The sequence below is a fragment of the Elaeis guineensis genome, chromosome 3 (assembly GCF_000442705.2).
Source record: "Elaeis guineensis isolate ETL-2024a chromosome 3, EG11, whole genome shotgun sequence".
Lineage (NCBI taxonomy): Eukaryota > Viridiplantae > Streptophyta > Magnoliopsida > Arecales > Arecaceae > Elaeis > Elaeis guineensis.
In genome coordinates, this window is record NC_025995.2 from 43,921,855 (window position 1) to 43,993,943 (window position 72,089).

The following is a 72,089-nucleotide window of genomic DNA, read 5'->3' on the forward strand; positions in this document are numbered from 1 at the left end:
AATTTTTTTCTACCCTTCAACTTAAATATTATTATTTCTAATGAAGGAGGAAAGAAAATGCATACACGAAAATGAAAGATGTCACCTGGTGAATATGTGTTCTTTGTTGAAGGTAGTCTGGTGCAATGTTGGCTTGAAAGTTTCAAGTTCGAAGATGGATATCTGTGTTTATTTAATAGAAAAAATATTAGTTTAAAGAAATTGGGTTGCCTCCCAGAAGTACTAAGTTTAATATCTTCAGTCAGATAAAATATTGTAAGCAAATTAATCAACATAAGTTGGTTCATAGAGAACCATGACTTCATCAAAAGATTCTTTAGGCAGTTTCAAGAATGGTTTTAATATTTGACCATTAACTTTAAACACAGCATCATTACTTGGATTTTTAATTTTTACAGCTCCATATGAGAGGACTTCTTTAACTAAGAATGATCCAGTCCATCTAGACCAAAGCTTTCCAGAAAATAGGTATAATCTAGAATTGTACAAAAAAAAATTTTGTCTAGGAGTAAAAAATTTTCTCATAATTGTCTGATCATAAAAAACTTTGGTTCGTTCCTTGTACACCCTAGCATTCTCGTAAGCTTCATTTCTAAGTTCTTCTAATTCATTAATTTGAAGCTTTCTATGATTTTCGACTGCATCCAAATCTATATTTAAATTTTTAATAGCCCACATAGCTTTGTGCTCTAGCTCAACAGGCAAGTGACAATATTTTTCAAGCACAATCCTACAGGCAGACATTCTTAGGTTGGTCTTGAAGGCAGTTCAGTACGCCTATAGTGCATCAACTAATTTCAAGGATCAATCCTTTCTATTGGCATTAACAGTTTTTTTCAAGATTAGTTTGATCTATCTGTTGGACATTTCTACTTGCCCACTAGTTTGAGGATGATAAGGTGTGGCCAACTTATGGGTGACATTATATTTCTTCATTAATATGGCAAAAGATCGATTGTAAAAATATATTTTTCGATCACTAATGATTGCTCTAGGAGTGCCAAAATGGGAGAGAATATTTTTTTTCAAAAATTTTATAACCACTTTGCTATCAGTAGATCTACAAGGAATAGTTTCTATCCACTTTGAAACATAATCGACAGCTACTAAAATATATTCATTTTTAAATGAGTTTGAGAATGGACCCATGAAATCAATCCCCCATATATCAAAAATTTCAACCATCAAAATTGGGTTGAGAGGCATCATGTTTCTCTTGATGATCTGTCCATTTGTTGACATCGAGTATAACTTCTACAATACTCGTGTTCATTCTTAAATAAATTGGACCAATAGAATCTACATTGGAGGATTTTGGCAGCTGTTCTTTTTGGATGCAAAGTGACCACCACAAGCTTGATCATGACAGAAAGATAAAATGCTTCTAACCTCATTGTCCGAGACACACCTTTTAATGATTTGATCAGGACACTACTTAAAAAGGTATAGATCACTCCAAATGAAATACTTCACTTGGGTAAAGAATTTGTGTCTGTCCTAAGTGGTCCAGTGAGAAGGGACTTTACCAATGGCTAAATAGTTGACAATATCGGCATACCATGGTTCAGTGGATATGGACATGAGCTATTCATCAGGAAAAAATTTATTGATGGATGGTTCATCAAATGGTATGACTATGATTCAGGATAAGTGATCAGCTACTGCATTCTCTATTCTTTTTTTATCTCTAATTTTTAGGTCAAATTCTTGAAGGAGTAAGATCTATTGTATTAAGCATGCTTTGGCATCTTTTTTTGCTAGGAGATGCTAATGGCTGAGTGGTCAGTATAGACAATGGTGTGTGACCCAATCAAATAGGACCTAAATTTTTCTAGCGCAAAGATAACGGCTAGAAACTCCTTTTTAGTGGTAGTGTAATTAAGCTGCACATCATTTAAGATTTTGCTCGCATAGTAAATAACTCTAGGCAGCTTATTAATTTTTTGATCTAAAACTGTACCTACAGCATGATCGAATGCATCACACATAAGTTCAAAAGGTTTAGACCAGACAGAAGGATGAATGATGGGAGCTAAAATGAGTACCTTTTTAAGAAATTCAAAAGACTCTAAGCACTCAGGAGTGAACTCAAACTTGATTTTTTTTGCTAACAGATTTATTAACGGGTGAGCCACTTTGCTTAAATTGGCAATGAATCTTTTATAGAATCCAGCATGTCTTAAAAATGAATGAATTTCTCTAACAGACTTGGGTGGAGGAAGACTTGCAATTAGATCTACTTTTACTTTATCCACTTCAATTTTTTTTTTCGAAACTACATGGCCAAGAACTATCCTTTTTCTAACCATGAATTGATATTTTTTTCAATTGAGAACTAAGTGCTTCTCCCTATATCCTTTTAGGACTAATCTTAGATGATCTAAGCATTCGAAGAAGGTAGGGCCAAAGATAGAAAAGTCATCCACAAAAATTTTTAGAAATTATTCAACCATATCAGAAAAAATGCTGATCATGTATCTCTGAAAGGTTGCCGGTGGATTACATAATCCAAAGGGCATATGCCTATAAGCGAAGGTTCCAAATGGACAAATGAATGTAGTCTTTTTCTAATCCTTGGAGGCTATAGAGATCTGATTATAGCCGAAGTATCCATCGAAAAAATAGTAGAACTTTTATCCGATTAATTTCTCTAAATTTGATCAATAAATGATCATGGAAAGTGATCTTTTTCTGTCGCAGCATTTAATTTTCTATAGTCTATACAGACCCTCCATCCTGTTTGGGTCCTAGTTGGAATAAATTCGTTTGCTTCATTCTGGATCATTGTTACCCCAAACTTTTTGGGTACCACTTGTACAGAGCTTATCCATGAGCTATCAGAGATGGGGTAGATGATTCTATTATCAAGTAGCTTTAAGATTTTCTTTTTGACTACATCCGTCATGGCTAGGTTAAGTCTTCTCTAAGCATCTCTAGTTGGTTTGGTCTCTTTCTTTAGGTGTATCCTGTGTTGAACTATGAAAGGACTTATTTTCTTAATATTAGTCATGGTCTAGCCTATTGCTTCATGATTCTCTCTCAGGATTGCTAACAACTCCTCCTCTTATTTAGGATTTAGGTCAAATACGATAATTACAGGTACAGTTTCCACTGAACCTAAATATGTATACTTAAGGTGCTCAGGGAGAGGTTTCAATTCTAATTTGGGTGCCTCCTCTGTTGATGGCTTGGGTGATGGTTTAACCATGTCCATGATTGATTCAATTGGAGACTCTTGTCTCTAGATATTTCTATTGTCTATAGAAATTTCATTGATTTTCTTAGATTCATTAATTGGCCAGAAACTAGACTCGAAGTCGACTTCCTCATCGCTAATGTCAATGGGTTCATAAATTTTCTTTTGAATTATATTTACATCAGTATACTGGATGGATTCTTGTTCTAGATTGAATATATTCAGTTCAATGGTTATATTTTCAAAAGATAGCTTCATAAGTCCATTCCAACAGTTGATTTCAACATTTGCAGTAGCTAAGAATGGTCCTCCTAAAATAACTGGGATATGACCCTTAGGATTCGCAATTGGTTCAGTCTCTAAAATGATAAAGTCAATAGAAAAGATAAAATTATCAATCTTGATTAAAACATCCTCTACCATTCTCTTAGGGATCCTAAGAGATCTATCTGCTAATTGTAATGTGATCTTTATCGATAGTTCTCCTAATCCTAATTACTTATAAACTAAAAATAAAAGAATATTTACACTAGCCCCTAAATCTAGCAAGGCCTTCTCAATGTGGGTTTCTCCAATATCACATGAAATTATCAGAGATCCTGATTCTTATATTTTATTGATACATGACTAGATAAGTATGAGCGCACACTTGCTGCTAAAAATGCTCTTTTGGATATATTGGTGGTTTTTTTCTTGATACAAAGGTCTTTTAAAAATTTAGTATAGATCAAAACTTATTTAATCATATCTAAAAGAGGAATATTTATCTGAACTTCTTAAACACCTCTAAAATTTTATCTAAATATTTTAATTTTTTATTGGATCTTAGTCGATTTGGAAAAGGAGCTCTAGGAATTGTGGGTTCTGGGCATGGTGTACCATCAATTTCAGGAGTTTGAGTTTGTAAGGTAGGTTATTCATAAGGTGACTCAGCAAATGAGTTCTCTCTATCATCAGATATACCTACCTTATTGTCCACTTATTTCTTAGATCTTAAGGTGTGAATAGTATTCACATGGTTGACTTGATTTTCTTATTGGGATCGTGGACCATTTTGATTTTTTGAGTTTGGTTCAGGTTGACTAGGTAGCCTATCTCGTTCTCACTCATTCATGACAGAGGCTAGCTGACCCACCTGTATTTTCAAATGGACAATGGCTTGGGTGTTAGTATTTATGAGTTAGCCCATGGTTTGCATGAAATTGCTCAGTGTGGCATTGGTGTCAGCATTGGATTTGGCCAAGACTTCTAAGCTTTTTTCTAGAGAACTAAGTTTCTTCTCATTATTATTGAAGTCTAGTAGGTTGTTTATCACAGGGTTAGGCCTTGTATTTTGCTGGTTGAAGCTAGGACTGCCTACATTTGGATTTTGTGACCATAAAAAGTTTGGATGATTCCTCTATCCTAGGTTATATGTGGGTGCATAGGGATTGTTCATTGGTCTCTGGTATGTGGCATTTACCTGTGCATATTTATTTTCTATTGGGTTCATCAGGAAGGGGCATTCCTCAAGGACATGGTCGGATGCACTACATGCATTGTACATGGGTGCAGAAACTTGATTCACACAAACTGGTCTCTGTAGCTTTAAGGCTTCTAACTTGCATGCTAAGGTTGCAATTTTGGCCTCTGCAGTCAGAGAAGTCTGAATTTGGTGCATTCCTCCTCTCGAAGGTGTCGATCTCTCAGGTTTTCTAGTTATTTTCCATGGTAAATTCTTCTCAACTAGGTCTTCTAGAAATTATCAGGCTTCAGTGGGTTCTTTGTACATTAATTGATCAGAGCACATGGACTCTAGCATGGTTCTAGAATTTGAATCTAACCCTTCATAAATTATCTGACATAGCCTTCAGGTTTCTATTCCATGATGTCAGTATTGGGTCAAGAGGTTCTTAAAGCGGTCAAAGTATTTCTAGAATGATTCCCTAGCTAGTTAGTAAAATTGATTTATCTCATTCCTGATCCTAGCTATTTTGTGATGGGAAAAGAACTTTTTTAGGAATACTCTTACAAAGCCCTCTTAGATTGTGACAAATTAATTTGGAAGACTATAGAGCCACTTTTTAGCATTGTGTTTAAGGGCAAAATTGATCAGTCTTAGCTTAACCTCATCCTATAATAGTTGTTGCAGTCTCATAGTTGCACAAACCTCTTCAAACTCTCTAATGAATATGTATGCGTCCTCTATTTTCATAAATTTTGGAAGCATATTAATAATTTGAGGTTTAATTTCAAAGTTATTTACAATGGGTTGGGGCAACCTGATGTAAGAAGATTGGACGGAACCAACTGGATAACATAAATACTTAAGGATTTGAGGTTGATTGGGTTCTTCCATTGTAAAAGTTTTTGGATTTGAAACAGGAATCCAATTAATTCTTACTAGTTGATCCGACATCCTTTTCCACAAAAGAAGTGAAGAAAGCACTTTTTCTTCTATTTGTTATTATTTTTTATTTTTTTAATTATTTTTTATTTTCAATCAAGTTTTCAATCAAAAGAAGAGAAGAGAAAAGAAGAGGAATCCTAACTAAGGTTCTCCTAACTCTAGACAGCTCCTAACTGTCAAGATTGCCTTCGAGCACTCTAAGTTTGAAATCGACTAACCGAATCAGTCAGGTAAGTGTAAGATTGATGAAAAGTTCTCCGTACTTTCGCAACGAACCTAATTAGATAACCATCTTTCTTCGAAACGTAGTTTCTAAACTACTTTCCTAAATATCACAAACTAACCAACTTGAACCCAGTCCAACTCTTGGATTCTCTTATCCTAATGAGCTCGAATGTCCCTAGGGCTGACGTCTAATCAATTTTATTTAAAGATTTGGACTATGTAGATGCAAAAAAGTGATTTGTGGATTAAGGAAGGGTGATCAAATCCCCACTTTATCTAATTAACGGGTGATGCCCTTAAGATATATTATGAAAATACAATGCAAGAAAGAAAGATGACCAAATTAAGTGAAAAGTTTTTAAAGTTTAGGTGTTTCTTTATATTAGTTAAATCTTATGTGATTAGTATTTTCTTTTTTTTTTATGTTAATCTAATTACAAAAACTAAAGTAAATGTTGAGTTTTGGATTAGTGAGTTATGAAAGAAATAAAAAGATTCAACTAAAAAGAAATTAAATTAGCTAATAAAAAAAAAACTTATGCAATCTAAATACAATGTGAGAATTCTAATCTATATTAAAGGTAGGAAATTAACTAAGCAAATAAAGTAGTAATTAAAAAAGAAATCTAAGAATTAGAAGTAATGATTTTTTTTAATGCAAATCAAAATTAAAATCTATCCTAGGACAACCATACAATGTAACTTCCTGTTATGCCAAGACAACCTTATATCAGGATAAATTTTGATTTGACTAAAATAACTAAAAGGAAGACAGAAAAGAATTACTAAGAGTAAAACTAAAAGCATGAAGAATAAGAATTTGAAACATAATTTAAACACGTCAATTCTCCAACAATGGTATCAAAAACTTGATATATCTTAAATTTACCACAAGTGCAAGGTGTGCAATATAGCACGTCCGACGAGTATAGATCGATCCCACAAGGAATTGAATTTTTAAACTATATGCAAATACTTGCTCAGACGAGCTTTAAAGTAAGAGAAGAGAGATTCTTCATTGGATTACTAACTATCAAAGTAGTAAATTAATTAATTATAAAGATAAATAATCTAAAAGATCTAAGACTTTTGAATCTACTAGACCAATGAATTAGAGAGCCTTTCTATGGTTTCTCTTATAATGTCCCTTGATTAAGGTGTAAAACATGATCAAGCATAGATCATGAAGGGATTTAACTCAATTATGATCCATTATATATTTCACTTTCACCCTAATTAAAAGATTTTTTTTTCTCTTTTTTCTCTTATGTTACCCAAGTATGGGTTATGAAGAGATTCTGACCTAACTATAACCCATCAAGATTTTCACACGGAAAGAGAAGAAAGGGTTTAAAAATTTGTAAGACTTCTACCAATTATCTCCTCTTGCACCAAATCAAGCATGGACTATGAAGGAATTCTAACTCAACGATAGCCCATCTGATGCGAAATTCAGTGCTGGGGTAAAATGATAATTTTAAAATTTTTTCAAAATTATGATTTTACAGTGAAAAATATTAATTAATCTAATTAATTAATATATATTTATTCTACACTAAAATCTAAATATGATATACAGCATGCATGCATTTAAATTTGAAATTCGAATTTGAACAGTAAATACTTTACTGTAATGTGTTCAGAACACAATACCTTTGTGCGGGTAGCAGATCGTCGTAATCTGATCACCGTCGGGAGAGTCTGATCATCATGATGCAGCCACACAGTACGTCTGGCCTCTGTGGATCATCCACACGAGGCTTCCGGTCTGATCGGCTCCTCACAGGTGCTAGCTCGTTGTAGAGCCCTTTCGACGGTCAATGTTAATCGAACTCCTTCGATCGATGTCTGTCGATTCTTCAGATACTCTGGATCATCAACAGACATGCTTGAGAGGATGTTGAAGATCTCTCTAAAATTTGGTGAGCTCACGACACTCGTAGCTCACCTTCTCACTTCCCGAACCCCAGGCTGAAACCCTAGGGTACATTAAGAAAAACTCTGTGCCCTTTTTTCTTTTTTTTCTTTCTTTTTCTCTCGAAAGGTTTTGGACCTTCACCTCATGCAGAAAGGTTCCGTACACCCCAAACTTTCTCTCCAAAAAATATTATGCACGCCCCACCTTTCTCCTCATTTTAAAACAACATCGAACGTGTCTCATCCATGTGAGAGGATAAAGATAAGTGGTTGCACATTTGAATTCAAATCAAGTTTGAATTCAAATGCAAACCAACTCATCCCTATCCACTTATGGCATGAGAAGAGAAGGGTGTGGACTCTTTGTGTGTGAAAATGTTTCATGAGAAACCTTTTCTCGTGTAAGTTATGTGGCACTAAAGTGGATAATGTCATGTAGGCGCAAGAGATAAGTTATCCATTCAAATTCAAACACGCTTTGAATTTGAATGGCTAACTAATCATCTTTATCTAAAGAATGGTGCACAAGAGTGGGCGTGAGAAGGGCTTTTCGTGAGAGAAAATTCATGAGAAGTTTCTTCTCGTGAATTCAAATGGGTGCAGAGATTTAAGGTGGTGCAGGGATTCAAATTCAAATGGTGGTTTGATCTTAATTGAACCAACCTAATCAAAATAGGTTAAGCACAATTAGTCTAAATTAAATCTAACTTAATTAGACTTAATTAGGCTCAATAAAACTTAATCAAATCAAAAATTAAAATCAGGGACCAAACCATCTCGACGATTAGGTCAACTCTTAACCTAATCGGGTCAAACCCAACTGAATCCAATTCAATTGGACTTGATTCAAAAATAATTACTCAATCAAATTGAGTTAATTAGTGATCAAATTACTAATTAAATCTCTCATAAATATTATGTCCAAATCTGATGGGCAATCGGGTATCAAAGTTCATCAATATGAAACCTTGATCGAAGAGTCCCAAACCAGTGGGACTCTTGACCCCAGTACCCAAAATGTGTGAGACTTGTGATCAGAGAATTTTGATTCTCGATCATAGAGTTTCAGACATGTAGGACTCATAATCTATAAATATTAGGACTCTTCATCAGCCATCAGATTAGATAGGAACCTCTAATGTGTGTGACCCCACAGGTTCGAACCTAAGTCGATAGCACAGGAACCAATTCCTATACTAATCGAAGTGACCATCTAACAATGCTACCCGATGTTCGGATAGGTCGAATAGTCATAATCGCAACACTCAGAACCTACGTAAATATGGTTACTGTATAATTCATCCCTTTTGACCCCTGTGTTTAGGATAACTCAGGGTTAAACTATCAACCCTGATTAGATCATCCGAGTCATGCTCAACTCAATCAGTCCTGCGACTCCTCACTAGGACTATCCTGATCAAGATTTTGCTAAATTGAAATATGACTGTACACAGCTCCTGAACTGGAGTGGTCAATCCCATCTTGACACACACATCGACAAGTCAAGTACTTGACTACACCCAGCATCCTTCCATCACTGAATTAGAAATTCAGGTAGTCCAGTGTCTAAGTGCAGTGAGTTGCTTGCAAGTCAACGTGGCGGTCTCAGATCGGAGGGATAGTTATACCCATATCCCATCAGAGCAAATCTTGATAGCAGAAATAGCTCTGGAATCTGTCACGTTCAGTGCAGATGTATCCTTACATCTCATCTGTATGCCATACCAGTGTCTCCACACTCCTTGGTTAAGAGGACAACTAACTTATATGGCACATAATGACCTATGCTTGATAAACATTATTGTCCTTGGTAACAACGTATCATTTGGTCGCGAACAGGTTTAAGGACTAAACGACAAATTCTCCTTTGTCGAGTCTAAATAGTCCTAAGAACTTCACCACAACACAGAAGTTCATTAGAAGATGACAATTTGTGATGAAAAATATCAAAATAACTTTTATTTATTTATAATTTATGTACTAATACAATAAAAAGTACAACCGTCAACAGGCTGACGATTGGATTTGGGACACTATTTCCAACACCATCAAGTCTCTTGGCAAGAGAGATAAAAGGAGAAGGTCTCTAAAAATTGAAAGCTTGAAAAGAAAAATTCAGAGGAGAAGGCCTCTATTCATGGTCTAGCTTCATCAGAAATTTCAGAGAGATTGCTTAGCCAGACATAGTTGATTTGAAACTTGAAGAAAAATAAAAAAAATAAAATCTAATTTTACTTGCTGAAATTTAACTTACAAAAATTAAAAATTATAGAATTAAAAGATGCAGAAATTTAAACTACTCTATTACAAAAATTAAAATTATAAAAATTAAATAGAAAAAAATAACTAATTTATTGTTGAATAAAAATTTTAATACCAAAATTTTTAACTCCTAAGCCATTAATAAGGCTTAGAGTTGAAAAAAAAATAAAATAAACTTCTTACAGAACCTGACTTCTCTCCTTCTCTTGGCTTGGGGCCGACATCCCCCTGGCTGACTCTTCTTCTCGTATGTTGAAAGGATGGAAGAAAGTGGGAACAAGATGGTTAAAAAAATTTGAAAGATGGGTATGCCTGCCTGTCACATAAACCCCCTACAAGAATAATGGAGTGGAGAGAGATCTCTAAGAGTAGAGGTTTTAGACTTTATTTATAGATGTTAGAGGGAAAGAAGCTTTTGTTTGTTTTAGATGTGGGACTAAAAAAAAATTTCAAATATTTTTTTCATGCTGCCGCGTTCCTTCCTTCACGTGAATGCTTGGTCCCTTGCTCACATCTCACATCCAACATGCGCCATGTCACATTCAAATCACGCTCGCACCCAAGCAAATTGAGTTTGAATTCCAAGCACCCCCATGAAGCCACCGGCAGCACGTCCTATACAAGAGCTCAGCTACTTTATATATATATTTTTTTTTTATTGCATAGACCCATCATGCATTCAATGCCCCAGCTCTTACATCCCAATTCTCCCTAAGCCACGTGAAAAAATTACTGTAGCATTTCATGGCACACCAACCTTCTTATGGACCAAATGGTCCATGGTGGATGATCGCTGTCGTAGGTAGTCAAGAATAAAAACCAACTCAAACTATATAGATAGGATGAGTCGAGATCGTTTTTATGGAGATCTAGGATGATTATCTTTTTTTTTAAGAAAAAATAAAAGAGAATTGATTATAGAAAGATTAAAAAAATAAAATAGTAAGAATTTAATTAAAAGTATAAATTAATTTATGAAAAAAATAATTCAAAAAAATAATCCAAAAATTTCGAATCCATCATGCAAATTAGATTTTTTTTATGTTACAATATTAATTCTTGTGATTAAGATATTAGCATAGCTTATCTCTAACGGATATAGACTATATCAGTAGATTACAGCTCATCCTGTCAGAGTATAAACTATCTAAATTTAATTACAAGATATAAGATTTAATCTAATATACCACGATCTATCTCTCTTAAGTACGTACCATATCCAGAGATCATGGCACGTCAGTACAAGATATAGGCCGTGTAGGCTAGATCAATACCTCAGAAAAATAAAAAGATATGAAATAAAAGTATAATTTTATTATATAAAAATTAAATATAAGAAAAAAAATAAAAATCTATTTACAGGCTTCATCGTATTCTTGGATTAAAGGGATTTAGCCACGCATCAAGATCTCAAGCTCCATAATCTCTCAATATTTGATCCCTAAAGCTCCCTAATTTTTTTTTCTATTTTTTTCTTACTTTTTCTCTAATTTTTTCTCCTCTCTATACTTATTCTTGGGTCACCTATTTATAGGTGAATTTTTTATATTTTTTTGATAGAAAAAGGAGTCCTAAAATCAATAGAAATCGTATAATTATTTCTGACCGTCGGATCAGCTTCGGACCACTCAGATCTGATCAAAAATCATCATTTTAATCCTTATCAAAGTTGAATTCAGCCACAATCACTTGATTTAGGTTTGGATTTGTTCTGGGCCATCAGATCGTGCAGTTTAACTCCTTATCAAAGTCGAAAATGATGCTGGCCGTCTGATCACATGATGGATTAAGTTTCGGCCATCGGATCTCGCAAAAGCTTCCTCTTATCAACTGACAACGAACAACAGCCATTGGATCTGAGTCGGGATGATTATGGACCATTGGATTATGCAAAATCATCTCAACCCACTGTGAGCCACACTTGTGGATCGCGTATTGTTTCCGATGGACCGCGCCCTGATTCTGTGGACCAACCATCCGATCCATCATGCACCGAAGGTAATAAAATTTATTTTTTAGGATATTTTCACTCAATTTTTGCTCTAATTTTTATCAGAAAAAATAAAAAAGATATACATTAAATTTTTTAAAAATTCTATATTATTTTGGTGCTTAAAAAGTGCTTAATTAAATTAACATCTATTTTTCATAATTATGCTCTAATTTTATATTTTTTTAAAAATATTTATTTTTGTAAAAAAATTAATTTATTCATGAAATTAGATTTTTAAAAAGATATTAGCACCATAAATTTTTAAAAATATCTTTAATAAATATAAAAATATACAACTTATCACACCCCTCAATTTGAACTTTGCTCGTCCTCGAGTAAAGAAAGGATTTAGAATTAAGTGCCTTTTAACTTAAAATTTTGGATTTTACCAAACAATTTTCAAAAGAGCTACTGATGTTCAGTAGAACATGAATGAGGTATGTCATTGAAGTATTAATACTAATCAATATGAGAGTTAAACTAAGAATACAAAATTTTTTTTGAATTTTTTTAAATTATTCCTATCTTTATCTCTAAATCATTAACCTCATATGGACATGTATATTGTTACTTCCATCTTTCATTTATTATTGTTATTTTTATTTTTTTATTTTTTTTATGTGGTACCGCTATTAAGTGTTTTAACTCCTTAAGCTTTCTGTTTGACCCATGTAGCGAGTTTTTAGCCAATGACTCTCAAATCAGATGGCTTTAGGACACTAGGTATAGAATACCCCTCGAATCTATTTGTTCGAATCAAACAGGCTACGAGTTAAAACTAATTTTACAACAAAGCCTCTTTGCCCTTCATACCTTTTGACGTGAAACTCAATACTTGCTTAGGCAAAGAGGCTCGGTTACTTAGCATGAAGTACTTGAAAAAAATTTTTAATATTAAATATATGAAGAAATATATAGTTATCCTACACAAGTCCATAAGAAGTAAACTCTTCTTTGATGCTGGTAAAAAAATTTAGAAATGCTCAAAGAAAACTATTTAAATTCTAAACTTAACTTCTTATTGAATTTTTTTAATACTTGATCCCTCAATATCTCACAAACTCCCTAATCTGTACATCAATATTCTTTTAAAAATACTTTATTTAACTCGATTCTAAAGTATAATCAGATACTTAAATGCTAAATACTAACTTACTTGAGGACTTTAAAAATTTAAAAATTTTTATTATTTTTTTCTTCAATTTAATCGATATTGTCCTCAATGGAGTAAGAAAAATAAATGATGCATAAAAAGAGAAAGAAAAGGAGAGATGTCATCTGATCCAGAAGTCTTTTCAAAATTGATTCTCCTCCCAACTTAGCCAATATTATCTTAAAATCCCATAAAGCAAAAATTAATTAACCTAAACAAAATACAAAAGAAAGCAAAAGTAAAAGCTAAAACTAGGTTGCCTCCTAAAAAATGCTAAGTTTTAAGTCTTCAGTCGGACTGAACCTGAGATACAGAATCAATTAGAATAAATAGACTCATGGAGAACCATGGCCTCCTCCTCAATTTCAGTAGGCAATTTCAAGAATAGTTTTAATCGTTGTCCATTTACTTTAAAAATAGTACTATTGCTTGGATTTTTGATTTCTACAATCCCATGAGAGAAAACTTCTTTTACTATATGAGGCCTTATCCATCTAGATATAAGTTTTTTAGAAAATAAATATAGCCTAGAGTTATATAAAAGAATTTTTTGATCAGGTGTAAAAGTTTTTCTTAGAATTACTTTATCATAAAATATTTTAGTTCATTCTTTGTATATTTTAGCATTTTCATATGCCTCATTCTTGATTTCTTCTAGTTCATTTATTTGTAGCTTCTTTTGATGTCCAGCCTCATCTAGGTCCATGTTCAATTGTTTATGGCCCATATAGCCTTATGTTCTAGTTCAACTGGCAAGTGACATGCTTTACCAAATACAATCCTGTAAGGTGACATTGCTAAAATGGTCTTGAAAGCTATGCGATAAGCCCAAAGTGCATCGATTAGCTTCAACGACCAATCTTTTCTTTTGGTATTAACGATCTTTTTTAAGATTTGTTTGATTTGACGATTTGAAACTTCTACTTGCCCACTGGTTTGCTGATGATAGGGTGTGGCCAATTTGTGATTGATGTTATATTTTTTCATCAAGGCCTCAAAAGATTGATTGCAAAAATATGTTCTCTGATCACTTATAATGGCTTTAGGAATACTAAAATGAGAGAAGATATTTTTCTTAAGAAATTTGATAACAATTTTGCTATTATTTGATCTACATGGTATAGCTTCTACCCATTTGGGTGTACACATAGTCAACCGTTACTAGAATGTACTCATTTCCAAAAGAGTTTGGAAACGGTCCTATAAAATCAATTCCCCACTCATAAAAAGTCTCAACAACTAGGATCGGATTTAATGGCATCATATCTCTTTTTGTGATTCATCCTACTTGTTAACATCTAGGACAGCTTTTACAATACTCATGTGCATCCTTAAAAAAGGTGGGCCAATAGAATCCATATTGGAGAACCTTTGCAGTAGTCTTCTTGGATCCAAAGTGGCCACCACAGGCTTGGTCATGACAAAAAGATATGATATTTTTAACCTCATGGTTTGGTACATACCTTCTAATGATTTGGTTAGAATATTGCTTAAACAGATATGGATCATCCAAAATAAAATACTTTACTTAGGCAAAGAATTTGTGCTTATCTTGAGTAGTCCAGTGAGAAGGAATCCTATCCGTGGCTAAATAATTGGCAATATCAGCATACCATGGTTCTACAGTCACAGCCAAGAGTTGTTCATCAGAAAAAGACTCTTCTATTGCTGGTTCATTAGAGGGCGCATCTATCAATCAGGATAGATGATCAGCTACTACATTATCAGTTCCTTTCTTATCCCTGATTTATAAGTCAAATTCTTGAAGAAGTAAAATCCATCGGATCAGGCATGCCTTGGCATCTTTCTTTGTTAAGAGATATCTAATGGCTGAGTGATCAGTGTATATAATGATATGTGAACCAACCAAATAAGATTTAAACTTTTCTAAGGCAAAGACAATAGCCATGAACTCTTTTTCTGTTGTAGAATAATTAAGCTGTGCATTATTGAGGGTTTTACTGGTATAGTGAATAACTCATGGCAGTTTATCGATTCTCTATCCTAAAACAGCTTCAATGGCTTGATCTGATGCATCACACATAAGTTTGAAGGGCTGAGTCCAGTCAGATGGGTGAATAATGGATGCAGATGCCAGTGCCTTTTTAAGACATTCAAATGATTTATGGCACTCAGGAGTGAAATCAAATTTGACATCTTTAGCAAAAAGATTAGTCAGTAGCTGGGTTATCTTGCTAAAATTCTTGATAAATCTCCTATAGAAACCAGCATATCCTAAAAATGAGCGAATTTCTTTGATTGATCTAGATGGTGGAAGATTTACAATCAAATCTACTTTGGCTTTGTCTACTTCAATACCTTTCTTTGAGATAACATGGCCAAGCACTATGCCTTCTTTGACCATGAATTGATATTTTTTTCAATTAAGTACTAAGTGTTTCTCCTTATACCTTTCTAAGACTAGCCTTAAGTGATGTAGGCACTCGGAGAAGGTGGAGCTAAAGATAGAAAAGTCATCCATAAATAATTTTTAGAAATCTCTCGATCATGTCAGAAAAGATACTGACCATGCACCTTTGAAAAGTAAATGGGGTATTACACAAGCCAAAGGGCATCCTTCTATAGGCAAAGATTCCAAATGGATAGATAAACATAGTCTTCTCTTGGTCCTCTAGTGCTATAAGAATTTGATTGTAGCTGGAGTATCCATCCAGAAAATAATAGAACTCATATCCAACTAACCTCTCCAACATTTGGTCAATAAAAGGTAATGGGAAGTGGTCTCTTCTTGTGGCTGCATTCAGTTTTCTGTAATCAATATAGACTCTTTATCCAGTTTGAACTCTAGTCGACACAAGTTCATTGGTTTCATTTTGGATCACTGTAACCCCAGACTTTTTAGGGACCATTTGGATTGGACTAACCCATGAACTATCTGAAATAGGATAGATAATTTCATTGTCTAATAACTTAAGAATCTCTTTCTTCACTACCTCTTTCATAACTGGGTTAAGTCTCCTTTGGGGGTCTCTAATTGGTTTGGCTTCCTCCCCTAAGTGAATTCAATGTTGGACAATTGAAGGGCTAATCCCCTTAATATTAGCCATGGTCCATGCAATAGCTTCTTTATTCTCTCTGAGGATTGCTAAAAGTTCCTCCTCCTAGGTTGGATCTAGGTATGATGCTATGATTACAGGCAAAGTTTTAGATGGACCTAGATACGCATATTTGAGGTGCTCAGGGAGTGTTTTGAGCTCTAGTTTTGGTGCTTACTCAATCGATGGTTTGGATTTTGGTTCAGCCAGTCTAATAAGTGGTTCGATAGGTGGTAGCCATTGTAGATGAACTCTCTGATCATAGGATGTGGACAGTTCATAAGTAATTTCAGATTCTAAGTCTGATCAGATATTACCGTCAAAATCTTCTTCTCCTAGATCAATGGGCTCATAAATCTCATCTTGGAATAGGTTTACATTGACTAATTGGTCTTTTTTATTTTTAAGATTAAAAATATTAAGATCAATGGATATATTTTCAAATGAGAGCTTCATGAGTCCATTACGACAATTGATCAGGATGTTGGTGGTTGCTAAAAATGGTCTACCTAAGATGACTGAAAATGTGACCTTTTGGGTTTGACACTGATTCAGTTTCTAGAATCACAAAATCCATAGGGTAAATGAAATCACTGACCTTGATTAGCACATCCTCTACAAACTCCCTTGGGGATTCTTACTAATCAGTTTGCCAATTGCAATATAATTTCTGTAAGTTTTAATTCTCCTATCTCCAATTTCTCATAGACCGAATAAGGTAAGATATTCACACTAGCCCCTAGGTCTAACAAGGCCCTATCAATGATGGTTTCCCCAATGACACATGAGATTGTAGGAGATCTTGGATCTTTGTACTTGACTGGCATGTGGTTGGAAAGATATGAGCTCACACTAGCTGCCAAGAAGGCTTTCTTGGAAACATTAGTAGTCTTCTTCTTTGTGCATAGGTCTATGAGGAACTTAGCATAAGTAGAAACTTGTTGGATTATATCTAGCAGAGGAATATTTACTTTCACTTGTTTGAATATCTCTAAGATTTGATCCATGTGGGCTGAGTATCTGTTGGACCTAAGTCTATTTGGAAAAGAAGCTATAGGATTGGTGGTTGATGTCTTAACTTGCTTGAACCTAATGATGGGTTCTGCAATTGACTTGGATGGCTCATCAACCTCTATTGATTCAGGCTTGTCAGACTTGGTCTGATCAGTCTGTGGTTCAGTCGGTTGGTCTACTTGGTTCTCAATTATACCTACCTGATTGTCTACTTGTCTCCCAGATCTTAAGGTGTGAATTGCATTTACATGGTTGAATCGACCTTTAGATTGAGATTGTTGACCAATTTGGGCTCTTGGGTTAGGTTTAGGTTGACTTGGCCATTTTTCTTTTTCTCTTTCACTGATGGTGGTAGCCAACTGACTTAATTGCATTTCTAGATGGGCAATAGCTTGGGTGTTTGAATTTACAAGTTGGCCCGTGGTTTGCATGAAATTATTTGTATTTTTTATCAAGGCTTCAAGGCTTTTTTTCTAGTAAATTATGCTTTTGGTCATTAAATTGTATACTATCAGAAGTGATTTTTATTAAAATCTCTAACCCTTTTTCTAGTGCATTAAGCCTTTGATCATTGTTAAAGCCTTGTGAATAATTTGATGGTTGAGTGGGCCTTTGATTAGATTGATTAAGGATAGGTCTACTGGGATTTGACCCTTGTGATCAAGAAAAGTTAGGGTGATTTCTCCATCCTGGGTTATACGTTGATGCATAAGGTAATGCAAAATTCAGTGCAGGGGTAAAATGGTAATTTTAAATTTTTTTTAAATTATGATTTTATAGTAAAAAATATTAATTAATCTAATTAATTAACATATGTTTACCCTACACTAGAATCTAAATATGATATACAGTATGCATGCATTTAAATTTGAATTTCGAATTTGAACAGTAAACACTTTACTGTAATGTGTTCAGAACACAATAACTTTGTGCGGGTAGTAGATCGCCACAATCTGATTACCGTCAAAAGAGTCTGATCATCATGATACAGTCACACAGCACGTCTGGCCTCTACGGATCATCCACACGAGGCTCCCGGTCTGATCGGCTCCTCATGGGTGCTAGCTCGTTGTAGAGCTCTTTCGACGGTCGATACTGATCGAACTCCTTCGATCGATGTCTGTCGATTCTTTGGATGCTCTGGATCATCAGCAGATATGCTTGAGAAAATATTGAAGATCTTTCTGAAATTTGGTGAGCTCACGACACTCGTAGCTCACCTTCTCACTTCTCGAACCCCAGGCTGAAACCCTAGGGTACACTAAGAAAAACTCTACACCCTTTTTTCTTTCTTTTCTTTCTTTTTCTCTCGAAAGGTTTTGGACCTTCACCTCACGCAGAAAAGTTCCTCATGCCCCAAACTTTCTCTCCAAAAAATTTTACGCACGCCCCACCTTTCTCCTCATTTTAAAACAACATCGAACATGTCTCATCCGCGTGAGAGGATAAAGATAAGTGGTTGCACATTTGAATTCAAATCTAGTTTGAATTCAAATGCAAACCAACTCATCCCTATCCACTTATGGCATGAGAAGAGAAGGGTGTGGACTCTTTGTGCATGGAAATGTTTCATGAGAAACCTTTTCTCGTGTAAGTTATATGGCGCTAAAGTGGATAATGTCATGTAGGTGCAAGAGATAAGTTATCCATTCAAATTCAAACACGCTTTGAATTTGAATGGCTAACTAATCATCTTTATCCAAAGAATGGCGCACAAGAGTGGATGTGAGAAGGGCTTTGCATGAGAGAAAATTTATAAGAAGTTTCTTCTCGTGAATTCAAATGGGCGTAGAGATTTAAGGTGGTGCAGGGATTCAAATTCAAATGGTGGTTTGATCTTAATTGAACCAACCTAATCAAAATAGGTTAAGCACAATTAGACTAAATTAAACCCAACTTAATTAGGCTTAATTAAGCTCAATAAAATCTTAATCAAATCAAGAATTGACTAAGCCCAACCCCTGATCAAATCAGAGACCAAACCATCTCGACGATTAGGTCAACTCTTAACCTAATCAGGTCAAACCCAACTAAATCCAATTCAATTGGACTTGATCCAAAAATAATTACTCAATCAAATTGAGTTAATTAGTGATCAAATCACTAATTAAACTTCTCATAAATATTAAGTCTAAATCTGATGGGCAATCGGGTATCAAAGTTCATCAATATGAAACCTTGATCGAAGAGTCCCAAACCAGTGGGACTCTTGACCCCGGTACCCAAAATGTGTGAGACTTGTGATCAGAGAATCCTGATTCTCGATCACAGAGTTTCAGACATGTAGGACTCATAGTCTATAAATATTAGGACTCTTCATCAGCCATCAGATCAGATAGGAACCTCTAATGTGTGTGACCCTACAGGTTCGAACCTAAGCCGGTAGCACAGGAACCAATTCCTGTACTAATCGAAGTGACCATCTAGCAATGATATCCGACATCCGGATAGGTCGAATAGTCACAATCGCAACACTCAAAACCTACGTGAATATGGTTACTGTATAATTCATCCCTTTTGACCCCTGTGTTTAGGATGACTCAGGATTAAATTGTCAACCTTGATTAGATCATCCGAGTCATGCTCAACTCAAACAATCCTATAACTCATCACTAGGACTATCCTGGCTAAAGTTTTGCTAAATTGAAATATGACTGTACACAGCTCCAGAACTGGAGTGGTCAATCCCATCTTGACACACGCACCGACAAGTCAAGTACTTGACTACACCCAGCATCCTTTCATCACTGAATTAGAAATTCAGGTAGTCCAGTGCCTAAGTGCAGTGAGTTGCTTGCAAGTCACCGTGGCGGTCTCAGGTCGGAGGAACATTTATACCCATATCCCATCGGAGTAAATCTTGACAGCAGAGATAGCTCCAGAGTCGGTCACGTTCGGTGCAGACGTACCTTTATATCTCACCTGTATGCCATATCAGTGTCTCCACACTCCTTGGTTAAGAGGACAACCAACCTATATGGCACACAATGACCTATGCTCGATAAACATTGTTGTCCTTGGTAACAATGTATCATTTGGTCGCGAACATATTTAAGAACTAAACGACAAATCCTCCTTTGTCGAGTCTGAATAGTCCTAAGGACTTCACTACAACACAGGAGTTCATTAGAAGATGACAATTTGTGATGAAAAAATATCAAAATAACTTTTATTTATTTATGATTTATGTACTAATACAATAAAGAGCACAACTATCAACAGGCTGACGATTGGCTTTGGGATACTATTCCCAACATAAGGGTCATTTGTAGATTTGTAGTAGGCAGCATTAACCTGTGCTACTTCGTTCCCAGTTGGATTCATCAAAAAGGGATATTCTTCCATGATGTGGTCTGTGACATTACATCCATTGCAAGTAGATGTTGAAACTTGGTTCACTTGGACGTATTCCTTGAGTTCTAAGGCCTTTAACCTATATAGTATAGTATCAATTTTGGCCTCTGTAGCTAGGGATGTGGATACTTGGTGCATAGCACCTCTTGTAGGTTCCCTAGTTGCTTCCGACTGCAGGCTCTTTTCTGCTAGGTCCTCTAAGAAGCCAGGCTTCATTGGCTTCCTTATGCATAAATTGGCCCTGACACATTGACTCTAGTATGGTTCTAGTCCCTCATAAAAGGTTTGGCATAGTCTCCAAGTCTCAATTCTATGGTGTGGATATTGGGTTAAAAGATTCTTGAAACGATCAAAATACTTCCAGAAAGACTTACCCCCAAATTGATAAAATTGGTTAATTTCATTTCTTAACTTGGCTGTTTTATGACGTGGAAAAAATTTCTCAAGAAAGTTTTTACATATCCATCCCAAGTTGTGATCGAGTGATTGGACAGACTATATAACCATTTCTGACATTTGGTGTATTCTCATGGTGTCACATACTTCCTCAAATTCTCTAATAAAAATATATGCATCTTCATTACCAGTGAATTTAGGGAGCATGTTAATGATTTGAGGTTTAATTTCAAAAGTTGTTGCATTGGTTTGGAAAAGTCTGATACAAGATGGTTGGGCTGACCCAACAAGATAGCAAAGATCTTTTAGGACCTGAGGTTGATTGACTTCACTCATTGTGGACTCAGAATTTTCTTAGATTAGGATAGGGTTTGAGTCAATTCTCACTAAATGGCCAGATATCCTTGTCCAAAAAAAAATTTGAGAATTTTTAGTTATTTTTGTAATTTTTTTTTAAAAAGAAAGAAGAGGAAGGAGGATAGATAAGAAGAGAGTTCTAAAGATGGGAGCCTAAGGAGTCCTAAATCTAGAGACTATAAAAAAGAGCATTTTAATTAGGGTTAATATTTGTAGGTTAGTAATTAAGTTATGCAATCAATCCTAGCTAAGGATAACCCTAGATCTAGACAGCTCCTAACTGCCAAGGTTGCCTTTGAGTACTCCAGGTAAAAGACTAGCCACTCAACTAGACAGGTAAGTATAAAATTGGTGGGGATCCTTCTGTTGCTTTTCTTAGACACCAACTGAGTTGGCCAGATAAGCAAACGAAACCAATTAAATAACCATCTTCCTTTAGAATATAGTCTCTGAACCACTTTTTTTGACACCAATCAAACTGACTAACCCTAATCCAGTCCAACTCTTTGGATCTCTTGTCCTATTGAGCTCGAGAGTCCTTAGGGGCCAACATCTAATTGATTTTAAGTTAAGGTTTAGGTTAATACAATATGCAGGATGGTGGTTTGTGGGTCAAGAAAGAGTGATAAAATCTCTACCTTATCTTGTTTAGGGTTTGTGCCCTTAAGATGTTTTATGAAATTATGTAATGAAAGAAGAAAAGATGGCTAGATTTGGTAGTTAGTCAAGAGTAAATTAATTTATTTTACTTTTTAGATTTTGTGATTAAGTATCTAATTTTCTAAGTAGATTATGAGGTATAAATGTAGAGATTTTTTTTTTGAAAGAAAAAAAGTTTGACTAAAAAACTAAGCAAATTAAAAAGCAAATAAAAAGAAATAAAGAATAAGACTAAAAAATTTTTTTTAAAAAAAATAATCATACCTAGATCTCCTACAATGATGCCAAAATTTGATCGCTATCGTAGGCGGTCAAGAATAAAAACTAACTCAAACTATATAGATAGGGTGAGTCAGGATTGTTTTCATAGAGATCTAGGGAGATTATCTTTTTTTTTTAAGAAGAAATAAAAGAGAATTGATTGTAGAAGGATTAAAAAGAAATAAAATAATAAAAATTTAATTAAAAGTATAAATTAATTTATGAAAAAAATAATTCAAAAAAATAACTCATGAATTTTGAATCTACCATGCAAATTAGATTTATTTTTTCTTTTTTTATGTTGCAATATTAATTCTTGTGATTAAGATATTAACATAGCTTATCTCTAAGGGACACAGACTGATCAGTAGATTACAGCTCGTCCTATCAGAGTATAAACTATCTAAATTCAATTACGAGATATAAGATTTAATCTAACATACCACGATCTATCTCTCTTAAGTACGTACCGTATCCAGGGATCACGGCACGTTAGTACAGGATATAGACCATGTAGGCTAGATTAATACCTCAAAAAAATAAAAAGATATTAAATAAAAGTATAATTTTACTATATAAAAATTAAATATAAAAAAATAAAAATAAAAATTTATTTACAGACTTCATCGTATTCCTAGATTGAAGGGATTTAGCCATGCATCAAGATCTCTAGTTCCATAATCTCCCAATATTTGATCCCTAAAAATTTTTGATTTTTTTCTCTATTTTTTTCTTACTTTTTCTCTGATTTTTTCTTCTCTCTACACTTATTCCTGGGTCTCTTATTTATAGGTAAATTTTTCATATTTTTTTGATAGAAAAAGGAGTCCTAAAACTCTTAGAAATCATATAAAAATCTTTTACAATTATTTCTGACCATCGGATCAGCTTCGGACCACTCAGATCTGATCAAAAATCACTATTTTAATCCTTATCAAAGTCAGATTCAACCACAGCCATTCGATTTGGGTTCGGATTTGTTCTGGGCCATCGGATCACGCAGTTTAACTCCTTATCAAAGTCGGAAATGATGCTGGCCGTCCGATCGTGTGATGGATTAAGTTTCAACCATCAGATCGTGCAAAAGCTTCTTCTTATCAACCGACAATGAACAACAGCCGTTGGATCTGAGTCGGGATGATTGTGGACCGTTGGATCATGTAAAATCATCTCAATCCGCTATGAACGGTACCTGTGGACCGCATATTATTTTCGATGGACCGCGCCCTGACTTTGTGGACCGACCGTTCGGTCCACCATGCACTGAAGATAATTAAAATTTATTTTTTAAAGTATTTTCACTCAATTTTTGCTCTGATTTTTATCTAAAAAAATAGAAAAAAATATGCATTAAATTTCTCAAAAATTCTATATTATTTTGGTGCTTAAAAAGTACTTAATTAAATCAACATCTATTTTTCATAATTATGTTCTAATTTTATATTTTTTTAAAATTATTTATTTTTATAAGAAAATCTAATTTATTCATGAAATTAGGTTTTTAAGAAGATGTTAGCACCATAAATTTTTAAAAATATTTTCAATAAATATAAAAATATACAACTTATTAGTGGACCACTAACTTATGAATCGGATTGGATTGACTTTCGACTTCGAATTTAAATTCATTTTAACTCTGTTTTCAGTCTCGTTTAATCTCTTTAAGCCTGCAGATCGGCCTCCTTATGTTAGTGCACCTCTTTCCTGCAAAATGTACGAAGAAGCATCAATTTTAAAAGAATAAAGATAACTTGATCTATAAATTAATATTTCTATGGGTAAATTTATGCACTAATCACTTTCTTAGGTATTCAAGTTTTATTGGACCCTTTAAAATTAGCAATCATGGTTCTTTTTGAAATTTAAATTTTTTTAATTATTTTTTCATTAAACTTTCTTGCATTACAAATATAAGTCTTATGTCCTACTCTACCACAGCTAAAGCAAGTGATGTGTGAGGTGCTGCCAATAGATAGTAATGCATTGAAAAAATTTTTAAGAAATTTTTACTTATTATTTAGTTTATAGCCTATACTAGCTCTATCGTATACTCCTCTTTGATTGTTTAGTATCATTTATAATTTTTCAGTGCTACATGTGAATTTTTCAACCAATGATTTTAGTTTATGTACTGCTTTCTTTAAGGTCTCATTTTCTTCCTTTAATTTATTATAGTTTTCAAGGGTTTCTTCTTTCTCTTTGATTAGCATCTCATTCTTAGTTTTTAGATTTTTATTTTTCATGCTAATCTTTTTAAAGTTTTTCATCAAATCATAGAAAGCATCCGATAGCTCATCGAACGTAAATTCTAGAGAAGATTTTGAATTTATCTCATCCTCTTATACTATGAAGCACAAATTGGCTTCATTTTAGGTCTCCTCATCTACTAAACTTGACTCATCACTGTCGCTCTATATCGTGACCATTACCTTCTTCTTGCTTCTTTTGAAGGTCATCTTCAATGTTAGACAGTCGGCCTTAAAGTGACTGGATCTTTTGCACTCGTAGCATAAGGGTAGCTTCTTTTTCTTTTTTTTTTTCTTTATCCCTGCTTGGCTTACCCTTGGGCAGATTTTTCTTTCTAAAACCTTGTCTTCTCCTTCCCATAAACTTCTGAAATTTTTTGATCATCGGGGGTATATCCTCATCATCTTCAACTTTGGTGAACTGCCCTTCATCTTCTTCAGTTGTAGGGGTTTTCAAAGCTATTATTTTCTTTTTTCAACTCTCCTCTTTTATGTATTGCACCATCGCCAACTTGTGTATCAACAGCGATCTAATAAGCTCCTTAAGTGGCAGCTTGTTCAAGTACTTCACTTCTTGGATAGCTATAACTTTTTCCTCCCACATTCTAGGTAAAGATCTGAAAATTTTTCTTACTAATTCACTGTTAGTATAGACTTTTTCTAAGCTCTCAAGTCCATTAATAATGTCAGTAAATCTAGTAAACATGCTAGTAATAGACTCAATAGGATCCATTTTAAACAACTCATATTGGTGAATAAGCATGTTAATCTTAGATTCTTTAATTGATTTATCCTTTTATGCATTATCTCGAACCTATCCTAAATTTTTTTTGCAGAATTGCATATGAAAATTCGATTGAACTCATTTGTATTGAGGGCATAGTAGAGGATATTCATTACCTTGGTATTCAATTGAGCATTTTTCTTATCCATTTCATCCCAATCCTTTTCAGACTTGGGTGAAGGAATGCCATCTACAATGATTGTCGGTATGTGTGGGCCATTAATTATTACATTCTACATATCATAGTCTAATACTCGTAAGAAATACACATGCGAGCTTTTCAATAGGTATAATTAGACCCATTAAAAAGTGGTGGCCTATTTGTGGATTGTCTTTCGGCAAGTGAGCCTTCTAGTTGGGTTACCATGAACTTTAGCCCTTAATGGTTAGGTCAACAAGTAATATTAGAGCACCTACTCTGATACCAATTATTATCTAGCCAAACAATCCAAGAGGAGGGGAGGCCAATGAATTAGGTTTTAAAACTTAAAACAAATATGTGCTAAATTATCTAATTTTTTTTTAATGTAATTGTGCAGTGAATGCAATGTATGAATGAAAGAATGAAGAAACTAAGTACACACATAAAAATAAGAGAATTTTTATAGTGATTCGATATACATCTAGTATCTACGTCTATTCTCTAAGCAAGACTCTTGAGAATTTCATTATAATCTCTTAAGATTATAGTTGGATAGTTTTAACCGGACTCACTATCCTCAAATCCAGTTAGTTTTTCCTTAGGTTCACCGATCACAATCTTTACATGCCTTGATCAAGACTACACAATCTAATTATAGGGGTGGATTAAACCCTTCCCTTAGTTTCAGCCCTTACTGAAACTAATTACAACAAATAGATAAGAATAGGAATGTTACAACAAAAGAAGCTCTTTGGTTGAGTAAATTTGTTGTCGATGTAGCTCAGTAGTTATCCTCTTAAATAATTGAGTTAATGCTCTTTAAAAGCTCTTCACTGCTCTCAGAGAATCAAGAGATTTTGGTTTAGAAGTAGGTGAACTCTCTCGAATGCTGGAAGTTCAGAAATTTTTTATTTTCTCTCTTTTCACAATGGATCAGTAACTTCTCTTCATTTTAAATACTCTTTTTGGTGCTTTCCCATCAAGTTTAAAGTTGTTTAAGCTCAAAACTAGCTATTTTTGATCATTGAAGGCGAGATATAATCGTTGGAAAAAAAGCTGTGTAGTTGCAGAACTAGCTGTTAAAGGCTGTCAGTCGTATCTCGAGTTGGTTCGATTGTCTTCGAGTCAACTTGACTATCTTCTCGAGTCGCCTCGGCTACTCTTCGTGTTGGCTCACTCTCAGGTGCTCGAAATCAACTGTCTGAAATTTTTGGACCTCTAAGATGGAGTTAGCTCGGATCTATCAATGTTGACTCGGCTGCTACCTTCGAGTTGACTCGAAAATCTAAGAATCGACTCGGTCTCAGTAGATAGAAACATGCTTTCTATTGTTTGAGATGGAGTTGACTTGGATGATTTCGAGTTCGCTCGACCTTGTGCAAAGCTTATGTGGTAGTGTCCAAACCATGCCAGAGTCGACTCTAAAATCTCTGGAGTCGACTCAAACCCTTAGCCATTTTCATTGGATTTCAACTCTATTTTGATCTTACTTGGGCTCTCCACTGAATACACTTAGTTTCTTCTTTTTCTTGTTCAAAGAGCTCTCTTTCTATAAAATAAACTTAAGAAAACTTGAAAAAGATTAATAAATGCATGCTCTAATGTTTGGTCATCATCAAAATCACTAAAGGGGTCAACATGCACTATCACTCCAATGTTTTCATATTGTAGACTCGAGATTCATCTATCCTAAAAAGAAAGCAATTTGTGTACCAATCTATTCAAATCAATCACTATCCCCATGATGATCTATCGATTGGGAGCATTTAGAAATTAATCACTAATGATACATACCTCAAATTCTCAACTCTTGAGAATACTTGTCATCATCTTATTAATTCTTTGGACGATTCATGAACACATGCACAACATGAATGAAATAAATAATCTAATTTTATTAATAATAAAAATATTAAATATAAAATTATATCTTAGAGTAAACATATGTGTTAGTCTGATTGACTTTTAGGACATACATCTAATAGTCGTATAGAGCAGAGGAGTGTTCTGATGGAGTTAGAATCGCTCAGAGTTCAGTAGAAGAGATGAATTCAGTTCGTGTGAAACCAATCTCTAAAAGATGTCATATAAAGTAAGTCTTTACTTACCCGAAGGGTTTTGGAGAATTTGGATTCTATAGATAAGGATAGATACCTATCTCTCGGGAGGACACTTGCCATTTTCCCTTTTGAGAGCTATGGAGGCAAGCTTGAGTTGTCAGGAGATAACAACTTGCACGTTCTAAAGTTTGTTGAAATTTATAATTTCAGTGAGTGGAGGAGCAGAGCAAAGGAACGACTGGTCATTTATCGTTGAGCAAGTAGAAGGCTCCAGAATTCTTTCGACATGATTGTGGAAGTACAAGTGGTAGTTGCTTGATGATTGAGCCGGTGCTCCTCAACAGGAACACATGCAGGGCTGCTATTGGATCGCCAGGTGGATGGAATACTCCGGATGTATCAAGATGGAAAGAGGGCAAATTTATTCATCAATTATTTATAGAATTTAGTTGAGGTACGAAGATCTTGCTCCACAAAATTCTATAATACTATTTTTTTTTTATTTTGCACAATAGATCAAAATCTCTCTCCAAATATATATTTTTTAAACAATAAATATTTTGTTAAAATCTTAATCTATTGATTTTTATTATCTAAATTATAACATAAAGTTCTCATATATCTCCGTCGCATCGACACTAAAGAGTCCTTGAATCTCAATATTTTTATCATATTTTTATTCCTAGCCTTAGTTTGGCTTATATATACATAGATAATGAGAATTGCTTACATTTTAAATTGAAGGTTAGCAACACTTAGATCAAGTCTTTGATCAAAACTGTGCCATATTTGAAATTTTTAAATCCCCTTAAAGAGATACATATACCCATATACTCAACCACTAGTTTATCTCATTAAACTATAGAAGTAGTCTAAATAATTCAATTAATCTCATTAGGCCCTCTAACATGGTCACCCGCACATCTTCCCCTACTCTTCCCTTGATTCAACTTAAAAAATGTTTGCTCTTTAACCAGAAAATTATAAAAATCTATTCTACCTTTGTTAACGTGGGCATGTAAACTTTTGTTCTAAAACAATATTTTTTTGCCCACATGAAATTTTGGAGACAACATTTTTGGATATAATGGATAGTTTTGGAGGTTTGATAAAGAATCAGGTATTACATCATCATGCTTGCTAAAATGTCTCATTTGTCATATACAATTTAAGTCTATTTACTTTGTAGGACATATCTTACTGGAGATATCTTCATGTTGCATCTTTGTAATTTAAATATAGGTTTATGCTGAAGCTGTATCTCAAAAAAAAAAAAAAAAAAAAAAAAAAACAAAAGAAATATTATATTTAAGTCGTCTGCTTAACAAATATGTGCCGAATTTGTTGGTTTTATCATCACCGTCACTCTCCGTTACGGTAGGGACTGGTTTTGCCGTGTTCCGTCCCAACCTGCCAACATCCGTCCTGCGTTATTGGCCACTGCAGAGCGTAAGAAGAAACTGCGCCCGTGTTCCATCCCAACCTAACAACATTCGATCTACGTTATCTGCCGGGGCTGCGGGCCGCGGCCGCTCATGGCGGGATGGATCTCCTCCAAGCTCAAGGTTGCAGAGACGTTCCTCCAACAGGCAAGACTGACCCTAACACATCCCTTATTTCGACATCCTCCCCATTTACCAAGTCCAATTATCCCCATCTCTTCGATTTTATAATCTAATCAGATCGATCAGCAAGCAGCCGAATCTCTGGGCAAGAACGTCGGGCCCCGATCCCCATCCAAGGCACCGGGCAGCAGCGACGAGATCCCCAAAAGGACCGACTCGGCTCTTCCCCTCAAGTACCAGCTCCCGAAAAAATCGCCCCCGCCGCCTGATATCGGTCATCCGCGCGGCAAGCGCCTAGCTGCCGCCCAGCCGCCCTCCCCCGCCACTGATCCCGATCCGGCCATCGCCGACGGCGACTGGACCGAGCTCCTTGGCTCTCCGAAGCCAGCCAGCGCCGCAGCCCGCCCCGATGGCGGCACCACCAAGAAACCCATGGCCCGCAAGGGATCTCGCAGCGCCCAGAAGCTCGGAACGAGACCGAACTTTGCCGTGCCGGAAGGCGAACTTGTTATTAAGGGTCCGTCTCGGGAAGAAGAACGAGAACGAGAACCCCCGTCTTCTGAAGTTCCATCCTCTCGAGGATCATCAGATTCCAGGCAGGGCACACCTTCTCCAGAAGAATCTATTAAAGGAGGACCTGGATCACGGCTTTCTCAGTTGGAGATTCACCGGGGAGACGTCCGCACTCTTGGCCTAAGGGAGATGGATTCGCCATCACGAGATGATAAGGAGGTGGTTGGTGGTGATGGTAGGAAAAGTAGTGGCATTGCTGAGGGAGCGCATCCTAACGTACCAGTTCCGAGGAACTCGGACACTCCTGATAATTCAAGGAGTTTTTTGGGGAGCAGTGATGAGTCTGAGTCAGGGAGCAATTCGTCCTCTACATCAGATTCGGAAAATGAAAGCAAGAGGAGGGCAGAGAGGAGGAGGAGGAGGCAGCAGATGTTGGCTGAAAAGATGAAGGCGATTGCTGCTGAGGCCATCAAAGAACGCGAGAACATTGTCGCCAGATTAGAGGGTGAGAAGCAGAGCCTGGAGAAAATACTTGTGGAGCGGGAGAAGAAACAAGCAGAAGAGGTTTTGTTCTCCTTCCGCTCTCTGGTTCTTCTAGTATTGTTAGTTAGAATAGCTAATTCATAATAAAAGATAAAAACTTATCCTGGCTGGTAGGCCCATAACAATTTTACTGGAGGTGGATTATGTTTGCTGAAAAAAGTAGTTTCAATCTGTACCTTTTATGCATTAACAATTTCAGGCACCATGAATTTTCACATTTCGTAGTCAAGTTAATGATCTGAAATTGGTTGAGTTATGCATAGTCTTAGGTTCTATATACTAGAATATTATATCAAAGAAGGTAATGATGCTGAACAATCCTTTGAATATAATAGAGGATAATGACTAAAAGTGATCCTTTTCTTTTATGTTCACTCTCAATAATTGAAACCTCGTAACCTACAACCTATAGTATTTATATGCAACTAGCCAAAATCCACACTTTGGCAATATTCATTGAGTGCATTGAAACATCTAATCTAGTTCTATAGTTGAATTTGTCATCATTCTTCAATCTGCAGTCAGCATTATGATCTAGAATTGATTATGATGTAATTTAGATTCGTACTTTACTTAGGTTTAAGCAATTTATTTATTTTCAATGACTTGTTTCTTTAACTTTAGGAGAGCTTAGCTAGACATTTTATATCTCTTTACAATTTTTGGACTCTTTGGGGGTTTTTCTTTTTCTTTTTTATGGTTAAGTTTTGGAGTCTCATTATCAAAACTTTGTGCTTATGAATCCTTCTTTATGTCTAGATTTGGTGAGGAAGAAGCTTTTTCGTAGTGATCATGGCTGAATTCTAAAATAAAAGATGGCTTGAATCTTCATATTCAAGTTTGGCTTTTCTTGCTCTTATTGTTGGGGATAATGGTGCTTCTCATTTGTAATGCTGTTAGTTTAGCATTGCTATTACACAATAGTCAAGCCATTAGCTGATGATAAACAATCATGGCAGTGGATTCTCCTTATTTTTGTTGTTCTAAAGGAAAGTAGGGGAACAAAAAAAGAGAGGGAGAGGGAGCTTACCGCAAGAAAATACTTTTCTTCTTCAAAATCTCTAAATCACACCATTTGGATCCTCTCATGGTTGCATCAAAGCATACTTAAGTGACGTTGAGACACAACCAGCCCAAGACTTTCATGATCAGTCTACCACGTAAGCAGGAATTTTTGACAAAAGTGTACTAGAATAGGGCCCTTGATCATTGCAGGTATTGAATTTCCTAATAAGAATCGATATCTAACCAACTCAAATTCAAACTAATACTTTTGAGTTTTGAGGAATTTTGAACTGGGACTTTTAAAAATCTTATTTAATTTTCAACTATTAAATGAGTATGAAAATGCAATAATACTAGAATAAAGAATCCTTGAATGCCTCTACCGCTGCTTGGGGCAAAAGTTAATATCTATGTGCATGCATATCATATCCAACATGTACCACATTTGCACAGCCGTGAGCATAATATCCATGCATGAGTATGTTGTGTGCAAAATGGCCTCGACCTAACTCAACAAATTGCCATGCATGAGTATGTTGCGTGCAAAATGGCCTCGGCCTAACTCAACAATTTGAAAGGTGTTGATTAATCAATGATGTTACCTAAACACCAGGCACGAGGTGCAAGTGTCTACATCTCCTAAAGTGTTTGACACTCTAAAATAGTCAGACGTGGGTATAGTTTCATATCATACAATGTACAAAATGTAATCTCTCTCATAAAAATTTAACAGATTATGAGACCAAGTTAACTATCTAATGTACTTTTTGTGAAATAAAACTTGTACTTATGTGTAAGAAATGATGCTTCATTTCTTTATGAAAGTTCCTTTGATGATATGAAACTCTCCAGAAAGATCTGCCAGATGCCAAAACTCTTTGCTGTAAGCTGCTAACTTCATTTTGGGACCTGCCATGTGATTGTCATTGCATGTTGTGTTGTAATTGAGTGTCAGAAAATGTAGGTGCTCTAGGATGTCTAAAAACTGAAGTGTCTAGATTACATTATTGAGTGATGGATTTTGTGCATGAAATTATGTGACAAAAAATTATTGTTGTATGGTGGACATGAAAGCAGGCATCTTTTACTTCTAAGGATTTCTTATTGCTGATAGTTGTATGGAAGAAGGATATTTAGCTGTTAGAATTGCTGTTGAAAAATATGCAACATAAGACCATCTAGCTTCTCATGAATTAGATTACTGGTCATGAACTTTAAGAACTGTGCTTGATACTTCTCTTGACCACTTCTAGAAGTTCAGGGTACTTTGCTGTCATATTTGACTGTCTAAAAAATAAAGGTGAAATGCAATATGTCTCCTCTGCCTTGTGTTTTCTAGCATTTACTTTCCAGGTTCTAACATTAATTACTGACATGTTTATTTCATATTTTGATTAGCAATCTTATATATGCATTCATTTCTCTGTTCTTTGTGGTCATCAGGCTTCAGAGTTACAGATGAGTATGATTGAAACCTTAGAGGCTGTAGAGAAGGAGAAAGAGAAACATAATAGTACAAGAATGGAAGCTCTTGCTCGCTTGGCTAAGCTTGAGGTGTTTAGTTCATTTGACCACTCATTCGCATCTTCTGGTTTTCTGTATCTGGAATTGTCTCAGCCCAAACTCCAATCCACTAATTATAACCATCTGACCTCCTTTATAGATAACTGTAGTTACTAGTTGTAGAAGTTTCAGTAAATGCAGATATGAGAAATTGGTACTCTTTACTAAACATAAAAGGTGTTGCAGGCTACAAATGCAGATCTTGCAAGGTCACTTGCAACAAACCAATGGAATCTAGAAATGGAGGTATTTTTTCTGGTCTCACATAAATTATATAATCATTGATCTATGTCTCTTAATTCAGTTTTTTTGGGGCATATTCCTTCCATATCAAGTTTACTCTTCTAGGAATGCATTGCATTGGTAAAAGGATAATGCATTGCATTGGATTGGTAAAAGGATAATGCAACATTGGAATATTCATGTACTCCTTGGACAAAGAAAATTTTTGCCCCAAACATAGCTTGAATTAGAAATCACTTAATTATCACAATTATGTTTCTAAAATATGTCGGTGAACACTACTCAACACCACACTTTCTGGAGTCTCAAGGTATGGTGTCTCCACCTTTAGCTACCTTGCTGCCTGGATCTTCTTTCCTTAACTAAATCATAGCTCCCATGGGAAGTTGAAGGCAAAAGTGAAAAGGGAGAGGATAGGCAGATGCAATGATAGAGAACAAATTGCATCCATCAAGAGGCTAGCCTTTACTACGTTCACCTCAAAAATGGGCCGGAGGGTGTGGGCGGAATGCTGTGCGGTTCACCTAAGTAGCTGCTAATGATCCCCTCCTAATCCTCTTAGGAGGGCAGGCATCTAGCTGAATAACAGTTGGCCCCTCTTTTTCTTCTATTTTTCTAAGGGATGGTGGGTCCCCCTCTTGGCTCCTAAGTATTAAAGGAAGGACCAGCAGATCCTTCTTAAGCAAGGTCCAATATGGGCCTAAAACACCTTTTAATATATGACATGGTTTGATGAAACTAATACACTCTTTACAAACAACCTATGCCTTACAACGTTCCAAAAACTAAAGTTGAGTCTTGATCTATGTATGTACTCTAGGATCCCACCTAAGTGCACTTTCATGGGTTGTGGAAAATATGTCATTAGCATATCAGACCTCCTACATTGACTGGATTTGATATGTCGATCAAAGAGCCATTAGGTTTAAGCAAGATTCACTGTGCCAGCACCATATAGGACACTACCACACCGTACTGGGCATTACCTTGGCATGGGGGTTGTACCAAGTGTTGATATGCCAAAACCAACTCATATCCACATTGTATTGACGTGGTACTAGTGCAAGTATGGAAACCAGGATTCTGAAACTTTGGATATAAGCATCCTACAAATGGGTATCCCAAGAAACTCCCTAAGAATAAATGTCTTTTGAAATATTAGTTACTTTGCATGACAACCATCTTTACAATGTTCCTTCATTGTGAGAATTCGTTTCGATCCTTCGAATGCATAGCAATAGCAACAATACCATGATAAAAATGTCTTTTGAAATATTAGTTTTATGGTTTGATAACGCTGAAGAAACTTTCTCTTGATTAAGTATTGCAAAACTATAATATAATGTATATCTACTTTTATTAAAAAAAAAATCTATGAAAACTTTCTGAAATCACAATGGATAAATTAATTGTCTAGTTAATACTTATCACCTGAACTGGCTATTTTCCCATGTCAGTTAGTGATTCCCTTGTCGAGCACCTAATATGTCTTTGGCATAAGTTTTGTTCACCCAAGAAGGCACTAAAAAATGAACTCCTATATTAGTCTTCACAGCCTGGCCATCAAAGTCACTATAACCTGCGGTAGTCAAAATGGATCCCTTAGATCTTGACACATGCAAAGGTCATAAGTGTATTTTGATAGCAAAGTTTGAACTTGGAAGTAGACGTGCTTTCTAGGTGGTTTATAAATGTACCATGGCACACCAAAGTGCTGATACGTTGTCTTTTATTGACAATTGTGGTCATCTAACATAATAAGGAGCATATAAATTAGGTACCCTAACCTGACCAGCTGAAGGAACAAGTAACTATAACCTCAATTTTCCTTGGTTTTCCTAAGCAAGTTGCCTTAATGTTTCCCTTGGATCTTAGTTACCCTTACGCCTTTTCAAGCATTTCATGCCATCTAATGGACATCCAAATTTGCTTGGCTAGGGCTTATACATTAAGTCATGGCTTTGCCAGAGCACCATCTCCAATATTAATATGTGTCCATTGTGATAAATGGTGTTGGTTTATATGCCTTTTCATGTATTGCCACAGTGGCACTATTCTTGTGCCCATTTATGTTATCCACTTGATGTATGAGTGGGTTACCTTAAAAATCATGTTGATATCCTCCTGATATGCATATTTTCCCTTATCATGCTGACAAGTATCGCGTGCTAGCATTGAAAGATTCACAAATACATTAAGATGGTTTTGATTGGCGCACACTAGAATACAATTGAACTTGTTTTAAAAATATGAAATGATGTTAATCAAGGATCAATGTGGCAGCACGGGGGCCCATATTGGTTGCTCGGTGGTATGGTTCAGTATGCTCTTGTTCTATGCTGGACCCATATTGACAAAGAAGAGAGGGTGGGTGAGAGGGAGAATGGGAGAGAGGAAGAGAGAGAGCGGGGGAGGAAGGGAGGGAGAGGGGGGAGAAGGCCGATGGAGGTCTATGGAGCATGGCTCGACATGGCGGAGAGGCCGAGGGAGAGGAAGAATGGGAGAGAGCAAGAGAGATAAAGAGGGGGAGGGAGGAGGGAGAGGAAGGGACATCGGTGGAGGGTGGTGGACGGCCGGTGGAGGTTGGCAGAGGGCCACGCAGGGTCAAAAGGGGTGCGGAGGGGTGGAGGAAGGACTCCACCCTCTGGTTCCTCGGTTCTCCTTTTTTAATTTTGATGAATTTAAGCGAAGTCGGCATCCCCCATCTTTTTCCGGCTTCACTTAAATTTATCAAAATAAAAAAGAGGCCCCCTCCGAGACACTTATTTCAAATGAAATAGGGAATCGGAGGGTGAAGCCCCTCCACCCTTCCATGCCCCTCTCCGGCCCTTCGCAGCCTCCACCGACCTCTGCTGGCTGTCCACCACCCTCCTTCTCTTCCTTCCTCTCCCTCTCCCTCTCTCTCTCCCCTTCTTTCTCTCTTTTCTTCTATTTCCTTCTACCTCTCCCCTTCTTTCGCTGGTTTCTCGGTTTGTAGGCTAGAACTGTTCCGATCAGCCATTCGTATGGATCGGTGTCCCATGAACCGAATGGTTTGGGATGGTTCCACTGATGCTGATTTTAATTTTTAAACTACTCTAGATATTTATTTAAAACAACTTAGTATAACTATTAACTAATCTATACAAAGTTAGGATTATAAATCAATAATGCTTGCAGTTTATCATGTGCATTACATAGCTTTCAGTAATTTGTCATACAAATTTGCATTAGATAACTAGTCTATGCTTTAATACCAAGGTTTGAAAAATCAGTTTTAGTTTCAGTTTTAGCCACCTCCATGGAGTTCAGTTTTGGCAATTTTCTGAAGTTTTCCTTCATGTTTGGGAGTTCCCAAAAAAAAAAATCAATTAAAATTTGAAGAAATGAAAAAAATTAAAGAAACCAAAGTTATATAACAATTTGGAGTATTTTGTGTTATATAGTTCTCTGTTGGTGTAGTTTTGTCAATTATAGGCTGAAATTGATATCCCATATAATTGAAATTTAAGCATCATAGATACTATGACTTATTCACTTCTTGAAAATTTAATCCTTTAAAAAGTCATTTTGTTGAGAAAAAATGAAACTTTTTAATGCCTATTAGCATTCATAACTCTTCTACTTTTTACAACTATGATATCTGCACAGTGTGTGGGGAAATATTAAAATTTTACAATTAATTTTTTAGAAATATAAATAATGATATATATAATAATTAATGGAGCTATTCTGATTCAATGTATTACTCGTGAACAAAATTTGACATGCACAGGAGAAATAAATTGTTTGACATTTTACTATATTGATTGTCATGGTAATTGAAATACAATTTTATTTCAGTTGGGCCATTTAATTCATGTTGATTTGATGCTAAACTATATGGTTCTTTCAATCTATGATAGAAAGAAAATCAAAGCTTTTAATTGCGTCTATAAGCTTAAAAGGATGAAATTGAAGAAGCAATCCATGACCTTTTATGCAATCATTCAAATTAAATGATAAGTCAAAGAAAGGAATGACTTTTTTCATCAGAGTCTATGTGACTATGCCAAATACAACCTAGATGATGTAATTGTCTATATTTTATTTATTTTTTGGGCTATTCTCTCTGAATAATTAGGTCATTGATAGGTTCAATTTGTGCATCTTAACAATGGTTCTACTTTCTCTAACAATAGTCTTAACTTTTCCTCCTAATTGATATCGATTAGGATTTGTACAGTGACAATAATAAAATAGAGTCTAGATAAATTAACATATTTTTTGTGAATTGCTATCACGTGAGATTTTTGTGATTTTATAGACTAATGCCTATTAGGAAAATTAAACTTTCTTTTCGCATGCATGGGTGAGGAATATGAAAACGAAAAGAAAACCCTTTAAATGTAAAATAAAGTAACAAAAAAAAATTGCTAACCATCAAACTAAGAATCAAGTAGGAGAATTGGACAGTCTAAAATATATCACATGTAATATTGTTAATAAAATATTCTAAATGATAGTAAAAAGAATGGTTCAGCGGGTTAGGTTGGTTCGGCTAGAAAACCCCCTTGCCAAAGGCTTGTCATGGTGTTCGAGGGTTAGGGTTTAGCCCTCGACCTTCCCTTCCTCTACCTCTCCTCCCCCCCTCTCTCTCTTCCTACTAGGGTTAGGGTTAGGGTCTAGCCATTGGCCCTCCCCCTTCATCACTCCCTCCTCCTTGTCCCCACCTCTCTCTCTTCCTCTATTCATTTTGCCTCCCCCCCTTCTCCCTATTTTTGGTATATCTCGGAACAATAGAGTACAGATCCATACTGTATCAAACTAGTCACTAGCCGGTATGACATTTGGTACTGGTTCTGTGAACTTTGATAGAACCAATCAAAAAATAGTAAGTCAAACCTTTTCCAATTACTGAAAGCAACCAATATCAACTTTAGAGTGTAAATATAAAGTGTTCTTTTAGGTCAAAGAAAATAACTGAAATATGGAGCTTCATAGTTTAGAAAAGAAACAAAAAAAACAATGGCAAGATATAGGATCCATGCATGATGCTATGATAAAGGGATTGGAAGGTGCCATGAGGTTCGCTTAAAGTCCTTACGATTTTTTGAAACCAAGCTAGGAGAGCAGCAACTCTAGAAAAAAACAACAAGACAAAGTCCTTTCAAAGGCTTGTCATGTTCCCCTTTAAAGCTAGAGGTTTCATGGAGAAGCCCTTTGCATCAAAAGTCAAATCTCTTACCTAATCCCATCTAACACCTGAAGTCTCTTTTCGAAAACAAAAACAAAAAAAATTACTATTGCATGTAGGACCAAGGTTTTAAATTCCGTGGGATGGAGCTATTCCGATTTTTTCATAGAATGGGATGTGCTACCACCCTATCCCGATAGGAGATGTCCTAAGATGTCCCGATTGGAATGTCAGGATGCTGGGTGGATGGCTTTGTACTGACACATGGGATGGTATCCCATCTCGATGTCCCGTGGGATGTTTTGCTGAGACTTTAATCCTTGCATAGGGCTGAAAGTCCAAAAATATCCAAAAGTTGTCCTAAATAAGTCTCGATCAAAACTAGATTCCCAAAATGATGAAAATACTCCTTAGAGTGAACAAACCATAGAACACCCCAAGATCTCTACTTTGACTATTACCAAGGTTCGCTGAACTGCCTTGAACTGGATGTGGTTTGGGGCATGCTGAACTATATCAATGGCCTATCAATGCGGTTCGAGCATTCGATTTAGAGCACCGACGAAAATGGAGCGAGGAAGAAGGTAAGAGAGGAGAAGAGAGAGAAGAGGGAGGGGAGGGAAGGAGAGGGAAAGGCCGTTGGTTGCCTACGATGGCCCATTGAGGCCGTCGAAGGGCTGATGTGGCTTTCGGGGCTCCTCCCTTCTTCAAGAGAGGAGATTAGAGAGAGAGATGGAGGGGGAAGAAGAGAAATGGAAGGGAAGGTAGCAGGGAGGCCGTTGGAGGGAATTGCCAGCTTCACTGTGCATTGTGTAAAAAAATTTATGCGATGAGCAGGGGAGGGTCACTCCTATTTCGACTCCATGGATGCTGTAGGGTCGATTTCAGCGGTTTGACGGCTTCAGCGGCCATTTGCAGCCCTTCGGTGACCTCCCCACCATCTTCCCCTCCCTCTATTTCTCTCCCTTCCCCCTCTCTTTAAATTTCTATTCTCCTCTCTTGGAGAAGGGTGGAGCCCTAAAGGTCTCGGCGGCCCTTCGAGGGCCTCTACTGGCGTCTCCATTTGTCTCCCTTTCCTTCCTCTCCCTTCCTCTCCACTTTCTCTCTCTTCCTCTTCAGCTCTCCCTCTCCCTTGCTTTTATTTCCGTGTCGGTTCAGATCCGATATGATGCCTAAAAACAAAGAAGAGAGATCAAGGAGAGAAGAATACTAGATGAAGAAGCAGAGGGTTGATTGGCTAAATCCTATACTGCTAATGGAGCAAGAGAGAGGGGGAGGCTAGTTGGTGATTGCCGGAATTGAAGAGGAGAGAGTGAGTGGCGTCTAGCGGCGAAGCGAACAAGAGAGCCTTGAAGACTCTTAAACCATCAGGGGGGGAGGGATTTTACAAATGAACCAATTCGAGCAGCTGAACCATCTCGGCAAGGTGTTGGTATAGTTGGGTGTAGGCCGAACCACTTGGTTCGGGTCTGCTCGGCAATCGCTTGTTAGTAACTCTTTTTGCATTTATAATTATTATGTACATTGTTCTCCCTGGGTTAGAGAGAACTCACCTTTGTGTGAGTTGCCTTGGCACTTGTTAGTGTCAATGTTCATGAATTCCTCTTCATCTATCCATGAATCCTCATGATTAGTTTACCTGTCCACTTGACAGCACGGATGTGGTAGCATGTACCAGCTCTAGTCTCAAGCTCTTGCACTTGTGACGTGCTTCCAACCTTCTTCCTCTTGCTGCATATTTGATCCATTTTTTCATAGCTTGTGCTGCTCAATTCATTCCCCAAATCACCATATAGGCATAAAGACCTGAAATATTGTAGGAGATATGTCTAAAGCATGGGGAGGTTCCACCTCATAGGCATTTTCTCATAACTTGGGTAGAATTTTTCATGGACCAATCTTTTTGCTCTTCAGTTTATGGTAAGTTCTAATGGGAAGCCTTTCCTTTCGAAGAAAGACCACAATGGTCCCCAACCTGGTGCTTTTTGAACCTCCTATGACAAATATTATGCTTCCTTGTTCTTTTGATTCATCTCCATTAGCTTTCGACAGACCTCTTGGATCTCCTTTAAATTTCTGCCTAGGCAAGTGTTCTGCTGGTTTGGTATGTGCATAAGATCAACAACATAATTTGGAAGTCAACCATGCACAATCTCAAAAGGACTTTTCCTTGTAGACCTGTTTCCAGAACTGTTATAAGCAAAATCAGTTTGGGCCAAAGCTGAATCCCACTATATTGCCCTCTGCAAGATATCTCAATAGATTTTCCAAACTCTGATTTACTACTGTTTGGCCATTTGTTTGAGGATGATATGCATTGTGCTATTGTAATTTAGTAGCCGATAACTTCCACAGAGTCATTCGGTAAAGGTAAAGAAAATTGGTGCCTTGATACATGTGATAGCCTTTGGTATACCATGAAGTCTAACTACCTCCCTGAAAAATAGATTTGTCATATGGGTTGGGTCTAAAGTCTTCTTTCCTGGAATGAAATGTGGCACTACAGCTAACCAATTAACAACAACAAACATGGAGTCCAAACCTCTTGCTATTCATGGTAAATCCAACACAAAGTCCATGCTAACTTCAGTCCAAGGATCTGTAGGAGCCAAAAGAGGACTGTAAAGACCTGTGTTTTGTTGCTGTCCCTTAGATTTCTGGCAAATATGATATCAATCAGCATGCCTGTAGACATCTCACTTTAATGCGGACCAAAAATACCTTGCTGCCATCATTTTCAATATTTTGTCCCTACCAAAATGCCCTCCTAGTTCTCCCCCATGCAGTTCATGAATCAAAAATTCCCTTGGAGAACTATAAGGTGTGTGGAGTTAGTACTTTTGAATGAATACCTATCATTAATGATAAATTCCGCAATTACTATGCTGTCTTTAGCCTAAAGTCTCAAGAGTTTCCCCAAAATAAAGATCTTCACCGTTCCTTGATCACCTTCAAGAGTAAATTATCATGCCTTACAAGGCTGGTCATGAAAATTAGGAGATCATCTTATATCGCAGTTGTTGAAACCACAAACCTCAAAAAAGTCCAATTTATCTACCATAAATGAGCACTTTTGCTATAGTTGAATTATAGCTGATCTTGCTGTAGAAGAAACAACTCTCAGATGTTCAATATAAGCTTCTGGATGCTTGCTATAAATTAGAATATCATCAAAGTAAACCACTACAAACTTACCAATGAAGGGTATAAGAACTTGATTCATGAACATGTTGAAAGTACTAGGTGCATGTGAAGGGCCAGATGGCATAACCAGCTGGTGATAGGGCCCCTCCTTTGTTTTAAATATTGTCTTCCACTTATCTCCTTCCTGAATCCTATTTTCGTGGTCCACTTTTCCAATCAATCTTCGAAAAGACTTGAGAACTAGATAACATATCAAGCATATTATCCAACCATGGCATAGGAAATCTATATTTGATTGTTATCTTATTTATACCCAAACTATCCACATACATTTTCTGAGTTCCATCCTGCACGTGAGTAAAGCTGGTATGGCTCAAGGACTTATGCTCTCCCAAATAAAACCTCTCTTAAGAAGTTTAGAAATGGCCTTTAAAGTTTCTCATGTTTCTTTCGGCTCATTCGGTGATGTGGAATACTTGTAAGGGCAGCTGTAGGTACCAAATCTATATGGTGTTGTATTTCTCCAATGGGAGGTAATCAATTGGGTAGTTCTTTAGGCATGACATCCTCGAGTTCATCTATTAACTTTCGAGCACTTTTTGGTACTGCATGGGACTTGATTTTTTCTTTTCCAAACAGCACATCTACAATTATGCTCTTTCACTCCCTTCAACAAATCTTTGGGATTGCTGTTGGTAGTAGAGCTTTTGAAAGTAGATCTTTTACAAAAAGCTATTTACTGTTTGGTAACCACATTTATAAAGTACTTTAAAACTTTAATATATGTTTGGTAACTAAAATAAAAAAGTACTTTTGGTATGATAAAATGACAATAAAAGATATTGCATAGTATTATATAGTAGAGAATAATATAATATAATATAATATGATATTATATATTAAAATATTATTATACTATATAATATTATTATCATATAATATAATGTAATATTGTAATATAATACAATATTATTATAATTATAATATAATAGTTATAATATAATGTAATGATAGATTATAATATAATATGATATATTATATTATATTATTATTAAAATATTATTATGTTATATTGTATTATTATAATAGATTATATTATATGTCTATAACATAAATATTATTATATTTTAAAATATTATTTTATTGTGTAATATTATTATCATATAATGTAATGTAATATAATATAATTATAATGATGATGTAATATGTAATGTAATATAATATAATGGATTATAATCTAACCTAATAATAAATTATAATATAACAGATTATATTATATTATTATAATATAATAATATTATATTATTGATAAATATTTTTATATCAAATTATATTTTAATAATATAATAATACTATAATAGATAATATTATATATTTATAATATATTATTATATTTATAATATATTATTATATTATATTTAAAGTATAATAATATAATATGATATGATTATGAGATGTATTAGTAGGTATTTATGTCATTAAAAAATTTTATTTAAATCAAAATAGATTCCTGTCTTTGGCTAGAAAGTATTTTTGGGAAAAGCTTCATAATATAGCTTTCTCCAAGTAGACCTTTTCAGCTTTCTGGCAAAGACAAAACAGTTTCTCGATTTTTTTATCAAATATCACTGTACCACTTCAAAGAGCTTTCTGAGGGCCGGAAAGTGCTTTCTGGTACTCTAAAAGCTTAGCCAAATAGGACCTTAGTCAAGTTCAAAAGTGTAGTAGACTCCCCTTTCTCCCTAGTAAAGACTTCATCCTTCATTGGTTTCAAAACACTTCTTCTCTAATGAAAGAGTATAATTATTCTTTATACTGTCATGAATAATTCGTCAATGATATCACCTAGGATGGACAAACAAAACATGATAAGCATCCATGGAACCACATCACACTACATTGATTCTTCAAAATAAGTGCTAATTTAGAAATTCACAAGTTATTTTGAAGATACAATAGCTTCATTCCCTTTGTTGAACCAAAGAATAAGGTAAGGCTGCTGGTGTTTCACTATTTTAAGCTTCAATTTGTTTATCATCTCTCGGGCCACTAGATTTTTTTCACTACTCCCACTATCAATAATCAAATTACAAACCTTTCTTCCAGTTGTGCGGCAAGTTCAAAAGGTGTTTTTACTAAGCCGATCTTGTTTACCTTTAACTAGTGGTGTATTCATAGATCTCTAGACAAAAAAGTATTTCATTCACTGTGTCTCCTTCAATACTTCTTCACTATCACAAGCCATATATATATATTTTGCCCTATATATATATATTTTATTCTCATTTTTTCCTTTTAAAACAATTTTTTTGATGGCTGACCTTGCTCCTCTACCCAACCTGCCTCTTGGGACACTAGATCTATGTCCAATTTCAGAACACCTGCAACATTTGATCACCTCTTGAATGGGAGCATTATTTCATGCTTGATCAGTCCTTACACATGAAATATTTGCTTTCTAGCTAGGAGTGAAGGAATAGGTGCTTGACTATCTAGGGTAGAACTAGCTAACTAACTACTTGGTGCATTGCTGCGATGTTCATTCCCGGGCCTTTTGGAGGAGATGACTTGAGCTTCAACTTTAAGTGCTAGCTGGTATCACCTACCTTATAAGGCGTTGCAAGTTGACTTCATCTTGTATGGCTAATCGGAGTCCATTCACATTACTGGTTGACCTTTTGTGATTGAGTTTCAACAAATTTACTCCTCAAAATAGTCGATTAAACTCTTAGGTACACTCCTTTACAATCTTGTCTCCATGCTGTAAATTTTGAACCCTTTAGTACAATGTTTACTCAAAGTCTTGAAAAAAATATTGAGTTTTTTGTTTCTCTCTTATCTTGTCCCATCTTTTGATTTTTTCCTTCATTTTTCTTTCATTCTGATAGCTTTTACGCTAAATAAAAGATGGTATCGTCAACTTCCTTTCTAAGATCACCATACTCTATGGTTTACCATATTGCCTCAAATCGTATTGATGCTTGACGGCAAATTGGAATGGTTTGCCTTGTTGGTATGGGACGAGGGCTGAACGGCTTCGAACCGGGTGATTCGGAGTAGCACCAGGTACACACTGGTCGGTTCGCACCACCTTGGTGCCTCCCGCCTCTCCCTCTACCTCATGTGCGTCGCATGCCCCCCTCCCCCTCCTTAATAATTGACAAGGGAGGCTAAGAAGGCCTCAGCCCAGTTCCATCCTTTTTTTTATGAAAATCTTCTAAAAATAAAAAAAAAGCCCATGTCTTGCCAAAAAAGCCCAGATTAAAGCTAGATTCAGGCTAGGGCTCTTTCCCCCTTCTTATTTATTTTTTCTAGTTTAAAGGCCGAAAATGGCAAAAGAGGGAAAATAGGGGTAGGCCATGCTAAAAAGTTTGATTTGGTATATGCTATGGTTGATCTACACAATATCACTAAAGTCATAATTTTCATTAGCTCTTCAATTTTTTAAGTTAAAAAATATATTTTTGGAATAAAAAATAAAAAATAATTGTCAGTTTTTATAAAACCAAAAGCGTGATTAGGGATATGCATGCAACTCTCTACAAAATTTGGTGTTCATTTATTCAAGTTTGGGCATGATTATGTGAATCGTGACATAGGCCCAAATTTGAATAAATTTGAATAATAAATGGTGTTTTGTGCATGCCCATGAGGAGAGAAAAAATGTGGCATTCTAGGTAGGGTGTTATACCAATCCAGAGCAGTTACCTAGTGGACCCTAGAGGGATCATGGAGGCTTATCGAGATATGGACCACTTAAAGAATTGGTGTAATGCTTATTCAGAGTATTATTATGATCTCAACATCTTCGAGTCATATCAACACTCCACCAGATATTAGATGTCGATATATATTTTGTACTTCAATACATTAAAATCCATTCAATATTTCAATTTGTTGTATTTTGTATATTTTTACTTATAAATACATTGATTAGTCATTTGGTCTACTATTGTTCCATTTTATGATAACAAAGATCAAAACAGGGTTAAAATGAGAAGTTGACAAAGAATGTCGTTACAATTTTTTAACTACAAATCAAAAATAAAGAGAAAAGAAAAAAATTGAAAAGCATAATAAGATATTGGCGTATTGATTAGCTGACCGGCATGCATTGGTACAGTACCAAACTGATATTGTATCGTACCGATCTGGTATTGTACCATACCAATGGCCAATTAGTATGGGTCTTGGTGCCAATTTGGCTCGCCTTGCTATATTTATCCTAGTACCGGTTTGGCTAACCTTGCTATATTCCTTTGGATACTACAAAGCACGCACAGTCCAGTCTTCTCGTTGTGGTGTTCTAGCATTTTGCGGAACATGTTTCTAAATCTGATCTGCCCCTATCAGCAGAACTCTCATTTTCTCCTTCAAATGCTGAATTAACATCACCATCTGATCCCCCAACATTATCATTTGTTGATTTTTGTTACCACAATTACAAATAAGTACTTAAGCAACTAAATGAGTAAAATTTTGGATCTGATCTTGAACTTCCGAGATATCTCAGTAGAAGCCTAACTTCTGCCTCAGTGGCCATAACTTGTTCCACCTTTGCAGCCATTTATGCCCATACTTTACAGCACCAAAAGAAACATAATAATATACCACCAAAAGGGTAGTGCTTGTTTTGTTACCAATTTGAAGCCAACTAAAGACAAAAAATCAGCTGATTTTATTTATAATAGAAATTACTAAGTAGTAAATAAGCAATGCTTTTTTTTGGTGAATAATAAACAATGCTTTTTAGAAGTCAAAACATAGCATAAGTGCAGAACCAGTCCAAAACAACAACAAAACCATTTTCCAACTAGTAATAGCAACCAATATTAACTTTTGGCTGTGTTTGGACTTTGGATGCTACATAGCTAACCACCCCTTGAACAGATTTAACCATGGGTATCTACCACCTAACCAGCTTACCAATGAAACGAATGAAGTTATTCACTGTTTGGTAGATGCTCGCTTAATGCACCATTAGTGCCATTTGTGCACAAATTATGTTGTTTGGTTGGAAAGGTGGTTACGAACTGGTTAAGGCCAATTTTTGCTTCCATGAACAAGAATATGCCCGTATGCGTCACGTAGGGAAAATGGAAGTACCGCTCCCCTTATATACAGGTATCCGCACATTCTTGCAACCATGGGGGCCAAATTTTTTTCTTTTAACAATATGAGCAGCATATTTTAATCTACATTGAATTGACACGGATAAAGTAACATATGATATTGTTTTTTGTCAAGAAACATGGATCAAGTAACATATGATATTTTTTTTTTGTCAAGCAACATGGAAATTTATCCCGATTCATCACATCGCTCTCTTATTGAAAGCATCCCGAAGCATTAGGAAAAGAAGGAAAAGACAGTTGAGGGGGGGGGGGATGCAAAGTGGAACCTAACAACAACTTTCTTAGGTATGAAGGCAAAGATGGAGCTGGGAGTATGGCAAGGAGCAAGCTTTGACTCCAGCCTCTCAATAGATATGACCGAGCCCTAGTGGAGCCTCACAATAAGCCCTGGCTGATTGAAGGCTGCACAGGTGAGAATGGTTGTCATGAGTCTCAAGAGGGTGGCAATGGAGCCTGAGGCCACACCACCCTATTGGAGAGGGTCTTAGGTCCACGACTCATCTGGAGGCAGAAAAGAATAAAAATGCTATTGGCTGTTTGGCCGGCGACAAGGCCTGGGAATACACCATAGGCTCCTCTAGCTGCTGGTAGGGGCTGCAAAGAGCTGGCAGGGGAGCTCTACCAAATCTAAAGCAACAGATAGGAGAGAGAGGCTGCAGTGAGATGTGGAAGGAGAGGTAAAAAGTAATGGTAAATAATGGCTCTCAGGGGTAAAGATGAAGGGGAACATAGGGGATGAAGGGTCTACTCCCTGGCTAAAGTTATATCACTCTTTGCCCTAAAATAAACTTAGCATTGTAAGTATGACCGAATAAGTCTATCCACCATTTTCTGGGTGGTGTCTCATTGGTTAAACGAAGTTCTCATACCCACCAATTAATGGGCATTGAAACACAGCCTTAAAGTACAAAGATCAGTTAGATCAAAGAAAATACCTGAAATCTGGAGCTTTACAGCTCAGAAAAGAAGCAAACATAACAGCAAGATGGAGGACTCTTATGTGCAACACAACGATGGAGGGATTGAAAGGTGTTGTGGCCTTGATCATCAAAACCCGTCCAATACATGGAACCTTTGAAACCGTTGTGGGGAGAGCAGAAACTTTGGAGAAAACAACTTCCAAAAGCCCTTCACAGGCATCTCAAGACCCTTTGTAAAGCTGGAGTCTTCTTGGAAAAGCTCTATCGCAAAAGTCAAACACTCACCTAATCTTATCTTTCTCACCTCATGTCTCTTTTCAGACACTCTAGTGATATAACTACCATTACAGATAGGACCAAGAGACTAAAAAGACCCATAATCTATATCCCAAATAAGACCTGACCAGAACTGAATACGAAAATAATGAAAAAACTCTAGATTAGAGAAACCATCAGAACACCCCCGAAGCTCTTCTGTGACTCTTAGAATAGTATAAGCGACTATTTATGTGTTTACAATTATTAGTTTTTATCATCAAATGCCATAAATCGAATCAAAATGCTGTATCATGCCATCGAAGTTCTTCATTATAGAACGTGGTGATACATAAGTAGGAAATCTCTAGAATGTTTGGTTTTGGCATCAAGGCATTGTAGTTGTCATAAATTGTATTTAATGGTGCAAATCATTAGTTTAGATGTTCCATCATTCGTTTTGCACCATTGAAGTCTTAGATTTACCGAGAGTAACAATTCCGCTCTCTCCCCCCTTCTCATGTGGGTGTAATTAGGCAAAACCAATGATGTGCCATCTACTTTAAGCACCGATTCTTACTCATTATTTGGAGCAATTAAAACTTGTAGAATTAAGTAATCATATATTTTGCAAGTCCTTTACCTTTGCCTCTAGTGGACACGCTGTGGACAATATAAGTAAAGTTGATATGCTATGATGTTTGGTAGCTATATAATAATGAATCCACATCATTGAACATGATTTGCACATTTTAGAGCTTATGTAAACCAATATCCAGCAATTTGTACGATTTTAAATCATTTACTGAAAGAAAATTTTTCATCATCCTATAAAAGATGTTTATGTGTGATCATAGAATGCAGAGCTTTGAAATCTCCTGAACATGTTTATTGTTTTAAAATTTTAAGATTTTTGTAAATCATATGTTGTGGTGTGGAAGGGTCTATTGCTTATTCTGCATTAATATGATCTGGTCGTAGTTGTACTTATATGATTATAACTCTCTCTCTCTCTCTCTTATGTGCACATAAATGTGATGATGCATGTGCACATTTTTGTAAACTACAGCATGGTATTATAAGTCACACAAGTTGTTGACTTCTAGGCATCCAGTTACAATAACCTGTTTCTCATCATCTTTTATGTGATGATCATGAAGCTTGGTTCCTTTTGGTTGTTTGGGTAATGTTGAGTTTCATTTGTCAAACAACTTTCTGCCTTATTTTTTCCTCGGATGGCCTCTGGTTCTGTGTAGCTTAATTCCTATTCTATGATCAAAAAAAGGTGTTGATTATTCTATTTGAGAAATGTGCAAGCTAATCATTATGTTATTCTTACATGATTTCTGCCTTTTTTATGGGAGAAAGGTGAATCGGGTTGCTGAACTTTGGCAACAAATTGAATTGAAGGAATTGACTCAAGAAGGTGGATCTTTTCCTACATCTAAAATATTTGCATTGATAACAGTGTTATACTCGTGTTTATATTCATTTAGTGCTTGTTTCATAGTCTTTTCCTTTTTCTTAGTCATAATAGTCTCTTATTGTGCTACTTATTTTATGCACATGTGGCATAAATCCTGCAATGTTGTTGATTTAGTCCATTCTCAATTAAATACAGTACAATTGAGCCATAACTCTATGCAGCAAGAAAGTGAAAGTGAGCGTCAACTATATGCATGTAACTTATTTTCAATCATTTTCATGTATTAAATGAAATGATGGGTTATGTGCTTACTAGATACCTGCATAATTCATTTCTTAAGTTATCTTCTTGAAAGCTTGGAATTCTTGATATGTTGCCATGGATTGAAGAGTTGGTGCCTATAATCATGTTAATTACTAGTTGGCAGACTGTGTTGGCACATTGCATGGCACTTTCTTGGCAGGGACATATATAGTGCAATCACGTTGCAATAATTTTTTTTGTTACCTTTTAATGATTTTTAGTGTTAAATCTCATGAAAATAATTTTAAAATTATGTAGTTTGAATAGAAAAGATTGTAGGGTTGTAGATTTGGCCCTGCTGAACAATATAGGTGAAAAATCAATCAAAATGGGTATCATTTGTCTTGCTATATTCAGATTTAAGATGTTTTCAGAGAAGGATTATTGGTGGAACCAGGACCTCTCAAAATGACTCAATTGGATCTTGGGGTAATGTGCTAGTGCATGAGCCGCTGTTTCTCCAGCTTAAAAATAACAAACAAGATGTACCTACTCACTAATTTTGAGTTATCATTACTTCTATGCTAACTTTTTTGCTTATGAAAATACATGGAAATGGAGGGTGGCCCAATACCTTGCTAGTTAATGTAGCTGGCTTCGATTTGTTAACTTCCACTTGTTTCCAGCATTGTGTATTGAAGAATACCTCCAAAATTGTTGGAAGCCCTCCAACACACTTCACCCTCTACGGAGCCACAAGAAAAAATGGTGCCTGCCAAGAATCTCAGTATCAAGCAGTGACAACTGCTGGTTCAGCATTGGTTAATACCACTCAACACTGAGGTGTTAGACCTGGTTTTGGGTGCTGGGTGCCAGGTTCCAGTTCCCTGTCAGCATGACACATGTTGGCTGGTACCTCAACCCTTGGGCAATAAAAATATAACTATCACATTGCAGTTCTTATTTCAACCAGGATCTGAAGAGAAATGGTTTGAATCATGTATAAGGCAGTTGCGTGATGTGATATTTAAAAAATTGTTAGCCCCTATTGTCTTGGTTTATATAAACCAATATATGGTGAGATATTGGCTGAGATTTCTGTCTTTATGATGCCAAGTGATATTTTGATATTTCGGTTGTTATATATCATATGAGATCTCAGGATCCCCATCTCCCATTTGATTATCTCCAACTTTCAATCTCGGCTAAGATAAACTAATATCTCTGTTTATCTTTGTATTTAGCATCAGTCATACCCTAAGATGGCCAAGATATTAGCATTTAAAAGCATTGTGTTGCATTTGCTCATAGAAACACAACCAGTTTGAAACCTTTTTTTTAATTCTTTTGTGCCTATCTGTGTATTGGGTCAGATTCAATTTATTTCATGACATAAATCTTGTAATAGTATTTGATCGCAAGTAATTAGTATTAGTTTTCCAGTTAGAACTAAGATAGGTTATAAATCAAATATCCGGTATCATTTCTGAAAACCCAAACAGGAAATTTTTGTTTTGCTCTTACATTTTCCTTTCTGGGTTTGACTCTCTGTATTACCTATATTGCTGTGCAATTCTGTTTTTCCTTCATTCTTTGTATATTCACCTTCTTAGCTTGCTTCTTTGTTAATTATTTTTGTTTCCTTTGGTGCACCTTAGCAACATTAGATGCATGCAACCGATCTGTTATAGTTAGAGGCACAAAGTAGGGACTCACTCAAATTGAAAAGTACAAGTTAGCATTGCCTATTTACATATGATATCACTCTAAGGTTAGAGATTAACATAGGCTCTGCCATCATCTATCTACTGATACATTCTACTATAAATATGTCTTCTTCCATCTTATGCTGCTCAAAAATGTTAGGAAGTGCTTTTCAATTTTGACTATTCGCGAATGTTTTTGGGGCAATGATTTCTTTTCCACTTACAATATTGCAAACTTGATCTCATGTTATGTATACCCTTTGGTTGAAAGGAGTTGAGTTCTGTTAGATCATGAGGCTGTTGCCTACTGTATTCAATCTTAAAAAGATGTAACTGCTGAAGTATATCTTTGCCCTATACTAGTACATGAACAGTATATGAATAAACCTTTCTTTTGCACAGCATTTTGTTTGGTGTGTCTTATAGAGTTTGCTGGAAAAGCAGTTTTCACCAATTATTGAATTATCAAGAGGTATTATAATGAAAATAATACCAGAAACTGACATTTTTTATTTTTTTGGAAATTTATAGATTGTTTTCTTGCAGATGCAATTTTTTAAGTTACTTCTTGCCCGTATATGTGCTGAACATTCATTTTAGGGATATCAGATATATGGTATAATAAGCAGTAGTGCCCATGTGCCCAGATGGGCTGACATCTAATATTTACAAGAAGTAAAAACTTATCTATTCAGCACAGCAGAAAAAGTGATGTAAATAACTTACTGCTTCTTTTCGCTTTGTTCAGAATACAAAAGGAAGATGTCTAAGACCCATCAGGTTGCCTCCACTCTAGATGAAGTAAGCCATCAGCTGCTTTTGATATGTAATATTCTGGAGTCTGGAAAAGGGCAGCCTAATACACAAGGCTCCCACTATTGCAGATTTGGGTAAGCAGCCTTACCCAAACATGTGGGAGAGGCTGTTTCTGTTTCTCGGACCCATGACCTCCAGGTCACAAATGGAGCAACATTACCGTTGCACTATTACTCACCCTCTAATATTTTGGAGTTTGGACTCTTTATAAAAGGAAATATTGATCTGAAAAATACCAATTAGATTTTAAGTTTTCCAGGTTGGCCATAGAAAATGCTCTGATTTATATTTCTAATTATTTTGTCATATTTTATCTAGACAGATTCCTTGAGAAGGTCTCAACTCGAACAAGAAATGCTTGGTGCAGAGTTCTCTTTCATATGTGATAAAATTGTGAAGTTGAAGGCCATGGTAAGTTATACATATTTCTCTAATTAATATTTTTCTAAAGCAATCTAACACATTCAAAATTTCATATGTATGATATGTGGTGACATTATATACAACCACTAAATTTTATATCTGGGAGTATCTTTCAAAATTTTAATTGCAAAAGCATTATTTGACCATATAGATGTGCGTGAAACTTTAATGGCTTGCATGATACTTCAATTATCCACTGTTGGGGCCAATTTCCCTATGTATCCTTCTTATTTTCAAATGTGCATTCTATGTTATGTGAGGATTATACAAGAGATAGTCATCAGTCTATACATACAAACATGCTTATTACATATGTCCATGCATTTACTCAAGATAGTTATCAGTTTATATATAAAACATGCTTATTACATATGTCCATACATTTACTCACAAGTACACATTTAGGAGATCTCTGATTGTGGCTGTTGATTTTTTAGATATACCTAAACTGTTTGACCATTGAGCCGTAAAAGATGCAGTTATGAAAGGGTTACATAATTACTGAAGAAGATTCTCTCTCTCTCTTTCTCATCCACTTTTTATCTGCCCATTTAGGACTAATTTTATTGTTCTTTTGTTACCTCAACCTTTTTCAAGTATAGGTGTAATTTTTAGTAGGAACCAAGAAGCTGACTCCAAGTGATATAAGGCTGTTGGGCATGAAGGCCCATAACGTAGATGGTTTGCAAGCATAAATTTCGAATCATTAAGTCATATTTAGCTTTGCCACCAAAAAATAATAAAGGTTCATTAAATCAAGGCTCTAACAGTGGTTTTGGTATTAATGGCTGATTGTGAGGTGATGCCTTACTAGTTGTTCTCAATAACTAGGATGACCATATTTACAATGTTATTCATGTCTAGATAACAAGGTCCAGAGAATTGCAGCCTTGGCATGTAAATGTGTGCTTTCATCATATGCAATGACTTCTGGTTTGCAATTTCATTCCTAATGAAATATCTTAATTAAATGATTTATATTTTCAATGACTTGAAGTATGGCTGGATGAAAAAGAAGCCTTTATCTTTTTATGGACTCACACTATTTGTATATCCTCAAGCACAATGATTTTAACTGAAACTGAAATGAACCTTAATGTTTTGGCCTAAGCTGCTGATATTAGTAGCAGATCTGGAATCTGTTATCTGAAAATCCAAAATTGGGTAAGATGTGGTAAGATTGGTTGCTGTATGTTCGACTGATTTTGGGTAGCTATGGCCCTTGATTTTGGATGCATCATAAATATTTTAGATCTTGGCTAACAGAAATAACCTTTAGAATATTTTAACTTTGATGCCCCAATCCAAGATTAGCTCTGCGAAAGTTATTCATCATCTGTTACATTCACAATCATTGCAAGCTTTGAAGCGCTTCCAAAGAATTTCCATTGCTATTCTTTGACATTAGAAAATTCATTCAAAGTAAAATGTTTATTTTGAAATTTATTGTTCTCTGTCCTAGCGAACAAAAATAGGATGCTCAAACAATTATCTAATTTATGTACACAAACTTGTATGAATTCAAGGTTAATTTTTTTTCTTTTTCCTTATTTTTTTGGTTTTGGGACACTAAACAGGATGAAATTTATAAGTTGCATTTGCAATCGTAAGATGATTATCTTTCAGCTATGGAGTTTGTTTTGTATATGAAAAATGCATATCCTCTTGTCATGAAAATGATTTTTGATGCAGATACTCGGAATAACTGTTTCACCCTCATGCATGTAGATTATTGTGGCAAAACATTATACTTGTGCCTTGATCTTAAATATTTTTCTCTTGGTTATTAGTTGTTTAATCATAATTTTGCATTGACATGGTATGCTTGAAGCTAACTTATTAGCCTCTCGATTTACATTGTGAAGGCAAAGAAGTTAGAAGACAACATTGAAATTACAAGAAGAGAGATGCTGCATCCAACTGAAGTAGAGGTTGAACTTAAAAAAAGGCTTGATCAACTCACTGATCGCTTAATTCAGAAACAAACACAGGTCTTTTCCCTATAGAAACTTCTTCCTATTTAGATTGGAGTTTTGAATTCTCATCGATTTTACAAATTTTACTGGTTTTTGAGGCATTATTTCTCAAATTATTTAACTTCAGTATGGTTGTAACTGTACTACTAAAAGTGAAAGTTCAATAACAAACATGCTGTATATTCTATTGTAGTTTCATTTCTCTTAATCTGATAGCTCTTGCTTAAGAAATATAGGTTTCTCTACTTGGTGAAATTTTACTAATTTTTCCTTGTTAAAATTCTTTTAATATACATGTAGTTGTATAATTCACTATTATAAAGGATGAAAATAGAATTTATATTGTATACTTTGTTAATGACAACTGAAAAATGCACGTTTCTTCTTCTATCCTAGAATCTATATATCTCTACCAATCTAATAGAAATAAGAGTACTTGCATATTTATGTTCTTGATAAGTCCCGTTTGTGGTGTAAGAGTAAATTCAAAGAGTCCCAATAAAGATTGTTATCATCCACTTAAACCTAGGTACAACAAAACATCTGCGACCTGAAACAATCATGCGAGTTTTAAACATAGCTCTTTGCATGCTGAACTGAGTCGTCCATATTTATTTGTTTTCAACTACTCTTTTAAACATGCTGACTTTTATACCCACTAGGTTGAGTCTCTATCATCTGAGAAAGCAACACTGATGCTGAGAATGGAGGTGCGTGGATATTAAGAAACCAAACTAATTATTTTCTATTGTCTTTCCAACTAATTTCATTATGAATTGTCTACTGTCTATTCAACTAATCCAATATGAACCATCCTTGGCAGATGGTTTCCAAGTTGCTTGATGAAAGTGGGTTGTCACTGCAAGCAAATGATTTTGCAGACTATTTAGAAACTGGTTTAGCCAATTTATCAGCAAGAGTTGATATTGAGGCTGGGACATGGCAATTATCAAGTTCGGTGCTAAATCCAGCACTCCATGATAGAATGAGAACCGGGCAGCAGCAACTAGGATCTGTTCTTCGGCAGTTGGATGCTATCTTCTCTGCTGGTGTCGTCTGTCTGAGGAGAAATCCAAAGGCCCAGATCTGGTCGCTGCTTTATCTTTTGTGCCTCCATCTGTGGGTCATGTATATACTAACCTCGCATTCCCCAGTGTCAGATAGTGCTAGACCTGGTGCAGTTTTCTCTTTAGAAGCCATAAATAAGACATCAGGTTCCTGATGTCATACAAATTTGCTGCTTGTTTTCTTTATATTTTGTAATGTTATTATTCTTTAGGAGCAATTATGTTGTCAAATGAGATCTCATTACCGTTCTTGAAATGGAAATATGGAGGAATGTTGTGTTGTGAGGTTCCGTGGTATTTGTTGTCATCTTAGGTTTGCTTTGATAAAAATGCGATGTGTAACTTCTGGCTAGCTTTTGTTATGTCTTCTTGGTGGCTGTAAAATAATTCACGAAGTTGCTCGGGCCTGCAGCCACACGCATCCCTTTTTTTTTTTTCCTTTTAAATTTCTTGAGGTGGTTGTTCACACCAATCTAATATGAATATCAGAAAACAAAATGTCCCTTAACATTCTGAAGGTTGATATTTTAATTAGTCCACAGGCATCAACCGAGTGTTCAGCGACAAATGAGGTAACCCAATTCATCATCCTGTTTGTTTCAGGGTAAACATGCTTGTTGAAGAAGGTATATTGCTTTCTAGCCGGTTTCCACACATCCTACAGTAGGAGAGAAAGAAAGCCCTCTTAACCTAACTTCCAATCCAGCCGATCATGATCATTGAGTCCCCCTCCACAAGAATGGACTCCGCCGTTAGCACTTGTCAAGCATGCTTGGCAGAACTAAAATTGGATTGAATATCAATATATTTATATTTATTTTATTTGATAAATATAAATATAAATATAGATATTATTTTTATGTCAAAAAATTTATATCTATATTTATTTTAAATAGGTACAGATGCAATTTGAATATCGGAAGTATAGATATAATTACAGATATAAGTTGGATAATTAAATTTTATAATTACAAAATCAAAAATATTACTAAATAAATAATAAATTAAGTTAATAGCATATTTATATAGTTATATATTTTTTATAAAAATTAATAAGATTATAGAAAATTATATAGGATTACAGATAGATTTGGATACGGATGGGATAGTTGTCTATTTATATCTATTTTTTTTTGATAGATATGAATATATATATAGATATTAGTCAGATTTTTAAATTTTTATCTATATTCAGATTGATTCAAATATAAAAATAGATTGGATAGATATTATCCATATCATTTTCATCACTAATGCTTGGTGCTCTCTTATATTGCTTTTAGCTCCATCCTTGGGATTGGGTTGCAAGCATCGATTCCTCATTGTTATGGGTAGGAAATCTTTGAAGCATGAATCGAAGACACTAGTGAGCCTCGGTCGTGGCTGACCCAAGGGTTGGCTGTCGACCCATACATCGGCCATCGATCTCTGTCTCCAACAACCACCTTGCTTCAGCCAACAATTTCTACTTCGATCGACCTCTACTTTGATCACCACATTTGGAAGGGTTGATTGAAAGTGTTTGCACACTCCTTTCAAATCACGCTACTGCTAGAAGCAGTTGGCCATGGGCCACATAAGACAACCACAATGACCAAATCTCGAAAAATCAGTCCAAAACTCTTGGAATGACGCACCGAAAGGAGTCGGGATAGCCTTTAATTTTTTCTTTCTACAGCTTTCACTTTAATCTATAAATAAAGATAACTAGGGGATTCCAAGATAGGGAATCACTCTCTCTCTCTCATGCTCCTTCCCATCTATTATGCAAATTTCTGACTTAAGCATCAAAGAGTCACCGTCGGAGCCAATCCCGTCAGGCACTTATTTTATAGGTCCGATCGTCGTCGCCTCGCCGATCGTTGTCCTACCCCAACCAATGTAGTGCAAGTCAAAAATGTGCAGTAACGGATTGGCACTAAAAGGAGGGTCCAGATTCACTTTCAAAAAAGTACAAGATCTGCAACAATGCCATTGTGAAGAACATCCTGATGACGTTCCAACGCCACAGCGAGTTGGCTAGTTGAAAATCCAATCAAGAATCATGCCTTGGCTCAACAGTCGGAGACGCCTCTATAGCCTACCCAACCGACTGCGGGGGTAAATCAGGACAAGTTCAATATGTTGCTCGCCTAGGTATAGGCATTGGTCGTAGTACTCAACTCTCTACAACAATCAAGCCCGATGTAAGAGGCGCCCCAGTAGCAACCACCCTAGCCTCTCCCTCAAAGTCCAGAATGGGGAAGGAAAGCATGGTTGAGTCTTGGAGTCCCGAGTGGAGGAGACACTCTCATACCCCTCACTCTAGCAAGAGATCTACATTGGGCCAATCTCCATCAGGCTACACAGAGGTCTACACAGTCCATGACACTGACATGGACCTCAAACTCCAAGAGATGAATTGGTGAATTGAAGCGGTGCAGCATCAAGCCATAGATCGGAATGATCAAACCGGCTTCCGCATCGATGCACCTTTTAATGATAGAATCATGCAGGAGTCACTACCCACCAACTTCAAAATGCCTCAGTTGGAAAATTATGATGGATCAACTGACCCAGTAGATCACTTGGAGAGTTTCAAGGCTCTCATATTCCTTCACGGAGCTAGTGATGGAATCATGTGTCGATCCTTTCCTTCAACTCTTAAAAAGATGGCTCTAGATTGGTATTCGGGCTTGAAGTCGAGCTCCATTCACTTGTTCGACTAGTTGAGCTGGTCATCTATAACCCACTTCATTAACAACAAGAGGCAGCATCGAGAATCTAGTTTTCTAGTTAATATCAAGCAGAGGGAAGGAGAATCATTCCAAGCCTACATGAGCCATTTCAGCATGGCCACCTTTGAAGTACGCGACCTGGATCAGTCGATCGCAATGATTGCTTTGAAGGGCAGACTTCAGAAGAACTCTCTTGTTTTCTCTCTGAAGAAAAAATATTTGAAGAACTTTACAGAAATGCTGGATCGGACTAAGAAATACATCCGAGCCGAAGAAGCCTTCAAGAAGCATGGGATCTTGATCGATGTTATGACCGACAAAAAGAAGGAAGACCCCAAGCTCTCCCCAATCTGAGAGGGCCCCTTGAAAGATTGGCAATGGTTTAGGACTCTGTGTCGATGCCGACGATCTAGAACTTCTCGAAGCCGACAACCTAGGAGTCCCAGGAGACAGCATCGCCCATCACCAAGGTGCTTGTCCCCACAGAAGAGATTTACAAACTATACCCCGTTGAACACATCCAGGACTTAAGTCCTCATGGAAATTAGGGAGAAACTTCCCAAGATGAAGAGAATGCAGTCTCGATTACATCAGTGCAACTGGAGTAGGTACTGACTCTACCACTACGATCACAGCCATAGATCGAGGACTGCATCTAACTCTAAGATGAAATCGAGGAGTTCATCTGATAGGGCTGACTGGATCATTTCATCTAGCATATAATATAGGGTTTCGATGGCATAGTGGAAGTATGAATTTTAAAATTTTCATAATGAAATACTGTAACATCAAACCCTAAACTCAAGAACACCTTGATGGTTTACAATCAAGCATACAAATTTAAAGTAGAAGCAGAAGAATATCTCTCATGCTAATTCCAAAATTTATTCACTAGGTGTCCAAGTGTTCGTCCTCCAATGGTGATCCACATGAGAACTGGATTCAAGACTCTAGCTCTATACTTTGGTTCTTCTTGCTGAATTCTTCTCCAAAGAATTCTTTTGGTTTTTCTGGTAGCAAAATACTTCTCAAGTGTCTGGCCTTTCTCCTTCCTCTCTTGGCTTTCCTCTCTTTCTTTTTTTTTTCTCCTTGTCTTTCCCAATTCTCTTCCTAAGCCCTTGTCCTAAAATTAGACTTATCCTTTCCAAAAGGACTTTGTGTTAACAAAGGAAGGAAGAGAACTATTTGGACAACCTTGGAGACTTTATGGCAAGAAAGAAGAGATTAGAATGGAATGAAGAATCCTGACAACACCACCTATTTATAATTGGTGTGGGGATGCAATCCCAATCAATGCAACCTCTTCCACATGCCCGTTCCCCATTTTCTGTAGGAACCAGATCTAGGGTTTCAGGGTTAGATCTTGAAACTTTTTCAAGATCATATAGCGGAAGACTAAAATAAATCAAAATTTATTTTCTAAGATCAGAAAATCTCTAGATCTAAGATCCTATTACATGATTATTACATAGCATTAAATCAAAAATTAAAATATATATAAATATAGTATGAACTACATGTTGATCATATCAACATGTTTCTATGCTAGCTACATCTAATGTATGTATTAAATAATAGATCAGATCTATTACGTTGCAAGTTAGACGCTCTAACCTCGCTGATCCGGGCTTAAGGATGATGTTGCAAGCCGCACACGCGTCCGGCCTCTAGGAGTCATCCACACGAGCCCACGAATCTCGATCAGAAGTCCTGCTTCAGGAAATCAGCACAGTATGCTAGTACTGCGCTGATCCTTCTTTGATGGTTGATCAGGTGCCTCCTTCTTCTTGATTTGGACTCTTCCAAAGATGGAAAGTAGAAGGAGGAGTTTCAGATCTGAGACGCTCTCAGGAAACTCAAGATGGAAGGAGGAAAGATATGAAAATAAAAACCCTAGAAGAAGACCCTCTTCTTCTTCACGTTTTTCTCTCTAGACACCCAAACTTGCGTCTTTTATATCTCCATGACCCAAAGGTATTTCTCTCTGATTTTTGGATGGCAGAAAGGCCTCTCAAAAAACTATTTCCACTCAAAATTTCACGAAGAAACTCATCTTATATAGAGAGATATGATAGATTTCTTGTCTAGGTCAAACACCTAGTCAAGGCTTATCCAAACATGGCAAGTAAAGGGACGCCCAACTCTTGAGCACCTCCTTCATATTTTCGTGGATGGATCAACAGAAAAGGGTGCACAATGTAAACCCTAAAAGCCACGAAAATTCCAAAAAAAATTTGGATAAATTCGGTGCAAAATTGAAAGAGTTTTGGATTTCTAAAACTCTATCTCATAGAATTCGAAATCCAAACTTATTCCTTTTAGATTTGATCCAAATCACCTTCCATGTAAGAAAGAAGAGAGGAGACCTTTTGTGAACGTGGGAGAGATCTGGGAGAGAGCTTTTGTCGCACAAAATAAGTGGAGATTGACGTTGAATAAGAGAGAGGGCGTGGAGAAGGCTTATGTGGCGCAAGGTGGAATCCTAGTCCTACTAGGATTCTGTCTCATAACTTGTTTTAATTTGGTTTCCCAAACCAAATCAAATCAAAATTAGATCAACCCAATTAAAATAGATCTTAACCCAATTAAGAACCTAATTTAATCAGATTAAATTATATTTAAATCTGATTTAATTTTCTAATCAAATTAGAAATTAGATTGACCCAAGTCCTAGTTGAACTAGGACTAGTTTTTCCTTGCACTTGGCTTATCCAATAAACCAATTGGACTTGATCCAATCAAGCCCAAACTAAATCTAATTAAATCATATTTAATTAGACTTAATCTCAGCCCATTGGCTTAATCAAATTAAGCCAATTAGCAATCGAATTACTAATCGATCCTCCTACAACACTTGCACTGGGTTAAATGTCAATCGTATTGATCATTTAACCCTAGAACGATTCTTAATCGTTGATCAACCATCCGATCGGATCATGAACTCTAATGTGTATGACCTCATAGGTCCGAACCTAAGCCGGTAGCATAGGAACAAATTTCTATACCAATCGAAGTGACCATCTAGCAATGGTACCCGACGACCGGATAGGTCGAATGTGTAGAACAACATCCTTAGAACCCATGCGGATATAGTTTTCATATAATTCATCCCCTTGACCAAAATGATCATAGGACACCCCAGAGCTCAACTGTCAACTCTGATCAGGTTGTCCACATTGTATTTCAAAATATCAAATCCATCTGATGGATTACCCTGGCCAAGGTTTTGCTAAATTGAAATACAGCGACTCATTCTTCTCCAACTCTTGGAGTGGTCAATCCCATCTCGATCACACTCTGACTTCGCAAGTACTTGACTGTGCCCAGAAGCCTTCCGTCCCTGAATTAAAAATTCAGTTAGTCCAGTACCAAAGCACAGTGAGTTGCTTGCAAGTCACTGAGGCGATCTCAAGTCTAAGGGACACTTATACCTATATCCCATCAGAGACATTCTCGACAGCAGAATGCTCTGGAGTTGGTCACGTTCAATGACGATGTACCCTTACATCTCACCTGTATGCCATACCAGTATCTCCACACTCCTTGGTTAAGAGGACAACCAACCCATATGGCCTACAGCGACCTATGCTTGATAGAAGCTGTCGTCCTTATTAACAGCCTATCATTTGGTCGTGAACAGTTTTAAGGACTAATCGATAAATCCTCTCTTTATCGAACTTAAATAGTCCTAAGGACTTCATCATAACAACGGAGTTCATTAGAAGATGAAAGCTTATGATGAAAATGCCAAATATATTTTATTTATTAACAAATCAATTACAATACTTGGTTGCTCAACCGTCAACAGCTTGACGATTGGCTTTTTAGGACACATTTCCCAACAACTCCCACTTGTCCTAAAGCCACTCGGCACAGTATCTAATACCCATCTTCGACTTGTGGTTGTCGAACTCCTTTATTGCCAGGGCTTTAGTGAAGGGGTCGGCTAGGTTCTCCTTTCAGTCGATCTTCTGAAGGTCGACGTCACCTCGATCCACGATCTCTCGGACCAGGTGGAAGTGGTGCAAGATGTGCTTCATCCACTGATGTGCTTTGGTTCCTTCACCTGAGCTATGGTACCAGTGCTGTCGCAGTAGAGCAGGACTGGACCATCAAAGGAGGATGCTACTCCAAGCTCATTGATGAATTTCCTCAGCCACACAGCTTCCTTCGCGGCATCCGATGCTGCGATGTACTCTGCTTCACAAACAGAGTCCGCCACAGTATGCTGCTTGGAACTCTTCCAGCAGATGGCTCCACCATTCAGAGTAAAGATATAACCCGACACACTCCTGCTGTCATCATGGTCAGATTGGAAGCTGGAGTCTGTGAACCCCACAAGTTTCAGATCTGACTCGCCATAAACCAACCATTGGTCCTTAGTATTTCTCAAATACTTAAGGATGGCTTTAGCCACTTTCCAGTGGTTTTCTCCAGGATCAGATTGGTATCTACTCACTACTCCTAGTGAGTATGCCACATCTGGTCTTGTACATGTCATGGCGTACATGATAGATCCCACGGCTGAAGCATATGGGACTCTACTCATACGCTCTCTCTCTTCAGGAGTTGTCGGACAATCCTTCTTAGAGAGAGAAATTCCTTGGCCTATCGGTAGATAGCCCTTCTTAGAATTCTCCATGCTGAACCTCTTCAGCACAGTGTCTATGTACATGGATTGGGATAACCCAAGCATCCTTTTAGATCTATCCCTATAGATCTTCATCCCTAGGATGTAGGATGCTTCACCCAAGTCCTTCATGGAGAACTGTGATGACAACCAAACTTTTATTCCCTGTAGTGCGGGGATGTCATTCCCGATTAAGAGAATGTCATCCACGTACAAGACAAGGAATACCACAACTGGACCATTTGCCCATTTATAGATGCAGGGATCTTCTCCATTCTTAATGAAGCCATACGTTTTGATCACCTTATCAAAATGCATGTTCCAACTCCGAGAAGCTTGCTTCAGTCCATAAATGGATCTCTGAAGCTTGCACACCTTGGACTCATCTGTGGATGTAAACCCTTCAGGTTGTATCATATACACCTCTTCAGTCAGCTCTCCATTCAGGAAAGCTGTCTTTACATCCATCTGTCAGATCTCATAATCCAGATGGGCAGCTATTGCAAGCATTATCCGAATAGATTTGAGCATTGCCATAAGGGAAAATATCTCGTCATAGTCAATACCATAACGTTGACGATACCCCTTGGCAACCAGACAGGCTTTATAGGTCTCCACCTTTCCGTCTGCGCCCCTCTTCCTTTTGAAGACCCATTTACACCCAATGGGTTTAACCCCTTCAGGTGGGTCAACCAATGTCCATACATCGTTGACCTTCATGGACTCCATTTCGGATTTCATGGCTTCAAGCCATTTCTCAGAATCAGGTCTCTGCATAGCATCCATATAGGTGATCGGATCCTCATTATTCTCATCAAGTTCGATGGGATCACCATCCCGGACCAAGAAACCGTAGTATCTGTCCGGCTGATGCGGTACTCTACCGGATCGCCTTAATGGTGCAGGTATATTGGGCTCCGGATCTGATCTAATCATATCCGACTCAGGTTCAGCTATTGGTGTCGGTCCTTCTACCTGTTGAACTTCATCAAGTTCAACCTTAGAGGCAACGGTTCCTTCACCAAGGAACTCCTTTTCTAAAAAGATTGCCTTAAGGCTGACGAACACCTTTTGTTCATCAGCATGGTAGAAAAAAAATCTTTTTGTCTCTTTGGGGTACCCTATGAATGAGCATTTGTCAGACCTAGGTCCAAGTTTGTTTGTGACTAATCGTTTGACATAGGCCGGGCACCCCCAGACCCTAAGGTGTGAAAGTGCTGGCTTACGTCCCGTCCATATCTCATATGGAGTCTTAATTACAGACTTACTTGGAATCCTATTTAACAGATAACAGGCCGATTTGAGTACATATCCCCAGAAGGATATCAGCAAGCTAGCAAAAAATCCATCATGGATCGGACCATGTCTAACAGAGTCCGATTCCTCCTTTCAAACACACCATTATGCTGTGGTGTTCCTGGAGGAGTCCATTGGGAGAGAATCTCATTCTCTCTTAGATATGTGAGAAACTCACTAGAAAGGTATTCTCCTCCTCGATCAGATCGAAGAGTTTTAATACTCTTTCCAGTTTATTTTTCTACTTCACTTCAGAATCGTTTGAACATTTCAAATGAATCCGACTTATGTTTCATCAGATAGACATATCCATATAGGTATAGGTCATCCGTGAAAGCTATGAAGTAGAAATATCCACCTCTAGCACTGGTGCTCATGGACCCGCATACATCAGTATGTACTAGGCCCAAGAGCTCAGTAGCTCTCTCACCTTTTTCAGTAAAAGATGACTTGGTCATTTTACAAAGAAGACAGAACTCACAGGTTGGAAGTGATTCACAATCACTGACTTTGAGGATTCCCTCTTGAGTCAACCTGTTTATTCTGTTCTTATTTATATGACCTAGCCTCCAATGCCATAAGTAGATATTTGACACACTATCTAATCTAGGGTGCTTGCCAGTAGAATAGACTCTTATCAGGCTTGATCTTTTTGGTCTGGCTCTGCACAGATGTCCTAGCCTGAACTTGCACCTTCTTTACTTTCTTCTTCTTGTTCTTCTTTCCTTTCTCAAAAGGTCGAGAACCAGAAGACGAACCTCCCACTAAATTCACCGACTCCTTGTGAAGTTGGTGATCCTTCTCAAAGTTCTGAAGCAACCCCAGTAACTCGTGGTAGTTCTCTTCAGGCTTTGTCATTCTATAATGAGTGAGGAATGGGAGATAAGACTTAGGCAGCGAGTTCAGTATTGCATCTTTCCCAAGCTGCTCATGCAAGGAAAAGTCGAGCTTGCTCAATCATTCCATCAGCTCGATCATGTACAATACATGATCAGTGACAGAGGCACCATCCCGCATTTTGCCGTTGAAGATGGCACAACTAGTCTTGTGCCTCTCTACGTCATCGGGTGTGCCAAAGGTATCCTCCAACACTTGAAGCATGTCCTTTGGCTGAGCCATCTCGAATCTACGACTGAACTCGTCGCTCATGATAGCAGCCAGCATGATACAGCGCACCGTGGTCCGGTCACTGAGCCACTTCTGGTAAGTGTCTCTGACTGTTCCACATGCATTGACAGCTGGCTCCTCAGGTGCAGGATCTAATATCACATATAGGATCCGTTCATGCTCCAGGACTATCTTCAACTTTCGATACCAGCTATCGAAGTTGGATCCCACCAACTTATCATTGTCCAACAATGATCGGAGTGATAGGGAAGTGGCCATATTTGCACAAAGGAGAACCATAACCTAATTAGTAATTGATTCATTAAACCTAAAGATTTGGACTTTAATCAAAAGGTTTCTCCCACTATTTTATTCGAATTGGTAGCCTCTACCTTCAATTCGAGGAATTACCCTAATTTCTTAGCGGGTACTAGAATCCACTTAGACTGCACACAAGCCCAACTTTGGTTGGCCAACCCATGTACATCTAAGGGTAGGTTCATAACCAATTGTTTCTCTAAACAATTTCTAGTAATTTTAATTTTGCCCCAGAAACCTAATCAGTAGGCTTTGGCCTCCACTGTAAGGATACGGTTAGGTCCAACCATTAACATGATCATACTTGGTGTATCCAACCAACGAATGATTAAGCCCAACTTTGGTTGGCTCACCTAACCACCATTAGAGAGATACTTCCAAGTCATCATATGATGAGTGATAATTCCATTAGTCAACAAGCACCAGGCCTTTGGGTCTGCAATGATTATTGAGTTCATGGACTCATTATCAAACACCTTAATGGGAGGCTATGACTCAGTTATCTCCATAACTTTATCATTTTAAGGACCTAATAATTTTAGAGGATTTAAATAATATAGAGGATGAGGTCAGATGAACCAGCTTATCATGATCCTCCCACTGGCTTCACCAAGTCAGCTTAAGGGAGACCAGGGCTGGTCTAGGAGCATCTAAATCAGTCACACTGATTTACCTAGCTGACATGGGTCAGCTCGAATAGTCAAGTGATCCGATCAAAACATAATTTCACCAAGAGGCCAGGTAAGTTCGATCAGTGGGAGGGTCTGCCAAAGCTTGCCTTAGACACCATCATGAATGGCCAGGTAAGCGGGCTCCCAATTAAAAACCACCGGTCTGGTTTACCTTAGATACCAACTGGTTTAATTAGTTTCGATTAGATCAACCTAACAGTTCGTGCTAGACCGCTTAGCCAAGAATCAAGTCCATTTGGTTCTCGTTAAAGACATGGACTTGACCAACTACAACTATTGTAATTGATCTAGAGAATCCTTGACCTAATCTAAGACAACAATTGATTAGATTTAGTTAATTCTCTAATTAAGTCCATCTTTAATCTAACCATAGGTCTAACCCAATTAATGGACCTAATTTCCACTAACCCATTAACCCAATGTGTTATGATTTGTGTCTTAGGTTCTTCAATTCACAATCCTAGAACCTAATCAAACAACTTCTTAATTCTTAATTAAGTTTTGGGCTGAGGGTTGGGTTCGGCTTTTCAAAAAAAAATTATTTTCATATTTGTAAAACAATTTTACAATATGATTCTACCAATCATATTGCATGTTTGATTCATAATCAAGATGCAAGTAAAATAAACATGAAACTACTTTAGATCTAATCTGAACAGGTTCACGTAATTGAAATAATTTCAACTTTAAATAATTTCTTTGCATAAAAATTATTAACAAAGAGATTTTATTTCAGATTTAAACATCTTTTAAATCTAATAAATCATAAATTTAATCTAGATCATATCTAACAAATTTATGATTAAAGATAGATCTACACAAACTAGGACAACCTTTGCACTGTAAGGGGTAAACCTTACAGCAGGACAACCTTGCAGTTTGTGATTGATCTAAAATTTTAATTTCAGATTTAATAATCAGATTATAAATTAGATCTAATCTAAAAAATAATCTAAGCATGTATAAATAATCATGTAATAAAGAACCTGGCTCTGATACCAATTGTAGGAACCAGATCTAGGGTTTCAGGGTTAGATCTTGAAACTTTTTCAAGATCATACAGCGGAAGACTAAAATAAATCAAAATTTATTTTCTAAGATCAGAAAATCTCTAGATCTAAGATCCTATTACATGATTATTACATAGCATTAAATCAAAAATTAAAATATATATAAATATAGTATGAACTACATGTTGATCATATCAACATGTTTCTATGCTAGCTACATCTAATGTATGTATTAAATAATAGATCAGATCTATTACCTTGCAAGTTAGACGCTCTAACCTCGCTGATCCGGGTTTAAGGATGATGTTGCAAGCCGCACACGCGTCCGGCCTCTAGGAGTCGTCCACACGAGCCCACGAATCTCGATCAGAAGTCCTGCTTCAGGAAATCAGCACAGTATGCTAGTACTGCGCTGATCCTTCTTTGATGGTTGATCAGGTGCCTCCTTCTTCTTGATTTGGACTCTTCCAAAGATGAAAAGTAGAAGGAGGAGTTTCAGATCTGAGACGCTCTCAGGAAACTCAAGATGGAAGGAGGAAAGATATGAAAATAAAAACCCTAGAAGAAGACCCTCTTCTTCTTCACGTTTTTCTCTCTAGACACCCAAACTTGCATCTTTTATATCTCCACGACCCAAAGGTATTTCTCTCTGATTTTTGGATGGCAGAAAGGCCTCTCAAAAAACTATCTCCACTCAAAATTTCACGAAGAAACTCGTCTTATATAGAGAGATATGATAGAGTTCTTGTCTAGGTCAAACACCTAGTCAAGGCTTATCCAAACATGGCAAGTAAAGGGACGCCCAACTCTTGAGCACCTCCTTCATATTTTCGTGGATGGATCAATAGAAAAGGGTGCACAATGTAAACCCTAAAAGCCACGAAAATTCCAAAAAAAATTTGGATAAATTCGGTGCAAAATTGAAAGAGTTTTGGATTTCTAAAACTCTATCTCATAGAATTCGAAATCCAAACTTATTCCTTTTAGATTTGATCCAAATCACCTTCCATGTAAGAAAGAAGAGAGGAGACCTTTTGTGAACGTGGGAGAGATCTGGGAGAGGGCTTTTGTCGCACAAAATAAGTGGAGATTGGCGTTGAATAAGAGAGAGGGCGTGGAGAAGGCTTATGTGGCGCAAGGTGGAATCCTAGTCCTACTAGGATTCTGTCTCATAACTTGTTTTAATTTGGTTTCCCAAACCAAATCAAATCAAAATTAGATCAACCCAATTAAAATAGATCTTAACCCAATTAAGAACCTAATTTAATCAGATTAAATTATATTTAAATCTGATTTAATTTTCTAATCAAATTAAAAATTAGATTGACCCAAGTCCTAGTTGAACTAGGACTAGTTTTTTCTTGCACTTGGCTTATCCAATAAACCAATTGGACTTGATCCAATCAAGCCCAAACTAAATCTAATTAAATCATATTTAATTAGACTTAATCTCAGCCCATTGGCTTAATCAAATTAAGCCAATTAGCAATCGAATTACTAATCGATCCTCCTACAACACTTGCACTGGGTTAAATGTCAATCGTATTGATCATTTAACCCTAGAACGATTCTTAATCATTGATCAACCATCCGATCGGATCATGAACTCTAATGTGTGTGACCTCATAGGTCCGAACCTAAGCCGGTAGCATAGGAACAAATTTCTATACCAATCGAAGTGACCATCTAGCAATGGTACCCGACGACCGGATAGGTCGAATGTGTAGAACAACATCCTTAGAACCCATGCGGATATAGTTTTCATATAATTCATCCCCTTGACCAAAATGATCATAGGACACCCCAGAGCTCAACTGTCAACTCTGATCAGGTTGTCCACATTGTATTTCAAAATATCAAATCCATCTGATGGATTACCCTGGCCAAGGTTTTGCTAAATTGAAATACAGCGACTCATTCTTCTCCAACTCTTGGAGTGGTCAATCCCATCTCGATCACACTCTGACTTCGCAAGTACTTGACTGTGCCCAGAAGCCTTCCGTCCCTGAATTAAAAATTCAGTTAGTCCAGTACCAAAGCACAGTGAGTTGCTTGCAAGTCACTGAGGCGATCTCAAGTCTAAGGGACACTTATACCTATATCCCATCAGAGACATTCTCGACAGCAGAATGCTCTGGAGTTGGTCACGTTCAATGACGATGTACCCTTACATCTCACCTGTATGCCATACCAGTATCTCCACACTCCTTGGTTAAGAGGACAACCAACCCATATGGCCTACAGCGACCTATGCTTGATAGAAGCTGTCGTCCTTATTAACAGCCTATCATTTGGTCGTGAACAGTTTTAAGGACTAATCGATAAATCCTCTCTTTATCGAACTTAAATAGTCCTAAGGACTTCATCATAACAACGGAGTTCATTAGAAGATGAAAGCTTATGATGAAAATGCCAAATATATTTTATTTATTAACAAATCAATTACAATACTTGGTTGCTCAACCGTCAACAGCTTGACGATTGGCTTTTTAGGACACATTTCCCAATATTTTCCACATCATAAAAAATCAAAAAATATGAAGAGTCACCTTCATCTAGAAGGACTCTTCATGGGGTGCTAATTCAAAAACACTGACAAATATTTCTCGGTGTTTCTCCAAAGAGATGCCAACCATCCAAGGGGCGCCAATCAATGATTGGATAACCATCCAATGGTCATCAATGCATGGTATGAAGGACCTTTGGGGCATGGATCCAAAGAGAGAAAGGGTGGGTGTGAGAGGATTTAAGATACCATAACCACTTGGACTTTTAAGTCTTTATTTGGTTGTGATGCCAAGAGAGATAGACTAACTGTTGGATGTATGTCCTAGAAGTCAATATGACTGACATATTAAAATACTCTAGAACATAATTTTATACTTAAAATATTAATTTGATCAATAAAATGGTAAGTTTTATTTTTATTCAAGTGTGATGTATCCTTGAATCATCTTTGGAATTAATACTTACGATACATATTTTCAAAGTGTTGAGAATTAAAGATATGTATAATTAATTTTTAATTTACTCTTGATCATAGTATCATTATGAGGATGATGATCGATTTGGATAGACCGATGCATAGATCACTTCCTTCAAGATAGATGAGTCTCTGATCTACAGTGTAGAGACACTAAGCGATAAGTGTGGATAGTTGTTAGAGAATAGTTAGTACTGAGTATGACCATACGAGAGAATCGTCAGTGATCGTCTCGATGCTATAATTGTGTGAATGGTCTTTTGACTTGCGATGGCATGGTTGCTCACAATGAGGCTTCTGGAGTTTGATTGACACATAAATATGGCCACATTGAGTTCTTGTAGTGGATGTTGGTAACAGTTGATCCATTGTAAGAGTAGGATGCGTATTTAGATAGAATCTATCGACCTTGATAGAGAGAAGAAGTTCTATGAGATTTAAGAGGCTAAGTTCGTGAGTCTATGGCCATAGTAGTGTGATTGATGAAAATTTTTTTTTATAAAAATTATAATTGGACTCGAGCTAATCAAATCTATCATATGATTGATGATAAGATTTGATGATTTATTCATGACCTACCATCTAGTCAGAACTCATGATAGAGGGATTAAATCACATGAGAACTACACCTTGAGGTTCTTTTTCTGTTCTGCTAGGTTGTCATTATATACTGCTAGATATCATTGATGGATTGTGAGAGCTCACTAGGATTATGTAGGATCGATAATCCTTATTGAGTTAGAGTAGAATCATTCTGATTCATTAAAAAGAGTTTCAATGATGCTATGATAGAGATCATGGTATATCTCTCTACCAGATAGAATTGAATCTATAGGATCACACAACAAAAAAATTAAATTTGAATTAAATAATTGAGCTTATGAAGTCTCATTGGATTTGGAGAAATCTTATTGGATTTAGGATAACCTTGCTAGCATAAGGTTGAACCCAATTTTCTCTTTGATCTTGAATTACTTATTTGATAAGAATAATTCAAGTTAATTACCTGCTAAAGACCTAAATGAATTAAATTTATTGGGTTTCAATTATTAGGTGCCTAGAATTTTGGATCATATGAATTAGAAGTTCAAACCCCTAATCAATTCCTTGATTAAATTGCATGGGGCACCACTTGATTTGATCAAGTTGGGCATGCCCACTTTATTAGTGGCATGATGGACCAAGGTAGGGCATCCCTTAAGCTCTAGTTGGCATGTGAGGGAGAGGGCTAGAGGGTGCCAAGTGTTGGCATCCGCATGGTTTTTCTAGGCGTGGTCAAAGATAGAGAGCTATAAGGATTTCTAATTGAAAGAAGAGTACCCTATAAGCCAATCGCAAGTGTGTTGTGATGAAATATTTCTTTATAATTTTTTAACTCATGAAATGATATTTATTATTTGAGGTATTGATTCATCATATTAGCTGCATCTGATTATGTCTAAGATTATGATGAACCCCAAAGATTAGGGTAATAATTTTAGGAGACATGAATGGGTCATGCTAGTGAGATCTAAAATTCTAAAATTCTAATCTTAAATATTTCTGATCGTAGGAGCATTGAGTTGGAGATCAATATTTCGAATAGACTGGCACATCCTATGTATGCTCGATGGAGAGGATGGCAGATCTCACTAGCCACTTATGTGGGATACTAATACAAAGATATGGGTGCTCATTTGGAAAATGAGTCCACTGAATTGACTCGATGAAAGAGAACATCTTATGAAAGTCTTACTTGCATGTCAAAGATGGTTCTCTAAGTGAGAGTTGTGCAAGTGATCCTTAGATTTGAGACCACCAAAGAATCATGTGCACATGAACCCATATTTTGGTTCATACCCAGGCATGGCATTAAGACGTGTACGGAATATTCTGGATATGGTGGAGTGTATATGGAGGTTGTGAGTAGGTCAACATGAAATCGATACTCCTAGTAAGAGGAGATCGCATCCTGTGTATTCTCAATCCTAGGTGACTTGAGAAAAGTCTTTTGGCCAAAATAGAAAGAAGATTAGAAAGAATTTCTAATACTTCTTCATTGGAGTCATCATTGGTTAATTAAAAATTTATATAAATATGTACTTGAGTTTGACATGATTCTATACTCATGAATATATTCAGGGTGCAGGGATGATCGAAGGATTGAATTATATGGTAACTTACCACTGAAGGA

The 72,089-nt window shown here is 36.5% G+C and overlaps 1 protein-coding gene across 2 annotated transcripts; it reads left to right on the plus strand.

Annotated features, from left to right (window-relative positions):
- Positions 1-28,846: 28,846 nt before the first annotated feature.
- LOC105035224 (golgin candidate 2) lies at positions 28,847-55,453 on the plus strand. Of its 2 annotated transcripts, XM_010910698.4 has the most exons (10): positions 28,848-29,054; positions 29,148-30,107; positions 32,535-32,645; positions 32,841-32,900; positions 48,875-48,932; positions 51,630-51,682; positions 52,016-52,108; positions 53,986-54,111; positions 54,759-54,806; positions 54,920-55,453. In XM_010910698.4, the coding sequence occupies exons 1-10, from the start codon at positions 29,001-29,003 to the stop codon at positions 55,316-55,318; spliced, it is 1,962 nt and encodes a 653-aa protein (XP_010909000.1). In that variant the 5' UTR covers positions 28,848-29,000; the 3' UTR covers positions 55,319-55,453. The 2 variants fall into 2 exon arrangements, with proteins under 2 accessions (XP_029117714.1, XP_010909000.1); XM_029261881.2 differs by lacking the exon at positions 51,630-51,682 and having other exon boundaries at positions 28,847-29,054; positions 52,020-52,108.
- The last annotated feature ends 16,636 nt before the right edge of the window (positions 55,454-72,089 follow it).

Bases quoted from the DNA above. Each gene is read 5' to 3' on its own strand.
- LOC105035224 (XM_010910698.4), top strand. From the start codon at position 29,001: ATGGCGGGATGGATCTCCTCCAAGCTCAAGGTTGCAGAGACGTTCCTC. The intron at 30,108-32,534 runs GTTTTGTTCTCC...TGTGGTCATCAG, and splicing joins AGAAGAAACAAGCAGAAGAG to GCTTCAGAGTTACAGATGAG. The intron at 52,109-53,985 runs GTAAGTTATACA...TACATTGTGAAG, and splicing joins TTGTGAAGTTGAAGGCCATG to GCAAAGAAGTTAGAAGACAA.